At 33.5% G+C, this 62,207-nt stretch overlaps 4 protein-coding genes across 6 annotated transcripts; 2 read left to right on the forward strand and 2 right to left on the reverse strand.

Annotated features, from left to right (window-relative positions):
• Nucleotides 1–24,503: 24,503 nt before the first annotated feature.
• On the reverse strand, nucleotides 24,504–42,921 carry LOC128156400 (vacuolar protein sorting-associated protein 8 homolog). The gene is made up of 42 exons (XM_052818511.1): nucleotides 42,826–42,921; nucleotides 42,175–42,246; nucleotides 41,731–41,873; nucleotides 41,060–41,150; nucleotides 40,713–40,745; nucleotides 40,502–40,556; nucleotides 40,073–40,197; nucleotides 39,682–39,768; nucleotides 39,415–39,482; nucleotides 39,270–39,320; nucleotides 39,066–39,168; nucleotides 38,886–38,942; nucleotides 38,581–38,703; nucleotides 38,047–38,127; nucleotides 37,853–37,936; nucleotides 37,507–37,593; nucleotides 37,144–37,254; nucleotides 36,630–36,767; nucleotides 36,134–36,226; nucleotides 35,859–35,905; nucleotides 35,456–35,678; nucleotides 35,051–35,235; nucleotides 34,590–34,699; nucleotides 34,381–34,454; nucleotides 33,960–33,994; nucleotides 33,626–33,692; nucleotides 33,404–33,496; nucleotides 33,052–33,191; nucleotides 32,627–32,711; nucleotides 32,180–32,278; nucleotides 31,548–31,687; nucleotides 31,056–31,212; nucleotides 30,775–30,864; nucleotides 30,526–30,586; nucleotides 30,312–30,409; nucleotides 30,077–30,158; nucleotides 26,812–26,894; nucleotides 26,475–26,555; nucleotides 26,217–26,383; nucleotides 25,763–25,934; nucleotides 25,518–25,586; nucleotides 24,504–25,082 (listed from the first exon to the last, which is right to left on the reverse strand). The coding sequence occupies exons 1-42, from the start codon at nucleotides 42,868–42,870 to the stop codon at nucleotides 24,954–24,956; spliced, it is 4,134 nt and encodes a 1,377-aa protein (XP_052674471.1). The 5' UTR covers nucleotides 42,871–42,921; the 3' UTR covers nucleotides 24,504–24,953.
• Nucleotides 27,347–29,446, forward strand: LOC128156401 (uncharacterized). The gene is made up of 4 exons (XM_052818512.1): nucleotides 27,347–27,503; nucleotides 28,143–28,276; nucleotides 28,522–28,686; nucleotides 29,298–29,446. The coding sequence occupies exons 1-4, from the start codon at nucleotides 27,469–27,471 to the stop codon at nucleotides 29,372–29,374; spliced, it is 411 nt and encodes a 136-aa protein (XP_052674472.1). The 5' UTR covers nucleotides 27,347–27,468; the 3' UTR covers nucleotides 29,375–29,446.
• Nucleotides 42,922–43,130: 209 nt separating the features above from the next.
• LOC128155176 (uncharacterized protein DDB_G0284459-like) lies at nucleotides 43,131–45,814 on the forward strand. Its single transcript, XM_052816760.1, has one exon. The coding sequence runs from the start codon at nucleotides 43,384–43,386 to the stop codon at nucleotides 45,382–45,384; it is 2,001 nt and encodes a 666-aa protein (XP_052672720.1). The 5' UTR covers nucleotides 43,131–43,383; the 3' UTR covers nucleotides 45,385–45,814.
• A 151-nt stretch (nucleotides 45,815–45,965) lies between these two features.
• Nucleotides 45,966–60,524, reverse strand: LOC128155178 (annexin A7-like). Of its 3 annotated transcripts, none has more exons than XM_052816761.1 (16): nucleotides 60,415–60,524; nucleotides 58,982–59,054; nucleotides 58,182–58,298; nucleotides 57,954–57,974; nucleotides 56,187–56,303; nucleotides 55,235–55,384; nucleotides 53,939–54,087; nucleotides 52,904–53,025; nucleotides 52,334–52,428; nucleotides 51,630–51,743; nucleotides 51,417–51,507; nucleotides 50,970–51,070; nucleotides 50,561–50,812; nucleotides 47,315–47,390; nucleotides 46,955–47,067; nucleotides 45,966–46,592 (listed from the first exon to the last, which is right to left on the reverse strand). In XM_052816761.1, the coding sequence occupies exons 2-16, from the start codon at nucleotides 58,994–58,996 to the stop codon at nucleotides 46,467–46,469; spliced, it is 1,659 nt and encodes a 552-aa protein (XP_052672721.1). In that variant the 5' UTR covers nucleotides 58,997–59,054; nucleotides 60,415–60,524; the 3' UTR covers nucleotides 45,966–46,466. The 3 variants fall into 3 exon arrangements, with proteins under 3 accessions (XP_052672721.1, XP_052672722.1, XP_052672723.1); XM_052816762.1 differs by lacking the exon at nucleotides 60,415–60,524 and adding an exon at nucleotides 60,199–60,320; XM_052816763.1 differs by lacking the exon at nucleotides 57,954–57,974 and having other exon boundaries at nucleotides 60,415–60,523.
• Nucleotides 60,525–62,207: the final 1,683 nt, after the last annotated feature.

Here is a 62,207-nt window from a genome sequence, read left to right on the forward strand (position 1 = left end):
GAAACTTACATGTTAAATTCATTATAACTAATAGAATGAACAAAATATTACGAAACAAGATACTAGTACCGGTAAGTTTAATTAACACTTATGCCCTCCTTCTTTGGTAACATCTGCGAAGAAAATAAACGGAAACAGCAAATAATAAGAATTTTTCTACGTCCAAGGACATAAACCTATGGAAAATTGCTCGATCGTACCCATAATTTCAAACTTGTCCTAGAGATTATAATGATAAATCTGTTTACTGAATTTCATTGCAACCTCTGCGAAGAAAATTAACAGAAACTGTTGGTGGACCGACTGACAGCAGCAGAGCAATATGCCTTCCCTTCTTCGAGAGGGGCATAATAAATATATTTCATGTTTGTAAGAAAGAGGTAACTAAGGTGTCCATCTTGAATTTGATGCTAAGCATAAAATATTAAAGCTACGAATATCTATGTTGTGGCTAGGCTAGCTTACCGTTCAACAGCGTAGCGCTACGTAGCGACTACGATTTTGAACGCAACCCTGGAAAATGGAGAATCAACAATACAAGACTCTTGCAATTTCAATGTGCAGGATGAAATGAAAAGAATTTATTTTAAGGTGAACTGAAAAAAAAATTATACATATATGGGGGCACAATACGGCTTTTAATACATATGGATGCAAATTCCGTTGATGCAGAGGAAGTTTGTGTAAATAATAAAATGATTTTAGACACTCAGATGCTATACACTAGTAATAATTTTATTTTCCATTTACAAAATTAATAACAACCTGTATATATTCAGTTAACTTAAATTATCTTTTTGTATAGGTTGAAATTTTCAACTTATACAAAAAGATAATTTAATTAAAAATTTTGTAAATTGTACACTTCTACAACTCCATAAATTCTCGTTTTGAAATTTAAATCACATACCATCACAATCACATAAATATACATACCGTTCACTGACACAGTCAAGCCCCTTTGCACCTTTTGCTTCTGAACATAAAGTTATAATTAATAAGACCAAATACATGTTTCTACACCCCCGGTATTTAATACACTTTAATCATGGAAACTCTGGTATTGCATGTCCATTTTGGTCACAGAATTACAATTTGAATTTCATGTGAAGCTGGTAACTATATTTCCCATTTATAAACCATATCATTATACCACAAAAAGGGACTGGTTCAGGACAGCAACTTCCTGAGATACCGTGATATTATTTTCCATCATTTTCCTTTTAATTTTATAAATATGCAACTTCAATACATTTCCTCTATTGTGTATGTACTAATCAATTCAATAATTATGTTATCTCAATATGTATGCCATGATGTTCTACTAATCAATTCAATATATATATGTCTTCTAGTCTTTTGTATGTTTTGGTGTAAATCTACTAATCAATTCAATTACAATGTACGAGTATTTCCTCTATAATGTATGCATTGATGTCAATCTACCAAACGATTCAATGATGATAATTTATACATTTGATAATCATTCAAACAAAATTTGAAAACTAATGTTTAATCAACACCTGTCACATCAGCTGTCCACAATTAAGATATTATGAGTTTTGAAACTTAAATATGAATACATATATATCGTACATCTGCTTATTTACATGTATGTGGGCAAAATATAAATTTTACCGCATGGGCCAAAGACAGATAGATTGTTCATTATGAGGTGCCCGGAGATCGGGGCTCTAATTCAGCAGTTTATAACATGCCGGTGCCGCCATTCCACACTTGGTGTATGTATCACCGAGCAAAATTCACCTTTCAATTATAACTTTATATCGGACTTAACTTTTAAAGAAGATGGGTGGATAAGGCGTGTAAAATGCCATACACGTTCGGACAAGCTACTGAAAAAATTAAAACATCAATAAATCCGATATTTTTTGTTTTAAATCATTTAAAACAACATATATTTAACTTATCATTGATTTTAAACCTATAAATATGTTCAGTACTTGAAATTTGTTGACTCAAACAGGCGTATACGTATCAAAACCAGCAAATAATGTTATTTTTTAGAACTTTAAGGCATTTTCTATTATAGAGTGGGTCTGGGCTCCATATTTTTCTCATAGTCTACATTGTAATTAAGTTCTAAAGGAAAACAAACCGATTTCAATCAACAAAAACGTGGAGAGATGACCCACTATACATGTACATTAAACATATTACAGCTTACTCCACTTATATTGAAATCGCTTATTTTGAAATTCCGCTTATTTTGTATTTTGTATCCCAGCAATTGAACATTTTGAAAAAATAATACAAGTCCGTAAATTCGAAGCCAAAGTGGCACATAATATTTAAAGACTCTACTTTGTTGTGTTTAAAATTGCTCAGTGGTTAGAGTTCCTGACATAAACTAACCTTATATATCTAGGGTTTTTATGGTATGGGTTCGATACCACCAAATTTTCAGGCAAGATGTTTTTCTTATTTGTTAAATATATTAAAAACTGAATATAGTTAGAAATTGTGCTTTGGCAAACTCGTATTATAATATATTTGAATAGATTTAATAGGGAAAAAATAAATTCAAAATTGTATTTCACGGTTAAACCGAATAGGCTTTTGTGCCATCTTATTCCCCCATCTTCTTCAACATCTAGCTGTTTTAAAATATTGTCTCGCAGTTAATTTCTTATAAAGCTATTTATCGAATGAGTGATTGACACATTTCGGACTCTATATGGGATTTCAAAGAGACAGAGTGTCATGTCTTAAGAACTGCTAATCTCTTAAAACATTTTCGTGAAATTATCAGTTTTTCATGCATGTCTTGGACATCAAAGACTCATTGAGTTTATTTAATTATATTATATCTGTGAACCTTTCACCTGTTCACTCAGCTTACTAATGTCATCACCTGTCAATTTATAGTCATTGTTCAAATTCCTTGACATAGTTATGTACAGTTATCAATAGGCCATCTGGAATACGGCGGCCAGTCTCGGCCACGTCCGACTCACCCAGAGTCTTGTCCGACTTGTTTGTTAAATTATTGTAATTTTGCCATTGTTGAGTCTCGTCCAATAAATTCGGAATCCTGCAATACCGGTTATTGCCTGTTTATTTCCCAGGAACTGTACACTGGTGGACCTTCTGGAATACGGCAAACCTACCCTTCGTTTTTACTTTTTACCGTTTTTACAACGCGCCACAACCTAATACCTTATACCCTCGACGCCAACATTCCCACACTCCGTTCGTACTGCACACAGCGGATGCAGTTCCGGACGAATAAATTCTACGCGGTCACATATGATTGAAGATCTGTTGTTTAGGGAAGTCCTAAGTTTTACTGGTACTCTCTCTCTCTCTCTCTCTCTCTCTCTCTCTCTCTCTCATTTCCTAAGTTCTCATTCAGCTTCCTTCTCCGCCCTTGTTCCTCTTGTTCAACCCAACCAAATAAATCTCTCTCGTCACTCACTATTCTCAGTATGGCAAAGCCATGCGGTATTCTAGAAGTAATAGCGTCCATGGACAGCTTTCCCCTACAAAATGTAACGTTATGTATATGAATTTTGTTTACGGTTATCCAGTAAAGCAAATCAAAAAATTTGATAAGAATTCTATATCAAACACAACTTCCCCTTAACTTAACCAAACACGTTTGTAAAATTGAAAGAAAGATAGAAATAAGATTTTTAAATACATGTACCTCATAGTTTTGAAGGCCAGCTTTCTTGTTGTACAAGATGCAAGATGGGCTAACAACCAAGCTGTTTTCTTCTGTTTATCAGGGCATAATCTTATTTATACACGCACAAGCTTGTATTTAAAAGGTGGAATCAAGTAGATCCCTTCATGCATCTCATGTGACTTCCAACGATAAACAAAAAAAAAATCTAAATCTCATGAACAAACATGGTTGTATACATTTGTTAAATACATTGTGTATGATCTGATATATTTTGATCTATTTTGAACTATTTTCTAAGTTTTGTTTGAATACAGTTTCTTAGAAGTGCTATATGTTACCTGTAACATATGGAATCGTCTGGGAATGATTACCACGAGTAGTAAATATTGTCTCTGTCACTATTGTTACAGAGCGTTTTGTTGTTTGCTTTTCCAACGCTGAAACAAAATGCATTATTATACTTTGATGTTAAATACTGAAATATGATTGGTTTATTAATTTATATTAATTAATTTGTTTGAAATAAGTTATTTCAAATATACATGTATTAAATTCTTTATAAACTGGGTCAAACTAAAACTTTTCATATAACAATGAATTCATCAGGATATTTGGAAGAAAATATAGAACTACTATAGTGTATAATTTTCTAAATATAGTTTCACAATTCAAATGGCTACATTGTTTAATCATAATCAGGCAAATTTTAGTCTTGCTTACTAGTCGTAATGCTAATACAGCCATGTAAAGCACTTTTCATCAGGCTCACAATTACATTTGAGACCACAGTTCTCTCCATAATGTTGATTTGGGCATGCGGTGGAACAGTTATCTCCATAAGTTCCAGGAGGACAGGCTGTAACAGAAGAAAAAAAAGGAGTACATATTATTAATAACTCTTGCAGTTAAATATACAGGGTGCAATAAACAAAGGACTATGTGCGGTTTTATGCATTTTTTGCCCCCAAAATCAAAGTTTTAGAAAGAGCTTTAAAATTAAAGTGAAAGTTAGTTAAAATCATATTGGAAGTAAAGGTGTAAAAGGTTATCACCACAGTGACGTCATAATGTAGGAATGACGTCATGAAGATTGCATTATTTTGATAAATTGGTGGTTTGTAGCAAAATATGGGTGTTTTCCGATGGTTTTTCGACTTGGAAACATCGAGCGCAGGCTTGCTCAAGTACCATTTTTTAGTATAACGTGTATAACTATCTGAAGGAAAACATATGTTAAAATCGCACTTGAGCAGACCTGCGCTCTATACTTCCGAATGCAAAATATAGTCCAAAAATGAGAATATTTTCATTTGTTTGCAAATTTGCAGGAATTAGGTCATTTAGGTGACGTCATAGATAAACAGCGAATGAGCAATGATGACTAAAATCAGTATTTTAGTTATAGGCATCCTCTATACAATGATTTGTGAAGATTTTATTTTTATACGATACTATTTAAAAACTGGTTGAAATCGGGGGCAGATATTTGACCATAACGCACATAGTCCTTTTGTTTTGATCTGAAATTAATAAAAAAAAATGTATACAAGTACACACGGACGCACATTCCCTTGATGAGATGGAAGTTTACATAACATTCACCCCTGAAAAAAAAGACGGTTTTAAAAATTACAGTGGAATGTTTAGTAATTCAATATTTCAATCTAAAGGGGAAAATGTTGACCCTACTTCAAATTTAACTCACTTACTAAGCGTAAATAACTTACTTATATTTAGAATGACCTAACACAGGAACCGCTTGTTGACACACCGAAATATCATTTCCCATTATCATTATTGATAGATTTTTGTTGCAATTTCAATATACTTCCTCTGTCAATTTTCAATTTATTCAAACCAATTAAATATAAAAAAATAACGTAATAAATGTATTGAAAATTCATCCTACCTCCGTCTGTAAATAAGATCTCTTAAGATACTGATATATATATATATATATATATATATATATATATATATATATATATATATATATATATATATATATATATATATGTGTGTGTGTGTGTGTGTGTGTGTGTGCTTATTGCGCAGCTACTGGTAACATACTCAATAGTAATTAGCGATGATTTTGACATAAAAATAGAACAGTATGTTGAATACAGTTCCATAAGCAAAATCATCATACTGCCCAAAGGCCTGCAAAGGCTACAACCCACGGAAGCGTATTAGTGCCACGTTGTAATTTTTTTCTTTAAAACTCTAAACTTTTAATCTTGAAACTTGGAACTTCCAATCATGGAATACAAACTAAAATCATGGAATTTCCAACTTTAAAGATGGTTTTTTGTTCCAACTGTAATCCTGGAGTTTCGGCCTTTTTTGTTTGAACATTATATTACAGGCAAATTGGGCATAAACTTTAATTTGTATATGTCTGAACTAGGAGTTTTTATATAAAAAGATCAGATTATTATACCGTTTAAATGTATACAGTATCAGATATCAAATATACCGAAATAATTTTTAATCAAATAAACGTTATCTTAATATGTAAAACAAGAGGGTGGCGTAAATTAAATGCAGGATTAGAACGAAACACACTAACAGACAATTAAGATCAAAACGAAGCCTTAGAATTTGTATATTTATCTACATGGCGTCGATAAAGATCAGTAATAACAACATAAAATTAAAGTTGAAAATTCCAAGATTAAAACTCCAACTTTAAAATTGGAAAAATCAACTTTAAAGGAGATTCCAAGATTAAAGTTGGAAATTCCAACTTTAAAGTTGGAAATTCCAACTTTAAAGTTGGAATAAAAAATTTACAACGTGGCACTAATATACGCTTCCTTAAAAACCAGCCTAAGACAAAATGTTGTACTTATCAAATACAGTGCTTTATATTACGGCACATTCCAAGAACATTTTCATGAATGTTTTATTTCGCTCAAACCATATCAATGGTAAATGAGGTACAAAAAACAAAAATATTTACAAATGTCAAGTTAGGAAGAGTACAGAGTTAAATAAACCGAGCTAATATTTTTTTTAATAAATATGGAGAATTTTTTAAATGAATCAATGTCACTGGTATTCATAAGGTTCCCAAATTTATAAGTGTTAACAGTTGTTGTATATTTTTCTTCAATTAATTTGTTGCGGAATAAAGAAAATGCCTGACATTCCATAGTATAGTGGTATTCGTCACCCAAAGTGTTTTTGTTTACATAACGAACAAATTTTATGACATCTTTCTATGTTATTCCATCTTCCAGTTTCAATTGGTAATTTATGATTACAGGTTCTAAATTTTGTAAAAATGAATCTTAAGTCATTTGGAAGTTTTTTATGATAAGTTTCCTGTCCAAAGCTTTTCTTAAATATTATGTAATTCAAACATTTGGGTGCATTTTCTACATTCCTGAACCAATCTTGTAAAAACTGATTTATGAGCGTCTCTTTAACAATAGATTTTAGCCAGTTGATACTAAAAAAACTTTGATTTATTCAGACATAGGAAAGACCACATGAATAAAGAATATCTCTAACATATTTCAACCATGTGTGCATAAACGAACCCTCAGAAAAACATTTATAACAAGAGGCCCAGGGGCCACATCGCTCACCTGAGCAACAATTGCCTTAATTCTGATCAAATTACATTACAGTATCAAAATATCATGACAACTGACTACAGTAGATCTTGCTAAAAAAAAAAATGGAAAATCTGCCAATTTTTATCCACCTCTTATTTTTTGGTAAATACCAAGCCCCTTTTGTTGTTGTACCTGTAAGAAGATTTTTCTCTATTCCTATATACCCCCCCCCCCTCCTCTCCATTTCGTGGCCCCACTTTTCTCTAGAGAATCATGGTTTCATCAAACTTAGATCTGCATAACCTGTGCTTTCACACTAAGTACTGAGTTTTGGACCGAAAACATTCCCAGAATATTTTTAAAGATTTTCTCTATATATTCCTATGTAAAAATTCAAACCGCCATTACGGTCCCGCCCAACCACTAGGGACTGTGATTTTGCAAACTTAAATTTACACTACCCGAGGATGCCTCTACACAAGTTTAAGCTTTTCTGGCCAAATAGTCTTTAAAAAGAAGATTTTTGAAGATTTTCTCTATATATTCCTAAGTAAAAATTAATCCTCCATTGTGGCCTCATCCTACCCCTGGACTATTATTTAAACAAACTTGAATCTATATGATCTGGGGATGCTTCCACTCAAATTTGGGCTTTCCTGGCCTTATAGTTTTGAGTAGACTTTTAAAGATTTTCTTTATATATAAAAATTTATCCCCCATTTTTGCCCCGCCCTACCCCCAGGGACCATGATTTGAACTAACTTGAATCTACATTATCTGAGGATGGTTACACGCCAATTTGAGCTTTCTTGGCCAAATTGTTTTTAAAAGAAATTTTAAAAAGATTTTCTCTATATATTCCTATATAAAAATTTATCCCACAATTGTGGCTCCACCCTACCCACGGGTACTATGATATGAACACACTTAAATCTACACTACCTGAGGATGCTTCCATTTTAGTTTGAGCTTTTCTGGCCTAATAGTTTTTGAGAATAAGATTTTTAAAGATTTTCTCTATATATTCCTATGTAAAACTTGATCCCCAAATTGTGGCCCCAACCTATCCCCGGGGACCATGATTTGAACAAACTTGAATCTACGCTTCCTGAGGATGCTTTTATTTTAATTTGAGCTTTTCTGGCCTAATAGTTTTTGAGAAGAAGATTTTTTAAGATTTTCTCTATATATTCCTATGTAAAACTTGACCCCCCAATTGTGGCCCCACCCTACCCCCAGGGACCATGATTTGAACAAACTTGAATCTACACTATCTGAGGATGCTTCCACTCATATTTGAGCTTTCCTGGCCTAATAGTTTTTGAGAAGAAGATTTTTAAAGACTTTCTCTTTATATTCCTATGTATAACTTGATCCCCAAATTGCGGCCCCATCCTATCCCCGGGGACCATGATTTGAACAAACTTGAATCTACGCTTTCTGAGGATGCTTCCAATTTAATTTGAGCTTTTCTGGCCTAATAGTTTTTGAGAACAAGATTTTTAAAGATTTTCTCTATATATTCCTTTGTAAATCTTGTTCCTCCAATTGGGGCCCCACCCTACCTCTGGGAACCATGATTTGAACAAACTTGAATCTACACTTCCTGAGGATGCTTCCATTTATTTGAGCTTTTCTGGCCTGATAGTTTTTGAGAAGAAGATTTTTAAAGATTTCTCTATATATTCCTATGTAAAACTTGATCCCCCAATTATGGCCCCTCCCTACCCCCGGGGACCATGATTTGAACAAACTTGAATCTACACTACCTGATGATGCCTCCACACAAGTTTAAGCTTTTCAGGCCGAATAGTTTTTGAGAAGAAGATTTTTGAAAAATACCAACAAATTTTCAATATTTCTCAATTATCTCCCCTTTAAAGAGGGCGTGGCACTTCATTTGAACAAACTTGAATCCCCTTCACCTAGTGGTGCTTTGTGCCAAATTTGATTGAAATCTGCCCAATGGTTCTTGAGAAGAAGATGAAAATGTGAAAAGTTTACAACGACGACGACGACAACGACGACAGACAACGGACAAATTGTGATCAGAAAAGCTCAGTTGAGCCTTTGGCTCAGGTGAGCTAAAAATAGTAATACATTATATGCGTAAGCTTACAATCATGTGCCAGTAAAGTTTAGCCCAATAATTATTATTCGTACCTTGATAAAAATAATCAAATGGTATCGTCCAGTTTCATTCAAGGATGGGTAATATGACTGAATGTAACTTAAAACATGAGACCACATCGCTCACCTGAACATCAGGTCTTGTATAATTCTGATTCGAAATGCTTGAATATGAAATTCTGAAATAATATAAACCTCTCATATATTCCAAGATGTTACAATACGTTACAATACATTAAACAATACATAAAAAGAAGCCTATATTTTTTTTAAAATCATACCCTAATATCTATGATACATTAACCGACCAATCTTAAAATCTTACATTTCCCTATAATATTTCTATGTTGGTCCCTCTTGGGACCCCTGCATTGGTCCGGTGTCAAATTTTTAACAGTTTATAATGCTCACAATATATATCATACAAGCTTTAACGTTTATATTGGCATTTCTGGTGCAGTGGTTCTTGAGTAGATTTTAAAATTTCCCCTATATATTTTTGTTAAACTTTGAATCCCTCTTGGTGCCAAGTATTGATCTGAGGGTCAGGTTAAACAATTTACAATATACAATAACTGGGGATGTTTGCATAGTAATATCAAAAATCGTAGCATTGTAGTTCTTGAAAAGATTTTAAAACATATTTCTTATATAATCAATGTTGAATTGAACTCCTCTTGGTAGTCATGATGTTAACAATTAAGAATCTACACTATCTGAAAATACTTGCATAGTAATCTCACAAGTTGTAGCTTTGTAGTTCTTGGAGGAGAATGTTTTAAAACATTTTCCCTATATATTAATTGTCTTTGTTGTACTTAAGTATTAGTCCTGAGGTCACGGTTTTAACAAATTAGAATCTTCACGATGTATACAAGTTTTAATGTACAAATGTAAATGAGTGCAGTGGTTCTTAAGAACATTTTTGTTAAGACACACATCTTTTTTGCTGAGCATTTCGTAATTATCTCCCTTTAAAAAGGGTATCAATCTTTATTTTAACAAACTTGAATCCCCTTTCCATACGGCTGCTTTGTGATAAATTTGATTAAATTTACCTCAGTGTTTCTAGAAAAGTAAAGAATGGGAAAGGTTTACAGACAGATGAATGGACGGATGATGGGGAACAGCTCACTTGAACCTTCGCTTCAGGTGAGCTAAAAACCTCATGTCATGAATATTTTAAACAATTTTCTTCTAGGATCACCGGTATAAAATTCAGCTTCTTTTTTTATTATGTTTAACACACAATGTAGCATTGATATTCATGATATTGGCGATACCGTATATTGATAAAACACCATAAGGCCATTCCAAGTTTTTTCTATGTTTAGCGTCCGCGGACGGATTGGTTTTGAGATGTAAAAATTAAACAAAAACACAATTATTGTTCATAAAGTTAGATCGCGTTTTCATATGTCGGGCTCAGGATCGCACTTTTAAATCCAGGTCAGAAATCAAATATAACAACATTCATAATGGCAATCATGTAGTAGGTATTTGTTATTTTTGTCACAAAGTGAAGAAAATACTTCAAAATATATAACAAATTTTATTTTGTTGAACTTTTAAAGTTGTGGTTTTTTTTTCTAAGGTTTGTGGGGTTTTTCCTGATAGAAAGATAGGTTTTTGAGTTTTCGGTGGACGCTAAACAAAGAAAAAACTTGCAATGGCCTAATCATTGAGATATTATTTCGCAAAAATATTGTCCCATCTTGACGTTGTCTTACGTTGATGTGAAGATCGACGATATCATATCAATTCAATTTGCATATTGAACGATATCAATGTTAATATTATCATTTTATGCACGACGTCATCGATATCGACATCATAATTGGTCTGAATTCTGATCTTAGCTATGCTTTTTTTCATTTTAAAATAGGAAAGGCCTCTCATTGTTCACAACAGTAATGATTAAAGAACAACATTTGGCTCTTTGATAAGAATTCAATAACTCGTGGGATAAATTACTTCACAATAAACTTAAGGAAACAAAATAATAATACATGTGTACTACTACCCCCCCCCCCCCCTAAAACTAGCATCGGTTCCCTAAAGATGGTTGTGTGAGCTACTGGATCTGAACTAAACACATAACGTATATTTGAATGGGATATCAATAAAAGTACATTATTGTTCAGATTTACATATACTCGTCAACACTGCAGGACAATGCTTTTGCTGATTAATCAACTACTCTGATTCATTCCAGCCACTTATAGTTTTTTAATTATTTTAATTAGAATAGATTGTAACACTATAATGTTTTATAGTGCATAACAACCCTTGTAGAATAACAACCACTAAATTTAATATAGCATATCCTATTTAGTGGATTTAACGGACATCAGTTTCAAGGATATGTAAATTTGTGGCCATTAATCCTATCAATACAAAATGATATTAGAAATTGCACTTCATGGATCAATTAAACAAGGACATCCATGAAAATGGGCATTAAACGAACATCGATGAAACCACAGCATCTGTAAACACATTCAGTAAACACATACATTCAGGGCTTTTGTCTGATTCTGTGAACTTTCAAGTCCTCTGTACATGTGAAAATAATCAAAACAGCAAGAAATCTATTACGGTATTCAAATTTGTTATACCCCTGTAAACAGTTACTAAATAACTCTATACGAAAAAAAGTCCAGCATTTGACTGTTGGACTGGAACTGTTAGATTGGAACTGTTTTATAAAATCGACTGTTAAAAAAGACTGTTGACCGGTGACGTCACATTCCGCGAAAACGTGTTATTGACTAGAAGGGGTATAACAAAACAGTTGTTGACTGTGTCTCGGTCAACAGTTGATCTGTCGGACCGGCTCGCAAACCGTTGCCTTCGGCATCGGGCAACAGTTTGCGAGCCGGTCCGACAGATCAACTGTTGCCCTCGACCCCAGTCAACAACTGTATATTATAAAACATTCATATTTAGACATCATAACAATTCAAACAAACACATGAAATGAAAAAGATGATCACAAATTAATACACCATGACATACATGTGTATAATATATAACTGTCTATTGCACGAATTAATGTATTTGTATACAATCATAATAGTAATATCACAATTTTATCAATGTTAATTCAAATGGTCAGTGCTTATGGTGCTGACTCCATCGCTGGAGGGGGCGCCAGTTTGAGCTGGAAGTTTTCTTGGTTGAAGATGCTGGAGGATCCTCGGTGTGACTTGGGGGCCATTGAACTAGACAGTTCACTCAGGAGAGACATATATAGAACAAAATAGTACATGAATACTGACTACATTTTTGCTATTCTCACCATGTTTTGAAATGAGGTATAGTATTGCATTAAAAGAAAAAAGTTTGTGAACTCTTTATTTTGACAACAATTAGCCCCACTTTAAAGCTTTCTTACACAGAAATGGCCAACCTATCCATGTTTACAGTTCTTTCTTAAGTGCACCTATAATTCAAACATAGATTTTTTTTGGGTCATTTATTTTTGGTCATTTCTTATACTGTACCAAATACAGGCATTGGTAATGGAAAATTGACAAATATCTCACCCTTGAAGGAGTCTTTAAAAATCTTTTCTCAAAATCCAAGGCTTGACTGTGTTTTGGATCAACAGTAATTTATGCCAAAAGAAAAAAAGAAAAACATTTATTTAGCTGATATTCCAACCATCAGTAACATATCATTTTTATGAATAAGCATGACATATGAAAAGAACAAATTAACATTATTCATTAACTTCGACTGACACTTTGCCCAACAAAACAACCACAGATAACTTACATCGATCTTTGCCTTTGGGTTGCCCGCGGTTACTGTGACTGGGTGGAATCTGGTGCTCTGGTACTGGCCGCGTTTCCGATGACTACAGAGAAAGCAGACCCAGGTGTCCTCACCGTCAATTACATGGACCGAACCGATGGACTGTTGGCACCCTTTATGATAACTGTGTCCACATCTAATATATAGAAAACAAATAAATATTTCAATCATTTTTTGATTTAAATATTGTATATAAATGGTTTTAATCCAATACTCCCTTAAGGCATTTCTAAACAAGAATTTTTTTGTTAAGGGGTGTAAAAACTATAGCATCGATATCTATTCACCAATGTTAACAACTGTAGCTGCAGAGACATTGCACATTGCAATATATACTAGTACCTAGTGTCGATATCGTATCGATATCATTTTATTATTGTGAAAAATCATAATCTTTTAAGCATATTTTGCATAAATGTTGTCCCATCTTGAAATTGTCTTACCTTGATGTCAATATCAACGATATCATATTTATTTCCCTATATCAAAAAGGCAAATACGAATAATCAGAGTGATATCGATTTCAATATAGTCATTTTGTGCACAATGTATTCGATCAAAGTGTATGTATCTTTTTTTTAAAAGTTTTTACATAAAGGTACTTTATTGTTCACAACAGTAAGGATTAAGGTACAGTATTTTACCAGTACCTGTATATAACTTAGGAGATAAATTACAATATAAAATTTCTTCATTTCTAGTACTTAAAACTCTTTAATCATTGAAATACTAGTATTGCACGACCGTTTTGGTCACCGATTTACAATTTGAATTACATGAGTAGCTGGTTGTTTTGTTTCCCATACTGGATCGGCACAGCAACCTCCTGGCCCCAGCGCCATAAAACTTAGCCGAGCTCACTTTTGATCTCAGTCTCACGTTCCTTTTGTAAAAGTGAGACTGAGATCAAAAGTGAACTCATCTAACTTTTATGGCCCCAGGGCCAGATATACCGGAATATCATTTTCCATAACTTTCCTAGTATTTCATTGTACATTGATAAATTTTCTAGCAATATGTTTCCTCTTTTGTGTATGTTTTGGTGTTAATCTAGTACTATAATCAATTCACTAAGTATATTACCTAAATTATGTTAATCTTTTAATCAATTTAACATATTTCCTCGATTATGTATTATATTTTGGTGTTAATCTACTAATCAATTCAATTACAATGTTCGAGTATTTCCTCTATTATGTTAATGTTGATGTTAATCTACCAAACAATTCAGTGATGTTAATTTATGCATTTGATAAGAATTCCCAAAAAATTTGAAAATCAATGTTTAATTAACACCTGTTACATCGGCCGCCCCCAGTTAAGATATAATGAGTTTTGTGACTTAGATATGAATGCACATATATCGTACATCTGTTTATTTTTTAGATGATTGTTCTGCTTTTACATCACAAGTAATACAATTTCCAGTATATTGTTTGCTCTATATAAAATCACATAAAATGACTGATGCATAAAAATAGGTTACATATTTTACTCCAATTTCCCTTTTGTGACACACGAAAAAAGCACAAATATAAGATACAAGTCTACATATCATATTTCTACTGATATAGTATTATTCAATGGCAATTGACAATACTTTTAAGTAACTTATAATAAAACAGTTAGCTGAAGTAAATTTATGTTACTTAGGCCTGCAAAGGCTGAAATATACCTGTTCTTCAATATCAGTCCGATACAGTCTGTTGCGACACTCTGTTAGAAAGTATTAAAGGTAAATAGTTCATATAACAAAATAATTACTCTTGACTTGGTCAAAGTTCAATTTCAAATGAACTGTACATGATTGAGATGGTGATCATCTCAAGAGGTCCGACTTCATTTAGGATAGTAGGACAAACAGTATTTTAGAGAACATATACTTAGCTTTTACCCCTGACTTTGAAATTAAAGTCAATGCCTTTGAAAATCAATTATCTTACAAGCACTCTTTGGATGTAGTACATGTATAAGACAGATGATGTCAATGAGCGTGAGGGGAGGGGGGGGGGGGGGGTCTAGACAATGATTTTAAGAAAGATCTGATATAATTTGACACAACTTAAAACCTGTTACTGTACACCCCCTTCATTAGAAAATGATTTTTTAAAATAGAGATCTGCTATAACCGCAAGTTCTGAGCAGGAAACTTGGTTTAAGATCACTGCACACGCACAGATAGTCTGAGCAGGTCAGTGCACACCCTTTGACCACTGTTACTATTCATGTAGAATTTTATTCAGATTGGGCAAATAGGAGATAAAATATGATATGGACAATGATTTCCAGAAAGGCCTGTTATGGCCCTGACCGTAAGTTCGTTCAATGTTAATGCACATTCTTTTTTACAGCACTGACGTGGGTGAAATATGAGAGAATATAGAATGTTTTACATATAGGTCATTAATGACCTTAGCCTTTGACTAAAAATCTTGTCAAAAGTACTGCACACCGGTTATCAAACACAGTATGTGTGCAAAATATAATTTATACTGGACCAAAGGGACAGAAAAAGTGATGTCAGACAGATAGATCTATCATAATAAGGCGCCCGCAGATCGGGTCCCTAAATCAGCAGTTTGTAACATGTTGGTGCCGTCATGATTCCACACTTGGTGTATGATGGAAGATTCTCTTGTTTAGGCAACTTTCTATACCTACAATATGTATAACTTTATGAATATGAATTTGGTTTATAAGTGCCCAGTAAAGCAAATCAAAAACTTTTATAAAAATTCTATATTAAACACAACGTTTCCATAACTCAACCAAACACGTTTGTAAAATTGAGAGAAAAGTAAAAACAAGATTTCCAAATACCTCATACTTTTTAAGGCCAACTTTCTGGTAGTACAAGATGGGCTAGCTGACAATCAAGCTGTTTGCTTCTGTTTTGCAGGGCAGTAGGCTTATTTATACACGCGCTTGCTTATATTTAGAAGGAGGAATCAAGTAGATCCCTTCATGCATATCATGTGACTTCACAGCGATAAACCAAAAAAATCTAAAGCTCATGTCCAAATGTTTTTTTTTATTTATTATAAACATGGTTGTATACATTTGTTCAAAATGATCTGATCTGTTTTGAACGAGTTTCTAGGTTTTGTTTGAATACAGTTTCTTAGATGTGCTATATGTTACCTGTTATGGTTGGGGTGTTCTGAGAATGGCTACCACGAGTGGTAAACATTGTGTCCGCCACTGTAGCCACAGAGCGTTTTGTTGTTTGTTTTCCCAACGCTGAAACAAAATACAATGATACGTTCTTATTACTACCCCTGGCGAGAATACTCAGTAGTACACTTTAGTATAAACAAAACAACCAAAAACACCACATATTTTTCAAGAATGATATCTTTTTTGTGACTCTAAGACTTTTTTGGATTCTGTTTTCTTTATTAAGTTGTTATTCAATACAGTCTCTAGGGAATGTCATAAATTACCTGTTACAGATGGAGTGGTATGAGAACGGTTACTATGAGTAGCTATTGTTGTTTGCTTTCTGAATACTGAAACAGAATACAACGATACATTTTACTTTTATTTTTGCATGGTTTTCTTAATTTGTTGAGAATGGTTCCATTAAAAAACTTGTATTTCTCAAGGATAAAGACATGTTGTGCATTGAATTGTCATTAAAACAAAAACACAATCCAAGAGATTTACATGCATAACCAAATAAACACTTACTAATGAAATCTACCCGCTTTCCAATGATTGCGATCCAAAGATATTAAGTCTCGTCATTAAAGCATGTAAATTGTTTACTCATATTGTTCGTAACAGTAAAATTAAACTAAATAGTCAAATGATATTGTAAAGTTATTCATTCAAATACATTAAAAATCTTTAAAAGCTAGTTCAAACTAAACACTTTTCATAGAACAATGAATTCATAAAGATGATTGGGAAACATGTATAAGATTACTAGCTAAGCAATTATCTAAAAATAGTTTCACAATTCATATGGTTCCATTGCCTGGTCATGATCAATAGGCGTCATTTGAATCTTACTCACCAGTTGTAATACGTATACAGCCATGAAAAGTGTGACACTTTTCATCAGGCCCACAATAACATTTGAGACCACAGTTCTCCCCATAATGTTGATTGGGACAGTCGGTGGAACAATTATCTCCGTAAGTTCCAGGAGGACAGTCTGTAACAGATAAGTAAAATGGAGTCAATTGTGAAAAACTCTTGCAATTAAATGTACCGGGTGCAATGGACACATTTTGATTTGGTCGATCTGAACTTATTCATACCGGCGCATGCTCCTTTGATGAGATGGAAGTTTTTGCAACAATATTCACCCCTGGAAATAGAATCATTTTAGAAATTACGGTGGAATGTTTAGTAAATTTATATTTCAACCAAAAGTAAAAGAAAGTTAATTCTTACTTAACTTTTATCTGACAATTGCAAACAGAAAAATTCATCACAAATTGTAATATTCAAACGCAGTTGTTATTAATTTTTAAATTCTGGAAGTTAGCTAGCTCTGCTACTACAAATAATAGTTTATTTTGGAATTGTACATACCGCTCGTTTACACACGATCCTTTAGTTGTTGCTTTTGGATTTATGGATATAATCCATAAGATCAAATGCATAAAGTATATAAATCTCCAGAATTTAGAAACTGAAACAGTGTCCATTTTTGTCATTTGACTCATTTCCTCATGCAATTTATGATTGGATGTTAAGATAGTAACCATATTTCCCATAAACCAATTATATAAAGGGAATGGTCTAACACGCAAAGGAACATCCTCTTTGAAAAACAAAAAATGATTTTTCAACTTCATATTAATTAATTTTTATATCGGCTTCAATATATTTCCTTTATTTATATGTTTGCCTTGATGTAATCTATGCACATGATGATAAGATCATCAAAATTTTTAAAATAGTACCACAATCAAAATCCATTACTCCCTAAATCTCCAGCTAGAGCTTTGAATTTGAAACTTATTTACATGTATACATACCAACACAACGCACGCTCACATACACTGGTATGTCTATTCATTATAGTGCCACTGATAATGTATTCAATGGTAATATTGGCAATTTACTTTCTAAGGGAAATGACCGGCCATCTTGTACACATGTGGACCAAAATGTAAACATTTCTTGTACCGACTTATCTATACAAAAAAACTAATCAAAATGTTGTCAAAAAAAAGCAATAAATAAATAAGGTTTTACACGCCTTGCATGCGCACACAAGAGCAGAATAATGCACTTTTTAATCATTGGAACAACTGCAAAACTGTGCAGCTACAGACTTATCTTGAAAGATTTAAAAGTCTGAAAAATATGAAAGAGGTTTATTGGGGTCCACTCGAATGCACATAAATGTAGCTTTGTCTCAAAAAAGGGTACCTTACTTTTATCAGTCGAGTCTATACCTATAACTGCTTCTGTCAATGGAGGCACATTGACATTGTATTTTCATAGAAAAAAATAAATGTCAATTCAAAACAATATGTGTTGAATGTGGGTAGGGGTCCAAAAAGTTAATTGTTTTAAATAAAAAATATAAGCATATTTTTAAATGAAAATATAACTCAATTGTACCATTGGCACAGACAAATATATCACGTATCGCCACTTATGTGGGTGAATTATTCGAAAAGTCATGCCAATTAGTCCAGAAAAGGGGAATATAGTTTTCACACATAGGTTTTCAATGACCTAGCCTTTGACCAAAAAGCTTAGCAAAAGCACTGCACATTCTCATTAAAACACACTTTGTGCGCAAAATATAAGCTTTATTGGGTCGAAGGGACAAAAAAGCGACGTCAGACCGATAGATTGATCATTATAAGCCACCCGTAGATCTGGTCCCTAATTTAGCAGTTTAAAACATGTTGGTGCCGCCATTCTACACTTGGTGTGTGATTAAAGATCTGTTGTGTAGGGAACTTTCTATAAGATACTTACACTCCCTTTCTCATCTCCTCCTTCTCGTACAGCTTCCTTTTCTGCCCTTGTTCCTCTTGTCAACCCAACCGGTTAAATCTCAGTCTCTCAGCACTCACTGTTTTTAGTGTGGCTATGCCATGCGGTAATATACTAGTGGTTATAGCGTCCATGTACTGCTTTCCCCTACAATATGTAACTGTATGTATAAGAACTTTGTTTATCAGGTAAAGCATATCAATAACGTTTATAAAAATTCTAAATTAAACACAACTTCCCCTTAACTTAACCAAAAAACGTTTGTTAAATTGAAAGAAAAGTAAAAATAAGATTTTCAAATACATGCATCTCATACTTTTTAAGGTCAGGTTTCTGGTGGTACAAGATGGGCTGACAACCAAGCTGTTTTCTTCTGTTTATCGGGACAGTAGGCTTATTTATACACGCGCTAGCTTATACTTAGAAGGTGGAATCAAGTACCGGTAGACCCCTTCATGCATATTATGTGACTTCACAGCGATAAACCAAAAAAAATCTAAAGCTCATGACCAAATGTTTTCACAATCATAGTTGTATACATTTGTTAAATATGATCTGATCTTATTTTAACTATTTTCTAAGTTTTTTGTTTGAATACAGTTTCTTAGGAGTGCTATATGTCACCTGTTATGGTTGGGGTGTTCTTAGAATGGCTACTATGAGTGGTAAACATTGCCTCCGCCACTGTAGTCACAGAGCGTTTTGTTGTTTGCTTTCCCAACGCTAAAACAAAATACAATCATACGTTCTTATTACCACTCAAGAATAGTACACTGTGGTGTAAAATAAAACCCCACAAATTTCAAGAATATTTCTTGACTCTTGGGCTTTTTAAACTCTGGTTTTTTCCCCATTAAGTTGTTATTCAATACATTCTCTAGGGAATATCATATTACCTGTTAAAGATGGAGTGGTATGAGAACGGTTACTATGAGTAGCTATTGTTGTTTGCTTTCTGAATACTGAAATAGAAAGCAACGATACATTTTACTTTTATTCTGGTTTTCTTTGTTGAGAATGGTTCCATAAAAAAATTCTATTTCTCAAGGATAAAGACATGTTGTGCATTAAATTGTCATTCAAACGGAAACATAATCCAAAGGATTTACATGTGTAACCAAATGGTTCCAATGGTTGCAACACAAAGATATTAAGTCTCGTGATTGAAGCATGTAAATTGTTTACTCATATTGTTTGTAACAGTCAAAACTAAACAGTCATATGATATTGTAAAGTTATTTATTATTTCAAATACATAAAAGTCTTTAAAAGCTAGGTCAAACTAAATACTTTTCATAGAACAATGAATTCATAAGGATGCTTGGAAAAAATATAGGACTACATGTACTAGCTTATTAATTTTCTATAAATAGTTTCACATTTTCATATGGCTTCATTGCTTGGTCATCAATAGGCGTCATTTAAATCTTACTCACCAGTTGTAATACTAATACAGCCATGGAAAGTGTGACACTTTTCATCAGGCCCACAATAACATTTGAGACCACAGTTCTCCCCATAATGTTGATTGGGACAGTCGGTGGAACAATTATCTCCATAAGTTCCCGGAGGACAGGCTGTAACAGATAAAAAAAATGGAGTCAATTGTGAAAAACTCTTGCAATTGAATGTACCGGGTGCAATGAACACATTTTGATTTGATCAACCAATCTGAACTTATTCATACGGGCGCATGTTCCGTTGACGAGATGGAAGTTTGTGCAACATTCACCCCTGAAAAAATGACATAATGTTAGAAATTCATATGGTGGAATTTTCAGTTATTCAACATTTCAACCTAAAGGGGAAAATTTGATCCTACATAACTTTGAACTAACTTATTTAACATATAAAGATATACACATGTAATCATCATATTGTTTTTTTTTTTAAATATACCGTTAGTTTGCATGCTACAATTTTCATTTTGAAGATAAAAGACGTATTTCCTTAACATACCGTTCATTTCGACACAATCCTTTAATACCTTTAAAGGATATGATCAGTAAGATCAAATACATGTTTCTACGGCTCCGGTATTTAGAGAAATATCATCCGTTTTTGGTGATTTGCCTCATTTACTTGTAGTTTGATCTACATGATTTGCTTGTAACTATATTTCCCAATTAACCCAATTAACCAATTATCATACTATATTTAGAATGACCTAGCACAGGAACCGCTTGTTGACACACCGAATTATCATTTCCTAATATTGATAGATTTTTATTGCAACTTCAATATACCGGTATTTCCTCTATACATTTTCAATTTATTCAAACTAATTAAAAAAATTTTTACGTAATAAATGGTTATGAAAATTCATTCCTCCTCAGTCTGTAAATAAAATTTCTTAAGATACGTGTGTGTGTGTGTGTGTGTGTGTGTGTGTGTGTGTGTGTGTGCTTCTTGTGCCGCTACTGGTTACATTTTCAATAGTAATTAGCGATGATTTTGACATAAGAGGAGAACAGTATGTTGAATACAGTTCCGTAAGCAAGATAATCATACTGCTTAAAGGCCTGCAATGCTAAACCCCACGGAAGCGTTTTAGTGCCACGTTGTAATTTTTTCTTTAAAACTCCAACTTTAATGTTGGAAATTCCAACTTTAATCTTGAAACTTCCAATCGTGGAATTCAAATTTTAACTCAGAATTTCCAATTTTAAAGTTTTCAACTTTAATGTAGATTTTTCCAACTTTAATCCTGAAGTTTCAGCCTTTTTTGTTCGAACATTATATCACAGGTAAACTGGGCATAAACTTAAAGTTGTATATCTATAAACTAGAAGTTTTCATATAAAAATATAATATTAAAACGTTTAAATATATACAGTATCAGATATCAAATATACCGAAATAATTTTGAATCAAATAAATGTTATCTTAATATGTAAAACAAGAGGGTGGTGTTAATTAGATGAAACACACTAAGAGGCAATTAAGATCACTTATTAAAAGACATTCGTCTGAAATTGAAATAACAACAGAAAATTAAAATTGGAAGTTCCAAGATTAAAATTAGAAACTCCAACTTTAAAATTGGAAAAATCAACTTTAAAGGGGATTCCAAGATTAAAGTTGGAAATTCCAACTTTAAAGTTGGAATAAACAAAATTTACAACGTGGCACTAATATACGCTTCCTTAAAAACCAGCCTAAAATAAAACGTTGTCCTTATCATATACAGTGCTGTATATTACGGCACATTCCAAGAACATTCAAGGATGGGTAATATAACTGAATGTAACTTAAAACATGAGGCCCATGGACCACATCGCTCACCTGAACAACAGGTCTTGTGTAATTCTAGTTCGAAATGCTTGAATATGAAATTCTGAAAATATTATAAACCTCTCAAGATGTTACAATACATTAAACATAAAAAGAAGCCTACATTTTTTAAAATATTACCCTAATATCTGTGATACATTAACTGACCAATCTTAAAATCTTATATTTCCTTATTATATTTCTATGTTGAACTTAAACTCCCTCTTTGGACCCCTGCATCGGTCCGGGTCAAATTTTCAACAATTTATAATGCTCACAATATTTATCATACAAGCTTTAACGTTAGTATTGGCATTTCTGGTGCGGTGGTTCTTGAGAAGATTTTAAAATTTCCCCTATTTATTTCTGTTAAACTTTGAACCCCTCTTGGGGCCAAGTATTGATCTCAGGGTCAGGTTAAACAATTTTCAATCTACATTAACATGGGATGTTTGCATAGTAATATCAAAAATCGTAGCATTGTAGTTCTTGAAAAGATTTTAAAACATATCTCTTATATAATCGATGTTGAATTGAACTCCTTTTGGTAGTCATGATTTTAACGATTTAGAATCTACACTATCTGAGAATACTTGCATAATAATCTAACAAGTTGTAGCTTTGTAGTTCTTGGAGAAGAATGTTTTAAAACATTTTCCCTTTATATTTCTTTGTTGAACTTAAGCATTAGTCCTGAGGTCACGGTTTTAACAAAGTGGAATCTTCACGATGTATACAAGTTTTAATGTACAAATGTACATGTAGTGCAGTGGTTCTTAAGAAAAAAAATTTTAAGACACACACCTTTTTCGCTGAACATTTCGTAATTATCCCCCTTTTAAAAAGGGTTTCAACCTTTATTTTAATCATTTTGAATCCCCTGGCTTCCTATACGGATGCTTCGTGATAAATTTGATTAAATTTAGCTCAGTCTTTCTAGAAAAGTAAAATATGGGAAAAGTTTACAGACAGATAAATGGACGGACGATGGGGAACAGGTGATCAGAAACGCTCACTTGAACCTTCGGTTCAGGTGAGCTTAAAAGCCTCATGTCATGAATATTTTCAACAATTTTCTTTTAGGATCACAGGTATAAAATTCAGCTAGCTTTTTTTTAAAATTATGTTCAACACACAATGTAGCATCGATATCAATGATATTGACGATACTGTATATTGATAGACACCATAATCATTGAGATGTTATTTTGCAAAAATGTTGTCCCATCTTGACGTTTTCTTAAATGTACTTTAATGTCAATATCGACGATATCATATCAATCCAATTTGCATACTGAACGATATCATCATTTTATGCATGACGTCATCGATATCGACATCATAATTGGTCTGAATTTTGATCTTAGCTATGCTTTGTTTCATTTTAAAATAGGAAAGGTCTCTCACTGTTCACAAGAGTAATGATTAAAGTACAACATTTGGCTCTTTGATAAGAAGTCTATAACACATGGGATAAATCACTTCACAATAAACTTAAGAAAACATACATTCGTGTACTACTACCCCCCCCCCCTAAAACTAGCATCAGTTCCCTAAAGATGACTGTGTGAGCTACTGGATCTGAACTAAACACATATATTTGAATGGAATATCAATAAAAGTACATTATTGTTCAGATATACATATACTCGTCAACACTGCATAACAATGCCTTTGCTGATTAATGAACTACTGTAGAATCATTAGAATTCGAGGTGGCTCAATTTTCGTGGTATTCGTGGGTAGCCCTCCCCCACGAATTTACATCCTCAACGAAAACAAATTTAGAAAGAGTTATCTTTGTTTCTCAAACTGAAAACCAGCGCATCCATGAAATTACATCCCAACGAATAAGCAAAAAATCCACAATCCACGAAAGTTGGCCCCCACGAATTTAAATGATTCCACAGTAGGGTGATTTCACCATACACCTACTCCATTATGATTCATTCCAGCCACTTATAGCTTTTAAATTATTTTAATAACAGATTGTATTACTATAATGTTTTATATTGCATAACAACCCTTATAGCATAACAGCCACTAAATTTAATATTGCATATCCTATTTAATGCCAATGGATTACACTGTAAATGGAAATCAGTTTCAAGGATATGTTTTGTTGTCATTAAACCTATCAATACAAAATGTTATTAGAAATTGCACTTCATGGATCAATTGAACAAGGAAATCCATGAAAATGGGCATTAAACAAACATCGATGAAACCACAGCATCTGTAAACACATTCAGTAAACACATACATTCAGGGCTTTTGTCTGATTCCGTGAACTTTCAAGTGCCCTGTACATGTGAAAATAATCAAAACAGCAAGAAATATATTACGGTATTCAGCTTTATAAAACATTCATATTTAGACATCATAACAATTCAAACAAACAGATGAAATGAAATACATAATCACAAATTAATACAACATGATATACATGTGTATAATATATAACTGTCTATTGCACGAATTAATGTATTTGTATACAAACATACTAGTAGTATCACAATTTTATCAATGTTAATTCAAATGGTCAGTGCTCATGGTGCTGACTCCATTGCTGGAGGGGGCGCCAGTTTGAGCTGGAAGTTTTCTTGGTTGAAGATGCTGGAGGATCCTCGGTGTGACTTGGGGGCCGATGAACTGGACAGTTCACTCAGGAGAGACATCTATAGAACAAAATTGTACACAAAATACAAAACAGGCTACTTGGCATCCCTATGTGAAAATTTGAATGGAATTTCCAATAATGAAGATTATTCTGATACTGTAAAAGAGAAAACTTTTGCCATGGGGACATTTTTGCAAATTTTGTGAACAGTTTTTCTCACCTCACCATGTTTTGAAATAAGGTAAAGTAATGCAATAAGAGAAAACATTTTGTAAACTCTTAATTTTGACAATAAGTAGCCCCACTCCAATGCTTTCTTGCACAAAAATGGCAAAATTCTGATCTGTTTTAAAAATATCCATCTTTACAGTTCTTTCTTAACTGTAAACATTGGCCAATTTTTGCCTTTTAAACATTTGTCATTTCTCAACTTCTTATACTTTTAATTACCATAAGTTGCTCAGCTACCTGGAAAATCAGACAAAAATCTCACCCTTGAAGGAGTCTTTAAAAAGCTTTTCACAAAATCCAAGGCTTGACTGTGTTGTGGATCAACAGTAATCTTTGCCAATTAAGAGAAAAAAATAAGAAAAACATTCAATCAACTTACATTTCAACCATCAGTACATGTACTAAATCATTCTATGAATAAGCATGACTTATGAAAAGAAAAAAATAAATATCATTTATTAATTTTGACTAATCCCTTTCCCAACAATACAACCACAGATAACTTACATCTTTGCCTTTGGGTTGCCCGCGGTTACTGTGACTACGGTGGAATCTGGTGCTCTGGTACTGGCCGCGTTTCCGATGACTACAGAGAAAGCAGACCCAAGAGTCCTCGCCATCAATTACATGGACCGAACCGATGGACTGTAGGCATCCTTTATGATAACTGTGTCCACATCTACAATATACAAATTAATGAATATTTCAATCAATTTTTTGCAAATATTGTGTGAAAATGGTTTTATTGTGAAACTCCCAAGGCATTTCTATAGAGGCATTTCTTTGTTTTTCAGGGGATGGGGGGGGGGGTGTAAAACTTACTAAGAAATCAGTAACAAAATGTCACCAAAAAAACGTTTACCTTGAAATAATGCATGTATCTATATACTTAAGACCATGTATTTATTTAAACTTTGAAATGGAATACTTTGTCTGAGTTCTACCTAAAGAATTCCTTTACCTGAATATAATGACTGTATCGGTCTCATTCTGGTTCACAAACTGCTTGGTACACAGCGAGCAGTTGTCTCCCGCCGGGACGTAGCCTTTCTTGGCCGCGGTCGTCAGATTCTTCAGGTGGACATGGATATCGTGATTCATCAAGTTTTTACAGGTCTCCATTAAAGTCTGTAATAATACAACGTCATTTGTAAAAACCTGTTATAAATGTGTTCAACATATATTCAATCAAAAAATGTTTTCTTGAAGTTTAATTTACCTGTTCATAATTGTAGGTCTCCAACATGCCCAGTATTAACTCCCTTACTTCTCCAAACTTCCCTGTACTATATGCTGGATCCTAAAAGGTACAAACCACATGTATATACTACCTGGGATGTTGATTTTAACTTCTTAATGTAATAACTACGTTTTCCTTTGACAAAGCAAAGCATCGATTGGAGAAATCTGCATATAAAAGCTGTCTTTTTATTTTGATGACCAACTCTCTAATCCACTTAAACTCTCTCTCTCTCTCTCTCTCTCTCTCTCTCTCTCTCTCAGATGGTAGTAAATTTGATTTAGAATAAAATGTAAGTTATTTAACCATGTCTCACCTGCATAATTTTGTGTAGAATTGTGGGTAAAGCGATGTATCCCATCATGCTGTTCAGAACATGGTGTGTAGCTTTCTTAAAATCTGAAATCAATTTTCATTTTTCTATCAATGAAAATCACAAACTTTTATCAAACCTTGAAAGAATAATAATTAACATTCACTTTAAATGATGATTGGTATTACTAAGCACATATCATTTGTATTGAGTCCTACTTTGGCATTTGCTTCTAAAGAAAGGCCCATAGGCCACATTGCTCACCTTGTTAACAATTCTTCACATCATTCTATATTCTCTTAAATGTATTTAAAATGAATAATCTTAATCATGAAGAATGGTTCGTGACATGATTATTTATTTAATTGTCTCCTCCGATTGTACACCTTTCATTAGCTCCATTATCAGTCAAAGGGTCCTTAATTCACACTTATGTCAGGAAGTTTTCAGTTTGTGATACATGTATCAAATATCATCATTTAGTTCTTAAGTACAAACCAAGTGTCCCCCAAGAACTTTGTTCTTATCAGTGACAGTGTTGTTGCGTACAAATTTGACAAGGAGTGCACCTAACAGGTAAACTATTGCATACTGATAATCTCTTTCACTCCAGACAGGGACAAGTGTTGACGCACCAACAATCAATTCCATTTCAGCAAAATGATTGTACTTATATTGTCCTGTATCTTGATCTGGTAAGCACATTGCATACTCTATCTGAAAACTATACATTTAAAAGAAAAATAAATTTTTTTCTCACTGAATTCAAATCAATTTTCCACATAAATAAATGAAGTTATTTTATGGAATGACTTTGTGGCAGTTGTACTTTAGTTAGACTATAACTGTCTGTCTGTCCCAAGTTATTGTTTACATCACTTTCTGATTTTTAATGAAAATACACTGTGAAATGACTGTGAAAGAAATACAGCTGAAATCGATAAAAGGGAAAATATATAAAATATTTTCATTATCATTTTTCACGCATAAAAGTTTACATGAACGAAAACAAATTTCTTATGGAGATTTATAATGGGACATATTTTCACTGTTCAGAACTCACTCAGAATGCCTTGCACAATTTTTCAACATTATCATCTGGGCTATTTTGTGGCTGATGCAATGCAAAAACGCCGTAGACTTTCTATTTTGGGTTGTGTAATGAAGCCTAAAGAGGTAGAGGGGACATTTCTCACAGTAGTGAATGAACGTAGGAAGAGCACAAAGGTATTCATGATTATTGAAATATCAAGCAAAAAGTGATGGAAGCTAAAACTTGTGACAGAGTGAAGCTTTCAAATGGGGTTTTAAGTTTATTTTTGAATTTTGTGCAGTGTCAATGCTTGTTCCCTACAAGCAGGAAGTGATGCCGAGGCCAGATATGTGTTCCACCTTGCCGACATAGATCATAATTACAGACTATCGCTCTCGGAGTTTCGACACGTTTTCTTCGAATTTGACAGAAATCGTGAGTATTCATTTCATGTACATACATGTAGTCATAAGTTGAATTTTCTAAGACTAGAAAAATTTCATTACAGATATATATGTTAAGGCTTATCTCCAAATAATTTTCAAATAATGAACAACATTAATTCAATAACATAAACAAACTGTAATATTCATTCAAGAGATGACAATAAAACATGCCAGCGAAAGAAGAGCTATCAGTTAACGGTTGTAGAAAATGATCCTTCTTTATGTCCCTCTCAGACGACAAGTCTCTAACCAGTGATGAGTTCCTTTTGGATTGGCAAGAGCGCTGCCTGGGCTCGTCCTTGGAAGGTGTGATCCTTTTTCACCACCTGGACGTAGACAGAAACGGACATATCGAGGATACCGATATACCCTGGGTTATGAACTATTTTGACGGAAATTGTAAGAGTCTTTCTTTTTATCATTACATCATACATCTATCAGGATACAAGTCAGTCTTTATCCCATTCTATGTTCTGTATAAAACTTGTGACATGGAGCGAAACACATATAGGGGTCAATTGAGGTCAAAGTCATATAATTGTTCTATGTCAAATATTTGGTTTTGCCATGGACTAGAATAAAGAACTGTTGGTAGATAAAATATGTTATAAGTGATTGCTGTCAATATTTCTGAAAATGGCAGATAACAAAATATTGACAGCAACTAGCGTTAACAAAAGGCTTTGGACTTTTCCATCAATTTATTCAAAATGCAATTCTACCTGGCTTAAACAGTTACACTTTCAGCAAGATCTAGTAAATCTTATATGTAACTCTGAAATAGTGTGCCAATAAGAAAATGCTGAACAAAATCCCATCTAAACCCAAAGCTTAATGTGACTTCCTTGCAACATCCTTAAGACTTTCCACAACATCCTTAAGACTTCCCACAACATCCTTATGACTGCCTTGTTACATCCTTGTGACTTCATAGTAACATTTTTGTAACTTTCTTTGTAACATCCTTGTTACTTCCTTGTAACATCCTTGTGACTTCCTTGTAATTTTAGTGGATGGAGTTGTAGGACAAGCAGAATTTGTCACCACCTGGCTGAAACTAATCAGATCTCCTCATGGCCGCCGATAGAGACTACTAACCTACTTCTTTACCTGATCTGTATCATAAAATTTTTAATTGTTCATTAAATCTAAAATGGTTCTTTACGTTTTCCGTTATCTGGAATAATACATCTACCAGCTAAACCTGACAATTATCAATTTTCATATATGGCATCTGCATTGTCAGAATAATCCTCTAAAAGCTTGTCATCAAACTTCGTATACAGGTGTGGGAAGGTTAAATAAAAAATATTGAAAGTTTGCATACAGACAGATAGACACAAGTCATTCTGTCATAAATTTCACTTCAACTTTCAGTTCAAGTGAGCTGAAAAACTTATTTTTTATCGTACATTTGAACATGGACCAAGTGATGCTAAATTTGAAATTATGAGTGCCTACATTTCTTTCTCATGCACACTAAAAATAAAGTTTACAAACAATTTTTACGAAAAACACAGAACTCAAACAAGTTCTGTAGATTCTCTTTAAGGTGCACCCACAAGTTGCAAAGTAATTTTCAAAGCCATGATGAAAAAAGAGCAGAAAAAACGTATCATGTTGAGACAGAATGACTAACAGATAGACTGAAAGATGGAGTTGAAGACTATTGTCCCCCTTGTTTTAATTGGTAGGGGACTTACAGTATATAGTAAATATCAAATAGAAAGTTACACAATTACAATTTGGCTTTTTATAAATTGCACATGAACTAGATTAACATACAAACCTTCTTGAATTTGTTTGTTGTTCAGGTCCTTCAGCTTTCTCTGTGGTGACATAACAGTCTCCAGGAGAGGGAACCAAAGGGACTGCAACAAATAAAGAAATTCATCAAAAAAACAGAAATCAAGTGTCGATACAACTCAGTAGCTATTCATTGTCTAAAGATTTACCTACTCATGAGCAGGTCACTGAGAAAGTTTGAAATTAATCTGTTCTGAATAAAAAAATGAGGAGATTACCTCTCTACCGGCCTCATCCATTTTCCCAGAATTCCTCTGACACAACTGGATCACAACCAGGATGAGAGCCTGGACCTCCAGAAACTGTACTGTCACATCTGAAAAGTTATTGTCTTGTTTTGCTATCATTCATTTTTTTGTTAGGAATATAAAATATTGCACTTATAAAGTTACATGCCAACCAAATGTTCAAACTGAAAGTTTATGAAATTACCTTTCTCTGACTCAGGAGACAGTAGTTCATTTGTCAATGCTTTCAGTTTGTTTTGGAGGTTCTGAAAAAGTTAAAAACAAAAAAACCTTACCTCTGAATCATTCTAAGATATAATACATGTAACAAAATATTCTTACCTATAGACCAGGTTTTTAAAAGATGAACACAACAGTAACCAACATCTAAATTTTTTTTCTCAGTAACAGAAGGAAATTTGATGTACATGTAAACAAAGAAGAAACTTGTTACCGTCAGAATGATTCCAAATGCCCCCTGGATGTCTCCTGCTTTTTCTAGTAGGTACGCTGTGGCCTCAGAATTCTTGTGTCGCCTACAGATCTGCACAATTAAAACACACTGACTTGAACACACACATAATATGTTTGATAACAATACATACTAACGTTATGAGATATAAAGTACACTTTAAAGATGCTTCATAAAATGATGAAACACAAATTGGTTTACCACAAATCCTTCACACACTCTCTGTAAGGGTATTGTCTCCCTGACTAAGGGAGATAACTTACTTCCAGAGTTTGCTCCAGCCGGTATCCCTCGTTCAGTTTGATGTAGTTGTAGACTTCCTGTGGTCTGAACTGACACATGAGGTCCACGTACAGCTCAATGATCCAGGGATCAATGTTCACCTGTTTGTCTGTGTGTATCGCACTACCCCCAGAATCCCTGAATATCAGGTCAAAGAAACAGAAATGTTCATATTGCAATTAAAGCATACACCATATTAAAGAGGTCCAATTAATAAACCTACAAATGTTCGAAGTTGAGGTTTATAGGATTGAATTAACATAAACAGGGAAAAAATAAAATGTTTTGAACAAAAAGACCTGATTTTCTGCAGTAATTAAGACTTCCGGTACCTACTACCTGTCACCCAGTGTGTTTGACTTTATATATATATATAAGAATACAATCTAGTGTCTGTGTATCCATCACTGTATCAATCAAAACTAAACATCAATATTTATTAAAAAAAACAAAGTCAATCTGCATCTGCTTACCTGCATGACATCACACCCTTCAGGAACTCAAACAAGACCTTGGGGTTACTTTTCATCTTGTTGGCGATGACCCCCAGATTTTTGGGCATGGTAGAGATGACCATCTGAGCGGCCTGTTTACAGTCAATGGATACCAGCTCCTACAACACGGATCAGAAGATCCAGCTGGTTTGTTATCTATATTTTTACCAGTATGCTATTTGTTACATGGTTTCTGTTTGATTATGCTACTATATTGGTTTTATATGTGGTCATACCGTCATAATATTCCATATGGGGGTGAAAGCTTAAGGCCCTATAATGAATTTATTTACCATATAAGGTCAACTACAAACCATGTAAAAATGCATTTAACTAAAATCCCTTTGTTCAAATGGAATATAAAACTGTTACAAATCAATGTTACAAATCAAAAGTAACAATCTTGAATAGGGCAAAAGAGATGATGTCATAGTACTCAAGGGGAGTTACCTATTGTACTGAAATATACACAGTCTTCATATAAAAGCTGTCAACCAATAATTTCTTAAAAATCAACAGAAGGTAAGGTACATTTATATGTATATACATAATTGTGTATGATATGATCAATTTTTTTGTAACACAGTTTCTCAATGAATTTCTTTAGTTACCTCTAGCTGATTAAAGGCCTCCTCTTTCAACCTTTCCTGTTCTTCCACAGAAAATCTCTCACTGTTCAGTATGCTGGTAATGTAACTAAATGCATGGTACTGCAATGAAAAGAAAAAGAAAAAAAAAATTTTATGTTTAAAAAGAGAAACGACCAATCAACTGCATGCATATTTATTTAAAAGAATTGACTATAAATTTGTACATGATCTGTACTTCAAACAGACTGAAATTAACTATCTATTACAAGTGCTTTACAACTAGCCAGGAAGTTAAAACCCCTATCTAATGTATTAATCTTGATTGTTAAACACAGAAATCTCAAATTTCTTTTCTGTTTTGAGATGTTAATGCATGTACACATGTATAATCTGACAAATGATTATGGTAGATTTATGTGAGTCAAATCAATAGATGAGATCAAGTTGACCTTCCATCTTGTTTCTCACCTTCCTTGAAGGATCTCTGAGGTAACAGGACAGAATTTTGTCAAACTGTCTCCTCTTCTCATAGAGCAGCTCACAGACACGGAAGCTGTCAAAATATTACAAATAAAATTGGAATAAGACATGTCTTAGAGATATATTGGTATATGCTGCCCCCCCCCCCCCTCTAATATGTCATACATGTTGAAAAAGATCTTTAAATTTAGGGAGTTTTCTTTAAAGTGAAAAAAAGGATTATTAAGGACCATAAAATAGTTTTCTATGGAATATTTTTAATACTATATGGCCCCAATTCATTTAAATTAAATTAAGAGTATAGTCTCTCTCTCTCTCTGTCTCTTTCTCTCCAAAGATAAGGGCTCTAACAAAACTATCTTTTCTCCCTCTCTAAACATACTCCTGATTGACTAACAGTATGACTCCCTTACAATTTAGCATTCTCTGCCATGGACAGTAACTTTTCCTCGTTGACCTGTTGTAGGCCCCCGGCTTGTAGAAGCTCCATCAGGGCCTGCTGTCTCTCTTCATGGCGAGAATCATCCTCAGGGTTAGCTAAAAACTCCAACACCTATAATACAAAAAATTCAATACAATCCAAAGTAACCAAGTGGAAAATATATTGCACATATCTTGATAACTAAATCTATGACTCTTTAAAAACTTCATCTTACATATTTTTAAAATGATTCAATTATGATAAAAAATCAATGTCAAGTCATGATAATGCTTATGTACAATGTACAGGTACGATACATTAGGCATTTAAAAATTTTCAAGTACCTGCTCGAACAAGACTCTGTTGACCAGAATGGTGTTTTCATGACTCGCCATCTGCCGAGCCAGGAACGTAAACAGAACTCCTATCTGAGTGGGCTACAAAACAGAAAGAAAAGTTTATTAATTCTATATCATGCACATTTGAAAATTCAGTTATTTGTAATGTTTTGTATTTTGTCAGACTTAATAAACAATGTTGGATTAGAATATTCCTGCAACACTTACAGTGAATTCCCCGCTTTCCACCATCACTTGCAGAAGAATGTCCACTACTCTTTGACGGTTTCTGATTCTGCAGTTACAAATACGTTTAAGTTCTTTTGAATATAAACAAAGAAATTCTTATCAAAAAAACCTTACAGGTATGAATCCACTTTTTCCAGAATTCCATGTCTATCTGGCTATTTGACACCCAAAAAAGACTATCCAAGTTTGAGGGTTAAGTTATTTTGCCTCCTCTGAATATTCATATATTTAGTAACATGCCTCTTAATCATTGATTTAATGGCTCTTTGTGAACTTCTAGCTTAAAAATTCATGATCTCACAAAATGCCTTACCCTTCTTCTGTGTTGAATTCTTTCTCCTCAAATGCCTAAAATAGTATGAAGATTACAATATTAGCAAATAATGTTTTTCCTCTTCAATTCCAAGTTGAAGAAAATCCTATAACAAGCCTTTATGCATCAAATTCAACTAAAAACAAACTAAAGGTTTATTGCATGGGAACTTAATCTAATTCATAAAAGAGTATTTTCATATTGCTTAACTTTCCCTAAATGCATATGAAATATGCACAGAATTGTCACTTTGTCTGTAAATAAAATTCACACATACATGTACCGGTATGTATGTATCACATTTTGTTCCTATTGGTATCTTTATGTTACTGTATTATCAAGGATTTTAAAATTCATGAATGAATTTAATGGATTTAATCATTTAAAAATGATTTGAAGAAAACTGTTCTTCCACACTCACTAAGGCTAGCACATTTAGGAATTCTCTGGTGTCAAACTGTAGTAGTGTTCGAAGATATGGATAAGTGGAATCATCTGCAAGTGGAATGAAAAGTACATGTAAGAAATCTACCCCGTGGATAAACTCAGAATATGGAACATTTTTTTTATTCATCACAATTCAAAAATTTTAAAGAGGGTATTGCAAAAAACAAAAGCTAGCTGACTGACCAGCTTTAATCTTCATGCGTGTAATGCATTGGAAGACATTTTTCTTGACGTCTGCTTCCATGTCTTCTGGAATGTCACCAAGAGGATAGGCTCTTCCTGCCAAACAGCAGCTGTGAAAATTTTGTATTAATTATGACTCATGTAAAATATATTGAAATGTTTGTTGGACAAATAGTACTCTGGTTTGAGATCAGCTGGAGTATGTGTTCCATACTAAATTCTACATTGTTCCTTTATCTACTTTTACTTAGATATTGTAACATCAAAGAAATATTTTAGCATCACTTTTTTCTTTTGAAGGAACAGAAGAAATGTAGAAACATCATATTTTTACATTTCTAATCATAAGATTGTCTTAATTATCAAAATGAAGTGTAATTAGCCTACCGGATTTTACCTAATGTTTATAAGTTCTAAAACTTTATTACCCTATTGATCAATTTAACTGAATTTTACTTTACCTAATATAAACTAGGAGTTTATTTCCCAGTCGGATCTGTTCATCCGTCAGCTGTATCCCTGTCCGGACGGCCTGTTGTAAAATTCCCAGCAGTTCCTCTAGCGGAGTGGTATAGTCATGCATGCCTTTGTTGTAGACATAGATGATGGCATCATACAGCCCATGGGACCAGCATAAGTTTACTACCTGTTGTACAATTGTAAAAATAACTTCTTGTTTCAAAGTTATATTTTTCTACATCGTATCAAACAGAAATACACTGAACAAGTAACCACCTTCAAAAAATGCAGATGTGACCATTAAATTTGCTAAAATCACTTTTTATTATAAAGCTTTACACAATAATTTTATATCAATATTTTTCTATGTTATTCATGGTTGAAGATGGAATTTATTTTTAGCTTGCCTGGTGTATATCTAGACTGGTGATCTCCAGGTGGACTATACAAGACTCGACCCCCTCCAGCATGTTCTTGGCCTGGTAGTGCTCCACAAGGTCCTTCATGACACTGGGAGGAATCGAGCGGAGCTTGTCACAGAGGATGTAGGGCTCCAAGCACTCCAGGAATGTCCCCCGGGCAATGTAGTCCACTGCGAACCGGTCGTAGATCCTCCCAAACAGGATGTCTCTGAAATAATGGAATGTACTTTGGTCAGTTATGTAAATGTTCATTTTTACTGTTTATTCCCTTTAGAGAGTATTCTCTTAAAGACATTGTTAGTGCTCATGTCTTCTCTTCATTCTGAGTACAGTTTACACAAGATTTAACATATGCATGTTATCATCTAGATCTCTATGAAACACTTACGTTCTACTCAGATGTAGACAGTAGTCGACACATACTGGAACAATGTTCTGTGAAACAATATAAATAAGTTATCAAACTGTAAATAAAAATGTGTTTTAGCAAAATTCACAATACTTAACAATAAATTCCATAAAAAAATGTTAACTTTTATTTGATATTGATAAAACCATGCATTACAGGAAATAGCTACAATTTTGCATTGATTTTACACTTCTTTTTTTTTAACAGGAAAACCACAATGCAGTTATGATCTGAGTGTACAGTAGTGTCTTTACCTGATAGTAAGCCTCTAGCTCCTCCATCTTCCCTTTCTCTGGACACAGTGTTGTCATGGACAAATCTACATACTCAAACAGGAGGTCCAACATCTACAAATGATTTGCAAAATGTGTTCATCATCACGCTTCAGTTTTCTGCATTGTTTCTTACACTATTAGAGAGACAAAATGCACTCAAGATGTAAATAAAGTCTTTAAAGTCTTAAAGTATTTAAGATATAATTCAATTTGCAAAAAAAGACTTATCCTATGTTTTTTTTTAAAGCAAAACACATCCCTGAGATTTAAATTCCGATGCCACATTAAATTCTCTCTTACAGTATCCTTATGCATTTTTTTTTAAAACAAATAATAACAGTTTGACAAAAAGCAACTGAATGTATCAACATGAATTCAATACCAGCTGACATCATTCACAATGGGTTAATGGTAGAAGCATTGGTAGGGCATTCCTTGACTACCAGATACATTGAAAGCAATTTCTCTTTCTTACCAAGCTGGAGACGACCTCTTTCTTGTTTTTGGAGGAGGCAGTCAGTCCTATCACCGCCTTGGCTCGGCCATCGTAGAAGGACAGAGCTAGTGCCAAGGCCTCATTGTACTTGTTCTGTTTCACGAGTACATCGATACGCTGCACAAACAAAGGTACAGGTATATGTATTCATAACAAAGTGCAAAGGGTACACATCTCTCAAATATTCATAAAATTAATTATCAATATATTTGGTGCTGGATCACACTTGATGAAAGTAGTATATGTGAAAACATCTACCAAATTTACTACTCTAAAACTATAAAAGGAGCTACGCCAAGCAGAACAACCCCTCACAAGAGGAAATGTTTACAGAATGGGTCGTGCATCAAGTTAACTCATCTGTTTATTATGCTCTATATGTATTGTTAACTCATATACAAAATCCGAGCTTGAGTTGTACACTTAATTCTCAATGATATCAATTTCATTTGAAAAAATGATATTGTATGTGACTATTCTCCCGCACCCCTACCTCTCTCCAGTTGCGCAGTGTGTAGACATACACTCCTTTGGTCCCCAGCAAGAAGAGCTGTCCATTTTGACTGACTACTGTCTGGTAGCATGCTTCCTCTCCCGCCATCGCCTACAACACATTTATATCATTTTTAAAAGTCTCATTCACCCTCAGCCTATGGAATCAAATATATGTATACCAAGAGCATTAACACTGTAGTCTAATCAATTAAAAATTCACATTGCGATGATTTTCAAAATATCTGATTTAGAGTTTTGACACTTTCCCTGTTTTATCCTTGCAACTTTCATTTTCTGTTTTCATAAACTGAACTACTAATATCAAGCTAATGTGTTTTGATACTTTCACTTTCTAACATACCAGTGCCTGGCTGACATTTCCCCCTGTAGCCAGAGACTTGAAATGACTGTTGTTGTACACCAGCTGTACAGAGGAAACATCCAAAACCTGAAACAGAAAGAAATCACTCACTCCAAGCAGATCATTGATTATTAAATATTATTTCTAACACCAACAGAAAAAGAAATCATCCTTTTTTTAACTGAAAATAATCTATTAAAATAATAACTACAAAATATTAAAATATAGGATAAAATCATCTTTTGACAATATTTTCATGATCATTAATATTTATTAATGAGGTAAAATTAAAAAGTTACTCATACAGCATAAACATTTTAATTTATTTATTTGAATGGCAAATCACCTCAAGTTCTTCTTCAGATCTGACATCTATGACATGCAGTTTTTCATTGGTATCCATGGTAACAAGGACTCTGGGATTCATCCACTATACCAAAAAAAATAGCAAAAATCATTTTTTAATTTGTATATGCAATTGCTTAATTATATGTAAACGGAAATAAATAGTGTACTATATATACAGTCCTATATACTCACAGCTACGCTCAACATTTTGTAGGGGACTGTTATTTTCTGGAGACCGGAACACTTTATATCCTGGGCATTGTTACATATCACCTGAGGGAAGTGTATAAATAGAATTAAAAGGGTTTTTCTTTCCCTGGATTTACTGATTTATTGAGTTTACTGCACAAGTTCTACATACAGTCCAATTTTCACTACCTTTCTGGACACCTCTTTAACTATATTAATGTTCAAAATTTTCTTCTCCTGGTACTTATATTATTACAAGTACAGACACTTGAAAAACAAAGATGATTCATCAATCTTTTTCATGAATCTCTTTTAAATTGATAATATCTATTCAGCAGTAATATAAAATAATGTAAATTAACTTCATATGTAAATGCAAGAAAATATGACAAACGCACAAACTAGTTTATCACTTGTAAATTACGATATAAGGTTTACAATACATGATCTGAGCCTCATATCTGCCCTTATTTTATAAACAACAGCATTATTAATGCATTAAATCCTTCATAACCACTATGTGAATATAATTCAAACCTGGAAGAAGTAGATGGTGGACTCCCGGGCAAACACCAGCACGGGGTCAATGACCCGGTCCCTCTCCGACACCTGTATGACCACAAAATGCCACGCCAGCAGGGGCAGGCAGGTGGGACTGCCCTAGAAATAAAATCAATGTCATCTCAAATGAATACAGTTAAGGCCCAAATATAATTAAATAAAAAAAAATTAGTTTCAAGGATACAAAAATTTAGGACAGTGATCCTATGTATAAAATCCCTTGTACCTAATTGAAACTAAATGAAACAATCTGATAGCAGCCTTGAGCTGCATATTCTTACCTTTAGTGGATGAGTGAAAACAACCTTAAGTTGAGGTCTTAATGTTACTACCAACACCTGAAAAAAAATATCAAAAGAATTGTACAGCAGAATGAATGAGAAAAGCTTGAATCAAATTTATTCAGATATTTTAAAGAAAAACCCAGTTCCAATAGGTTAACATATGATCATGTGACATACTTTTGACAGTGTTGCCATGGCAACCACCATTACATCCTGCATTGGGTGATCTTTGATAGTCAGATTCATGTGTAAGGGCTCTACCACACAAACTTCTCCCCGGCTAAAAAAATTCAAACACACATGATTTTGTGCGATTTTAAATTTATAACCAACTTTTGAGTATTCAAGTTGATTATAAGGATCAAGTTTTAGAATTCATACCTTCCAGAGAACAGACATTTTGATTCACAGGTTCGCACTCCAATCAATCTCCTGAAAAAAACCCCAAAGATGTCACTTCTGCTTCATTGGTTTCACAGTGAATAGCATTCGGTTACAATGGTAAATTAAGATGCTTTATTCTTACTTCATTTCAAGTTCAAACACCGACCCTCCACTGTCACTACACACAGCTAACACAGGACTGTCTGTGAACTATAAAACAAAGACAACACACATAATCTATGAAATGAATGCATCTTAATTGTGTTGCTTGATATAACAACATAAGTAAATGCAAAGAAGGAGGGCAAATTTTCAAAGGAAAAAAAAGTTAATTAAAAGACTGCAGAAATGATTCAGCAGTAGATTTTACACAGTATAGGTACACTATTGACTGGATTGGTTCATCTACCTTAACATGGAGGACAGCTGAGCCCGGGGGGTGGGCATCTGTGATTGTCCTCAAAAGTTTACCATTGGTCAAGTCCCACATTGTAATCTGTAATAAAAAAACAAAAAACAAAAAATTAATGTGTAAATCATACACCTACTACCTTACCTGGCACCAAGATGGTCACAATAACATTTTCATGTTCCAAAATTATATAAATCAGAATGCATCTGAACTACAGTCATTTCTTTTCTGACTCTTCAATCAACAATTTTTCTTTTAAAAGTAAAACCACAAGGTTTAAAATTTATGATATCAACAAGATATGTGTGGTAAAACTCATTTATCAACAAGCTCCATTTCTACGTCTAATATTAAAAAGTTTGTATGTTATCAAATTTGAAGATTTGACCTGTCCTTTGGCAAAACCCGAGAGGAGTCGGGTGCAGTCTTTGTTGAAGCTGAGCGCGGACACAGACCCATACTGCTGACCCACCGCTGTGCTCCCTAAGCACCACTTCAACACTTGTTTTGGGTCTGCACGTCAGAAGAAAAGGAAAGAATATTTATAAATAAGTGTTTAGGCTAACAATACTAGTACTTTGCTTTAAAGAGTGAAATAGATCAAGAAATTGGACATTCAGAAATTAAGATATTTAAGAAATGTTCTAGCTAAGTCTGACAAGCAATGTATATTGCTTTTGTGTTTGTGCCAATAATTTTGTATTTGTATAAGTGGACCATGTACAATGTCAAAGGTGCTGTACAAGTTATAGTATATACAATGTAAACCAACTTTAATTACAAAAGTTTTCTGTCATTCATGTGAAAATAAACTCACCAAAAACAAGAACCAGTCCATGGGATGTTCCAATGGCTATCAAGGAAGAAACGGCCTAAAAAAAATGAAAATTAAAAAAAATAATTAAGATTTTAAAAATATCTATTTAATTTGGCTTAATTTTGTCTAACTATTGATTTTAAGTTGTTTTTTTTCCTAAAACCATTGATAATATATGATGAATCAATAGAAATCATTTACATGTACATACCATTGCTGTTGGCATCCCTGCATCAACTCTATCCTAGAACAAAGAAGAGCAATTCAAACAAAAATCTAAATGTTAAACATGTAATATTTTTACGTAATGGTGGGGTGATCCATTGGTTCATATACATAAATTGACTTTAAGAATATAAAACCCAACCAAAATTTACATGTAAAAGTCTCTACTCAATATTTAAACAAACCAAAAACATGTATTCATTCTTAGAAGATCAAATCAAAGTTTTTTGGATGAGGATTTTCTCCCATTTTTTTCTATATCTCTATGGGGTAGTGGTGGCCTAAACCACTTGGGTGGGTAGGTGTGTAAATGGTATAATATAAAGTTCTTACTGCAGCACTGAGAAGCTGGGCCGCTATGTTTTTCAGACGATTTGGTTTTAACACTGAGCCATGTATTGTCTTTTGAATATCAATTTTCTTCCTGAAAACAAAATTTGAGAAAAATATGAAATTTGAGAGTTAATGCATACCGGGTACCTTACTACTCTTTACATCATCATTCAGGATACAACTTATATCACTAATATATTATATTTACATTCAGTGTATACTTTCCCTTGTATTTGCATTGGAAATCTGTGACGTTTAATTTACTGTCAACACACTAAGCCTAATTGTCACAGCATATGAGCACAGCTATAAATATCATCATGTGTTTCGAATATATTTAGAATTGTAAGATTAAAAGAAACGTTCAAACTTACATAACCAAGGCTGTGCAGACAAATTATAATACCACACTAATGCGCTGTATTCAGTTTGTCTGCATAGCTTTGGTGTGTAATAGGACTGATGACATCCAAAAGTTAGCATTCAATGCATAACTATACTAGCTATACTAATAGTTAATTTTTAGTGGCTTAACTCTTAATATATCATTCTGCTCTTGCCTTTGATACAGTTTCCTATCTAAATTTTTTTTCCATATCAGATGAATAAAGGTAGATCTAAGATTGCATTGTTTAAATAATTAATCTCAGTTTAGGAAAAAAGGCTGTTACTTTTGTCTGGACCTGGAACTTCTGTCTGTCCGATTACTGTCGGAGCTAGAGAGGGAGGTTGTGTCCCCTGAATCCTTAAATGGCTGGACAGCAGAGATAACAGAGGATGTGTCATCCTCGGCAGGAGATTCATAGTCTTCACTCTAATCAGAATGATATTAACATGTGATATGTAGTAAAATAACAAATATGTATTATTAAAATAACAGACAACATTTACATCAACAGGATAATGGAGATTTGATCATTACTAAATTTCACAGTATAAACGAACTATAAGTAATGTATACACTTGTATGTATACATTACTTTTTTATACAGCCTATTCTCTTTATCTAAGAGCAGTAGCCAACATGTTCATTATTGGAATTCAAATCCTATTTGACACATCAAAAACCATTATTAGACATGTTAAAATTAAATAAACTAAAAAAATATTCTTACCTCATTCAAAATGCTTTCAAGGGTTGGATTATCTACAGTTGGCAGGTCAGATTTAAATTCATCATCATCAAACTACATTAAAAAATAAAACAGTTACCTAAAATATTTCACATAACGTTACAGACATAAACATACTAAAATGGTGGAAATTTTTAAATGAAACTGAAAGATCCCTCGATCAATATATAGCTAGAATGATCGACAATTTTAGCAGGCATTCAAAGCAAATCATAAAATGATTTGATTAATCAAAACAATGTGAACTGAAGACCAGTTTGCAAATGTTGGCTATCATCATCAAATGTAAATTGGTTTAATCCTTCGGGAACAACTCAGGTTCAAACCACTGCAGAGAGAAATGTCCTGCTCTGTGTTATCGATTGGAATTTGTGTATTATCTGTCTGGAGGATGAGAGGAGTTGCCTTTAGAACTTTGATACGTTTAGTATACAATAAATTTACACCTTGTCGTTGCATGACTGGGTATAACTGTATACACCAAGCTAAAACTGACAACACCCCCTTTTGAGTTATTTAACCCTCCCGTCAAAATTTATCTAAAGAAAATAATTTCCTCTATGAATATGAAATCTAATTGCACAATTATAAGTTCAGTTTATTGTTTGCTTTTAAATGTGTCCATATATTTACCTCAATATCAAAATTTAGAAGACTGTTTGTAGTTTCTTCTGCCATGACTGATCTCGCTGGTATTCCGACTCCGATGTATTTTAAAATAGGTGGTTTAATTTTTCAATTTCCTTAACCACCCTTTTCTGACAAATTATTTTTAATGAAACGATACATGGTATGCATTTCCACAACGTTGAAATGTTGTGAATGGCAAATCTAAAAAAGAAAATTAATAATACCCGGGCTCGAGAATACACCTACTTTCACTTTTGGACAAGGTAACGCTAACGCATATAATTTTGGTTTATCCCTCTTTATTTTGCACAAGTGATTCCAAGAGAAGTCATTTTGCATTCAATGCAATCGTAATGTTAATTGTTATCTTCTATTTTACAGACAATACATGTATTTGAGTTCCAAAAGCAGGGCAGATCCTCGAGCATGCAAAATATGGAAAATGAACAGCTGCAGAAGTATATCAGAATGTGTCACTCATCACTCTTAGACTTGGGAAGTTTAACTTGTTTGGTATAGTGCTTTTTTTTTAATAAGTGATAGTTTTTTTTAACCTTATCCATGGAGAGTGAAACAGAAGAAAATCCTGATGACCAGGACTATATTCTGAGCATTCTCAGGAACTTACAGTCACCAAATAGATTTCCTACTGGAAATCCAATCAATAATTGTGCAAGTGTTATCTCAGGAAACACTTATTCTGATGAGGATTCAAACACCAATGACAGCAGTTCAAATTTTTCACCAAATGGGGAGCTTTCTGATGAACAACTCGTTGAGAATTTCAATAGGGTTAGAACAGGTCACAGATTAGATGATTACATATTAAGCATCCTGAACAATGGGAAGTGCAAGAAAAAGTCACACATACAAAGCACTGTGGATTCATTGGACTCTATTCATTGTTCAGACTTGACATTAAAGCCTTTTGAAAATGCATTCAGCCCAGGGTCTCTTGAGGTTTCGAATATTCTATTCAAGGAAGATTCCTCTAATCACAAACTGGATGAAGTCCTGCATGTAGCTATGAAGATTGTAAAGCCTAAAAAAGGGAAGACTACTAAGCCATCAAATGTTTCTTCTCCTTGCAAGAGAAAGTCTCCGAAATCTAACTGTACTAAAATGAAGAAACAAACAACCCATTCAGCTTCAAATTTAACTTGTCATGTGTGCAATTTTGTCTTTAATTCAGAGGAAAGCAGAAACAGACATATGTCAAATGAGCACATAAAGAGAGTATCCAATAAAAACCAATGTGGGAATCGGAAAAGGAACGTAAGTCAATCTGAAAATTTTCCTTCGGAGACAAGTAATTGCAGTACCACAACATGGTGTTTTTATGCATTTCCACAAGAAGAGGAACATGTGAGAGAAAACTTTGAAAAAGAGCAATTATCCATGGTAAACTTAAAAGAATTACCTATCGACAAAACTGTGATAGATCCAAATACAATTGGTGAGACAAAAGATGTAGAAAAAGGAGAAGGTTCACTGAGGACATCCTCATACAGACAATTTCTTAATTCAAGTGAAGATCAGTGTAGTAGGACCCAACCTTTTTCAGAGCATGTAAAAATGAAGCATAAACGATACATGAATGGTGAAAGGATTTGCATAGAAACTGGTATATCAGAGTTGCAGAATAGGTCCCAATTTGACAAATTGGTGTGTGATAGTGATTTCAAAATTTCTCTTCCAAAGCATAAACCTGATTTGAGGCCTTCATCCCTTTTATCAAAATTGTGCTCAAGCATACAGATTTTGGACAAGTCGGAACCATCTCCCTCATCATCATCACCGCTATCATCAACATCATCATCGTCATCATCATCAGCAGCAGAATTTAAACTACAATCAAATCAACAGTCATCATCATCAAAACTTTCATCAAATCAACAACCACCATCTACATCAAACCAAGTATCGCCAGCTGTGTTAATTCCCGACACTGTTTTAAGGGAGAGACATTGGATAATCCTTGACACACCCAACATTTTCTGTGCGCCTTCTTCCAGCTCCACCACCATCAAAGTGAAGGGACACCAAAATCAGACCCAAAATGATGACATAGTTGGAATTAAATCCATATTAGATGAACCTGTCAAAGCGCCATCTGTTACTCAATGTTTGACCTTGTTTCCAGAGTGTTCAAGTCACCATGCAACTCCAAAATCCAATACGTGTAGTAAATTCAATATAGAAAATGAGTGTTCAGCAAACAGCAGTATTAACCAAGTACACAAGTTTCCATTTGTTGAAAAAAGTAATTCTCAATCAGAAAGTTGTACAGTGAATGTATCAGCTACACAAGACTCTGATCACATTGAGAATGACGAATTAGAAATTATAAAGCACTCTTGTGCAAGACATTTAGCCTTTTCTGATTTCATTGCAAGGTACTATGCTTTTAAAACACACAAAGCTGGAAGTTCTTCAAAAGAAGATAAAATAAGCACATTTAAGGACACAAGCAAGGAAGCTGTTTACTATTCTCCGTTTTCAAGAGACTTTATTCTCTCCCCTCCGAAGAAACGATGGAAAAGTTATCTTGGGAATGAATAATAATGTCGTGTATTTTCCTATTTTTAATTACCAGTAGCCAGTAATATGTCTATATTTTTTGTTTTTTTCTTTGTTATTTTTTTTCAAATTATGTTTTAATTAAAAACATTTTGAATGGCATTGTTTATTAATTATTTGTGAAAGTTTCTACCTCAATAGTAGCTCACATAAACAGTATCATGATTGAAGACCATATATAAATACTTGTTATGGAATCTATTCAAACTAATGTGAATTGAATTTAAGCATTTTTCAAATTTATTTCTCACCCCCCCCCCCCCTCCAGCCAAAAAAATATTAAAAAACATAAAATGTATATTAAAAACCCAAAACTACATTTTGAGTGTTTTATGGTACATGTATATTGTATTGATAACAAAGCAAACAATTTTTATTTTTTTTTGGGGGGGGGGGGGTACTCTTATATATAAAGATGATTACAAAAGATTGGTGTGTAGAAAGCAGCTATTCTTTACTTGCAGTAGTAGAATCTTTGCAAGAAATATGAAAGTAAATAAAAGACATTGATGGTTTAACTTAAAAAAAAAAAGAACAACATAGAATTCAACTGGGAAACGACAGATTTTTGTTAAACTTTATTGAGTTATTAAAGCTGTTCATAATAAGGAAGAATTATTGTGTGGAACTCTTCAAAAATATGTTTAACACATTGCAAAAAACAAAAACAAATTGCAGATCATCTAATAAAACTACCATTATACCATTGTAAACTTAGAAGTTGACTCACAGTTCGATATATGAATCTGATAAAATGAGAAAAATATATATGCCTGCATATACTAATGGACCAATAAAAATAACAAAGCGGTTTCAGATAAATAAAATGCAGTTAAAAAATTTCATCTAGGTAAAACATGATTACTATCATTTTGAGCTTTTGGATTCAAGTCTAGAATTTACAGGTTCCCACAACAAGACTATAAAACAGAATACATGCATTTTTCAAAAAAATATATATATACTTAATAGGGGAATAAGTCACATATCACAGTAAAGAAATATCGGTTGAAGAAATGTCCAATCCTTATGGTGAAAAATTAAGCGCAGTGAATAATTTTAGTCTAGTTTTGGCCGACGATTGCCTTCAGGATTTTACAGTAGTCGCCGGAACAATCCTGATCGATCCAGTTCCACAGCGTCTGCTTGGTCATCTCCAGGAAACATTCCTTGATTTGTACCATGTCAATCTATACAAAGAGGCAATACGAAATGGAAGGATTAACAATACTTTAAAGCATGCATGGCTGTATACAAAAGCAATAGATAAACTTGGTCCCATACAAATATGAATTATTTGCAGTATTATTTTTCTGATAATTTTTTTTTACAGACATATAAAAAATAAATTACATCTATGAATTTATCCCACTTTCTATAATGATACTTCATTGGAAACAGACAGTTGATTACACTTTGTTTTTCTCTCTTTTGTGATGAATGAACAAAGCATAATCAAACATGGATTTCTGACAATGGTGATTACCTAGCCTAGCTATAACATCCTTTACGGTTTCTTTAGTCCAAATACATAATTATTCTTTAAGCATACCTCTGCTCTGGAGACAATGACTCGGATCAGGTCCGAATCGTGAGTTCCAAGTCCCTTCATGCACCACACAAGGCGCTCAGCAAAATACTTAGGACGGCATTTCAGTGCCATTACTGAAATTTAAAAAACAGTTGGTAATGTAACTAAGAAACAATTAACCATCATTATAATAGCCTAATGGTTGTTTCTTTGTTACAGGAGTTGGAGAAGGAAATTTACAACAATTAACCTTATTATTGTTAACTTCTACTTCATTTGGAAGATGTCTTCAGGTTTTATTCATTTTGAGATTGAAATTGAAGCAAAAAAAGCAAGAAGAGTATAGACTTTCAAAAAATAAGCACAATGAATATTATTTACCCATTGTTAGAAGTCCTTTCCCAAAGTTTCCAGAGGTCTCTCTGTCAATTGTGTTTTCTACATCTCTTTGTGTAAGCTGAAAATTATGACAAAATCTGTGAATTTCATTATTTACCTCCCCTTATATTGGTACATAGCTACAGCGGATTGACATACGGTACATGTACATGTATTGAGTTTAACATAATGGCATCCAACCTAAAAACATTGCTAAACAAGAGGCCCATGGGCCACATCGCTCACCTGAGGAACAATAGGTATGATAAAGTCAGCTTAATGGAGTCATAATAAAAACAATCTGGACAATGTACAATAATACATGTAGATTTTTCCCCCTTGGAACTGGGATAGCCCCGATTGCTGCCAATATTTACAAGAGCAGACTTTAATTACCTCTCCTGCACATGTATAGGGACTCAACGTTACGCAGGCAGGGATGTCCGCACACCTACGCAACTCAACAGGTACCAACGTTAACGCAAGCAGGAATGACCACACACTTGCGCCAACAGCTCAACATAATGCAAGCAGGGAGTGCCGCACACTTGCGCTAGAAAGGCCAGAACACCAGCAGAGATGACCATTTACTAGTGCTCTGCCACATCCACCACAAGCAAGTATGACCGCACACTTGCATTCATCCACCACAAGCAAGTATGACCGCACACTTGTATTTATGCGATACAGGGCAGGAAAGAGCGCACACTCTGTGTCATAGGTTAGAAACACGAAGATTAGATAGAGCAGGGGTGTCCACACACTCAATCTATCTGTAACTGTTCAAGTTTAACCCCAAACAGTCGCACATTGTAATGCAAGAGACACTGTCCCTATATATGTGCCAGCCTAAAATAATTCATAGTATCTAAAAATTGGAAATCAAAAATAAACTAACTAATCCGGCCTAACCCAAAACTACTTATGCAGAACAATTAAAACACATTGAATATTTATTATTGTATAAAAATAATCATCACAATAATTGGTTAACAGTGGATGCATTAATCAAAATAATCAAGAATCAATAAATCAAGGGCAATAACTCAATACAGTAATACAAAAAGATTTTAATGAAAAAATAGCTGCCTGCCTCAATTTTATAGTCATATCACATGTTGAGTATTGCAGTTTTCTAAAAGATCCTTTTCAATTGTTTATATATGGGATATTTAGCTGCATCAAACTCTGAACCTTCTTGTGAGGCCGAAGAATTGTCCTGGAGCCAAAGTCTTAACAATTATAAAGAATCATCTTGCTGATCCGTTTCTAAGAAGAAGATTTTTAAAGATTTGCTCTATATATCCCTATGTAAAACTTTAACACCCCCCCCCCCCCCCCAATGTGGCCTCACCCTACCCCCAGGGATCATGATTCTCACAACTTGAATCTACACTACCTGAGGATGCTTCCACACAAGTTTCAGCTTTCCTGGCTGTTTAGTTTCTGAGAAGAAGATTTTTAAGTATTTACTCTATATATTCCTATGTAAAACTTCACCCCCCCCCCATTGTGCCCCACCCTACCCCCAGGGATCATGGTTCACAACTTTGAATCTACACTGCCTGAGGATGCTTCCACAAAAGTTTCAGCTTTCCTGGCTGAATAGTTTCTGAGAAGAAGATTTTTAAATATTTGCTCTATATATCCCTATGTAAAACTTTAACAACCCCCCCACCCAATGTGGCCTCATCCTACCCCCAGGGATCATGATTTTCACAACTTGAATCTACACTACCTGAGGATGCTTCCACACAAGTTTCAGCTTTCCTGGCTGTTTAGTTTCTGAGAAGAAGATTTTTAAATATTTACTCTATATATTCCTATGTAAAACTTCACCCCCCCCCCATTGTGCCCCACCCTACCCCCAGGGATCATGATTCACAACTTTGAATCTACACTGCCTGAGGATGCTTCCACACAAGTTTCAGCTTTCCTGGCTGTTTAGTTTCTGAGAAGAAGATTTTTAAAGATTTACTCTATATATTCCTATGTAAAACTTCAACCCCCATTGTGGCCCCACCATACCCCCGGGGGTCATGAATTTCACAACTTTGAATCTACACTACCTGAGGATGCTTCCACACAAGTTTCAGCTTTCCTGGCTGTTTAGTATCTGAGAAGAAGATTTTTAAAGATTTACTCTATATTTTCCTATGTAAAACTTCGACCCCCCATTGTGGCCCCATCCTACACCCAGGGGTCATGATTTTCACAACTTTGAATCTACACTACCTGAGGATGCTTCCACACAGGTTTCAGCTTTCCTGGCTGTTTAGTTTCTGAGAAGAAGATTTTTAAAGATTTACCCTATATATTCCTATGTAAAACTTCGACCCCCCCATTTGGGCCCCACCCTACCCCCAGGGGTCATGATTTTCACAACTTTGAATCTACACTACCTGAGGATGCTTCCACACAAGTTTCAGCTTTCCTGGCTGTTTAGTTTCTGAGAAGAAGATTTTTAAATATTTACTCTATATATTCCTATGTAAAACTTCAACCCCCATTGTGGCCCCACCCTACCCCCGGGGGTCATGAATTTCACAACTTTGAATCTACACTACCTGAGGATGCTTCCACACAAGTTTCAGCTTTCCTGGCTGTTTAGTTTCTGAGAAGAAGATTTTTAAAGATTTACTCTATATATTCCTATGTAAAACTTCAACCCCCCCATTGTGGCCCCACCCTACCCCCGGGGGTCATGAATTTCACAACTTTGAATCTACACTACCTGAGGATGCTTCCACACAAGTTTCAGCTTTCCTGGCTTTCTGGTTCTTGAGAAGAAGATTTTTGAAAATTTCTCGAAATTTTTCATTAATCCAAATTATCTCCCCTTGAAAACGGGTGTGGCCCTTAATTTTCACAACTTTGAATCCCCTTTGCCTAAGGATGATTTGTGCCAAGTTTGGTTGAAATTGGCCAAGTAGTTCTTGAGAAGATGTTGAAAATGTGAAAAGTTTACGGACAGACGGACAGACAGACAGACGGACAGACGGACGACAGACAAAATGTGATCAGAATAGCTCACTTGAGCTTTCAGCTCAGGTGAGCTAAAAAGAGATGGATAGGCAAGTATAAGATAATGAGTTTCTGATATCTGAAACTTCTAATGGAATTCAACTTACAAGCCAAAATTTTCAAAGGAAAATTTTCAGAAGCTCTATACATTACAAAAGCTTTTATATATAATGTCTCCATCGTATGTTCATTCATTAGTAGAAAAAGAGTCTCTAGACACTTTACCTTGACATATTCATCATAAGTAGCCCTGGATTGGTAGACCTCGGGCAGAGCGAAAATACGGATCATCTCCTCCTCATCTGTACCAAGCTGGTCCTCAGTGACCTCGAACAGCTTCTGGGCATCTCTCTTGGCCTTGGCCACGTTAACAAGCTTCTCCATGTTGATAATGAATTGTCCAGTGGGCTTATCCTCAAAAAGCACAGGCTCCACCGCCTCTTCAAGAGTTTCTGGATCCAGCTCATTTCTTCCTCCCTACAATAACATTGTGATAAAAATTTAAATTGTAAGTATAATAAAATTTACAACATTGAATCAAAATTTAAATGCAGCCGTTTTAATCTTAATTGTCATTTACAGTGAGCACTTTTGAATTTTGCATTTTCCATCCCAATCTTTAACCCTTTGTTACCTGGCAAGCCGAAATCAGGAATCTTTTGAAGTCTCCACTTGTGTCATCCTCTATGTCTTGTTCGATCAACGTTTCTCCAGACTTTCTGTTAGGACTTGCCACTAAAAGCAAAAATACACAATATAAATTATTTCTGTGAATTTGCAGTTTTGTATCAAATCATTAGAAAATAAAACTGTCAGAACAGAAAAATTTCATCATAATTTTTTTTATATTTCCCAACTGTCATAAAAATTAAAAAGTAAGATTTTAATATCTGCTTGGGGTGCTTCTCCTGATTTTATGTGGATATCAATTCCTGACATGTTAAATTAAGAATCAACAGTATAAGTTTATAAATAAAGAATATTGAGCAACTTTATTTTTTACACCTGCATCAATTGACTGAATTAAGGAGTTTAATTTTTCTTAAAAGTATGGCAGGATTTCAGGTAAAGACAAACATACCATCGCCATACACTGCTCTGATTTCTTGTATCTGCTTTGGCGTTCTGGTTCCAAAGATTTCAATCAGGACAGACTCATCTGTGCCAGGACCCTGTCAGTTTTAAAGAAACAAAATTCAAAATAAAAAAGATTGTGTGTGACCCCATGCGTGTAAATCCGTAAACGTATACTTTGAATGAACATTTTTTAACAGACTGGCCTTAAAAAACTTACATAAATGGCCTCTTTGATACACCAAGCATCATAATGGGCTGGCGGGACAAACAGGGCCATCACAGTCTCCAGGAAGTCACCACTAAGCTCAGAGTCCAATCTTTCAATTAAATCCTGATAAAATATAAACATTATAAACAGATGATGAATAGTAAGGTAACAAAGTAGGAAACAGTGAAAAGGAGGAAACTGCATTTGGAGTACCGTACTGTATAAAATTATATGGTTAATGGTGAATAAGCATAAAATATGAAACAACACTAAACTAATATTAAGCTAATAAACTTATATCAACAATTAAAACAAGAAAATTCTTTGAAATTCTTTTTTGGTTCATATACAGTAGTAGCTAGTTGCTGGAATTTTAACAAGAAATCTTTTCATAGAGTATGTTCAGTAGCACATGGCTCAGTGGTCATAGGTAACCAAAATGTTGCTGGTTCAAGCCCAGCTATGATCACTTGATAATGCAATGTATTGTGCTCTTAGACGAGGCACCTAATTTACATTGTCTCAGTCTTCCAAACTAAAAATTGGGTTCTGGCATACAGTGGGATTTGATCCGCAATGGACGTCCAGGGGGAAGTCAATGACTCTAACGACTGCTTATTACCATGGAAACCAAGTATAAGCATCGGTACTATGCCCCTTCCTGGATTGGAGAAGGATTTAACTTAATTTAATACAGAAAATAAAGATTTCACCTCTCCATATGCAGTCTTGAACTTCTTCTTTATCTTCTGTCTTTGGGCATTTGTACGATTTGCAATCACATGGATGATGGCCTCCTCATTTGTACCTACAAAATAAAACAACCCATTTTGTTTTCTTGAAATAAGAACAGCATAGGTAATGGCATAGTGTGATCATAAAGTTGACTAAAGCTCTAGAAGAACTTTAATGACCAGTGTTTTTTCATGGTTACAATAATTAAATATTACAAACTAACTTTATAATTTCCAGTTATCATACAATGTATAATCATATATGATATGATATGCTTACATTACAATCATCAATCAATTAAAATGTACCTGGTAGTAGAAAGTACAAATAATATTATTTCCTGCACTCAGTTGTTTAGAACAAAAAAAAATTGTAGTAAATAAATTTATGAGAATAGTCTCCTCTAAAAAAGAATTTAGAACTACATGTACATGTTCACTTTAATTATAATGCTGCATTCACAAGATAGGAGCAGCTTCTTCCTTTTTTCTTTCATGTTTGCAGTATCTGAGATAATACATTGGGAATACATGTATACTGGTGCTTACCAGCTCCATCCATGGCTTTATCCAGAAATATACAGTCTGATTCTGCATCCCATCTTTCGCCAGCAAGTGGTGTTCCGTCGAATTCGTTCATGAATACTACCATAGGATCATCCTCTGGATAACTGGATGAAGTAAGACAACAGAAGTTGTAAATCATGTGCGTAATATCATGCTGAATTAATGATTTATAGATACCCATACTGTAAAAGTGTTTTTTTACGCTGGTGGTTATAAGTACGTGTTTTCTACAGTCAAACAATACGTGTGGGTATTAAATAAGCGGATGCGTGATTTACCACTCTAAAGTTTAGCTTTTTGTACCATTAGTGCAGGCCGGTATTTTAAGCGGTTTTCAGCTTACCGCGTAACTAGCGTAAATATCCCCACGCGTAAATAACCACTTTTACAGTAATTTATATTCATGCATGTATATTTTCCATTATCTAAATAAATTGTCATATTAAAGAAAGTGTTTCACCTCTAATGCATTGGTGTGTCATAAAATAATGAAAGAAAAAAGTGACCAAGCTTAAATACCCTTCTTTAATATTATTTTTTTTAACAATATTTACTGGGAATGGTGGCGAAAAATTTTGAATTTAAATGAAGTACTGTGAAAGAAGTTATTAAGGTGTAGGGAAAATTTGCACTAGTTATGCGATAAGCTTAAAACTGTTTAAAATACCCCGCTCATATGGTAGAAAATCAAAACTTTAGTGCGGTTAAACAAGCATCCGCTTATTTGATACCCACATCTATTGTTTAACCATAAGTAAATACAGTTGAACTTTGATATCTCGAACACCGATATCTTGAATACAATGGATATGTCGAAGTGATTTTTAAGTCCTAAACACTTCAACTTTAAGTATTTTAACCATAATACCTCGAATACTTGGATATCTCGAAGTTTTTAACCAATCCCTTCTAGTTCGAGATAACGAGGTTTGACTGTATATACTTTACCAGCAGCGTATAAAACCATGTTTACAGTATAAGTTGACAAAAGTCAAATATATGATAGTAAAATCATACTGAGTAAAGCCTTTTACAGTCCCCTCTGTTGGTTCAAGTGTACCATCCATGTCCAAATGGCGTTTCAAATTAGCTACATAATTAGACTTCAATCGTGCCATGAAGTCTTCATCCTCCTGCATTTTCTGGGCTAAAAGCTCTTCCACTTTCTGAAATATGATTTATTATTAATTTCATCATTAAATGTTCAGTGATCATTCTTTCTTATAGATTTAAACATTTGATGTCACCAATAAGATAAAATGAACACAATATTCAGTTTGTGAGGATCATTAAATTTGATTATTAATGCTACACACTATTCATTTTATGTATTAAAACATGCAGTGCAAATTTGTTGGGGAGATTCATGGAACACCAGTATAGAGCACTTTGAAACTAGAGGTAGCAAGCTCACAAATGATAACCCCCACTAAGTTGCCTAAATGACCTTGGGTCAAAATCAATTGACATATATACCTTCAGGTGATAAGGTTTTGTGTAATAAGAACTTCCAATGCTTTTCCATAAAAGAAATATAGAGTATAAACAAATTTTGCACTTTTCCTTCCAGTGACCTTTAACTTGCCCAAATGACCTTAGGTCAAAGTCATGACACACCCTCATGTCATATGTGTCATAAGCAACCTTTGTGTGAAATAAGTACCTCCAATGTTTCTCCATAAGAAAGATATGGACCAGACACAAATTTTACACTTTTTCCTCCAGTGACCTTGATCTTGCCCAAATGATCTTGGGTCAAAGTCATGACACAACCTTAGGTGCTAAGTAACATTTGTGTGAAGTAAGAACTATAATGTTTCACCATAAGAAAATTATGGCCCAACATGAATTTTGCGCTTTTCCCTCCGTGACCCTGAACTTGCCCAAAATCATTAACTAGCCTAGATCAAAATTATGATATATCATCAGATCATAAGCAACCTTTGTGTAAAGTAAGAACTGACAATGTTTTTCCATAATGAAGATATGGACAACACAAATTTTGCACTTTACCCTCCAGTGACCTTGAACTTGCCAAAATGACCTTGGGTCAAAATCGTGTCACAAACCAAGAACTAAGATATGAAATTGATGTGACTGTAAAACTGTTTTCATACTAGTAGTACTAAGTAGTTTCATGACCTTCATGATCAGTGTGAGGCTAGCTATTATGTATTTTGACCTGATCTGATAATTAATTTACTGGTGACCTTATTGATATATTGGAGAATAATGGCTCAAACATATCTTTAATTAAAAAATGGCAATAAACTGTGGTGAAACGTGCATTCCTGAAAATATTGATTTACATACCCTTTGCTTTTTGGCCTTCTTTTTGTTCTTCTTCCTGGATACCTTAATTTCTTCTTCCAACTCCTCGTCTTCCTCCTCCTCCTCCTCTTCCTCTTCTTCCTCAGCTTGCTGGACAAGTTCCTCCATTTCACCACTATCTAGTGTTTGAGCCTGCAAAATTATGTTGTCAATTGATCAACATTTACTAAAATCCAAATTATTTTTTCATGTATGATGCAAATTTTACAAAGTTAATGTACAGAACCTTAAGGTACTCCTATACTCGGCACTAAATGGGCTAAATCATTAAAAGCTTAGCTTTAAATGATAAATATACATTCTAGCAATACATATACAAAAGAAAATATGCATGTTTACATGCTAGTTTGTTTGTTATCACCTCTCAGACGGGTGTACCCCCTTGCGAAAATTATTGACAATTATGAAATTTGCCAGACGTCCGTTTTTCCTAAAAATAATTACCAATTTTGGGAAAATTAGAACTGAACATACAAAATAGAGTATAAATATTTATTTAAGCCATATCTCATCAATAATTTTGCGCAAATTTATATATTGCGCAAAATTATATATTAATTTTATATACTGCGCTTTATATAAATACAAAGAAGATATAAGCATACCTGAGATCCTGGTTAATCAGAAACTTCGTTTTTCATTTTACTTTAACAGAATCGAGTTTCTCAACATTAATCATTTCTATCTCTCATAGAGCAAAATCAATACCGGGTATCTAAAACGCTTTGTAAAAGTCGAACCAATATTGTAAAATCCGTATTATGACGTCTTGCGATACTCGGACTACTTTAACTGTCATTGCAAATATCTTACTGTGAAACCAAAAATCACCAAAAGGCCTTCTGTTGAAACTGTCATTTTTTAATGAAAAAACTGCATATAGATTTTGAAAATAATTCTTATAATTCTTATGAGTATGCTTATTCTAACTTACCGCTGCAGACATCAAGGCGTTGTTGGTGTTCCACACATTGTTGTTGATAACAACTGTCTGGGTTGAGGGTGGCATGGTGTGCATAGCTGGCATCATCATTCCCATCATTCCCTGCATCTGTACAGTAAGATAATGAATTCCTATGTGTGTATATTTATGTAAGATTCTATACTGTACATAAATCATATTTGGGCAAAATTTTATGCAAGACTTTTTCATTGATAACAAATCTGTTCTATTATTTTTTTTTTTACTGACATGTTGAAATTTTCTAATCTAATACTGTTAACAGTATATCCTGAATTTTTTGCGATGATCTATTTGTCACTTTTTGGAGATCATGTTTACCTTGCAAAATATTTAATATGCAGAAATTTTATTCATAATTATTTGCAATAAGAACTTTCAAGTGCAAAAAATGACTGTTACATATTTTCCCCATCCGCTATGATCTATTTTTTGCTTTTTTCCAAATCACTTTCACAAAATATGTAATACCGCACAGAAATATATCTGTAAGTACGTGTATATGCTATAAGGAAACTAAAATCAATCACGAAAATTGACTGAAACAAATAAAAAAAGGTACACATTCCCATCTTTGCAAATTTTGTAACATGCTAAAAAAAATTAGAATAATACATTGTATGTTAAGTCTAATCTATCTATAAGATGCGCATGAATAGATACAGTACTGCACATGGTTTCATCCATAATATCTTCAATAACAATTTTGGAATTCAGTCATTGTTGAGTTGATCACCAAAATTAAATGTTAACTGGAGTGTAATTTTGGATTGCATAATTATATCCTTGGTTTTATGATTTTCACTTAATTAAAAAAAAAATTGATGTCAAATGATATAAATGAAACCATGGAGTATACAAGTATGGTCATGCACTTATAAACTCAGACCTAGGATACCAACAGTGGGACTCAAAGTTTAGAAGTACATAACAAGAAATATTAAATTAAGGCATATATCACTTCTCCTTGTTCGTAATTTGTTTATGAAAAAGGACCAAATTAAATTTAAAATTTGTGTTATGGATATCATAAGTAAAACATTGGAGGGGTGTCAATTCTTATCTTTAGGGGGGTACAAGAATGATGCCAAGCTTTATGTCTTATAAGCAATTGGGTTCTCAAAGCAGCAGAATAAAAGACTGCAGCTGATCGTACTACACATGGTAACCATCTCAAAGGGCCTGCAAAATTGCACATTTTCTTGCCAATTTTACTTAGAACTATACTTCTCATCCATCATGCTATCTATCTTAACCAAGTAATTTTCTGCCAAAAAAATTGAAAAACTTTTTCAAAGTGTTGTGAGCCAACTTAATAAATGGGCAAAACTTCTAGAATATCCTTATATATGTACCAGAATGTTTGCATGTATATACATCTCTACTTTTTGCCTATATCAGCAACAAAGTTCCCCGAAGTTTTATCTAGGGCTATAAGAGGAGTTGCACTGACAAATTATAATTGAATATGTATCCTTAAAAAGAACCAAAGTTATAGAGCATGATTTTTTTTTGGGGGGGGGGGGGGGGGGGGGGTTAAATCATTCATGCAAAGATCAAACTTAAGAAAAGTAGCGGATTCCACAGAAGAATATCTTAATAGATTTAGGAGACCCTTTCCAGTATTAAGTAGAATAATTAATTATTGGAAAGAAATAAATATTTGAGATAGTTGTACACTGTATTATTTGAATTATGATAGCTTGAATTCCACCTCATTTACTCTAAAAATATCTATACCTGCTGCATTTGTTGCATTTGCTGTAGAATAGGAGAATTAAAATGTAATTCAAATTCATTTGGATATAAAAATAAAAATTGTTAGTCATTCACCATTTATCTTTGGAAGAATATTGTTGAAACCACAGTATCCATTCTAGAGTTGATGACACATTGAAATGATGCATGTCTTAATTTAAATCTTTAATCAGTTTTAATTATCTTTGAATATGTATATTATTCACGTACCATTTGGGCGGCTGGATTTTGCTGGTAAGGGTTTCCATAACCTCCGCCGTATCCATAAGAAGTATAACCCCCTCCATAGGGATTGGCTGGGGGGTAGTTGCTTTGGTAAGGATTATACTACAGTAATGACATATAATTATATGATATAATTTAAAACAGCATAATTATGCACATATATATATAAGATCTTTCATGATTTGTGATTATTCAGTGTCATGTGTTTTCTTAAATCTATGTCCCATGGTGAGGGAGATTAAAAAATAGTTCAAATTATAAAACATATACCCTCACAAATCATGAAAAATTCTTTTCATCACATGTTTCAATCTTATGTTTAAGAGCTAATTTCCATCTTATAGACATTTTGATGCAGCAGATTCTAACATAATTTTTTTTTGTAATGGCTTAAAAATCACTTGTGATGTGATATCCACCCCATATCTGTGCCAAAATGTCATAAATATGTTTAATATATTTCTCTGTTTCTAGTTTCAGTCAACTTTTATCAATTTTCCAATTTTTTGGAAAGAATTACTGCAATCTATGTTTACTTTAACATTTTTTGAAGTGTAATTGTTATCATTATCGATTTTCATTTTATATGTACATTGTATTACCAGCTCCATAATATTTTTATATTAAGATTATGTTTTGAAGTGTTAAATATATACATATATAGGCCTGTTGTTATCACTTAATTGTATAGAAATGCATTTGATTGTTCAAATTAAAAAAAAAACGGTTAAAAAATCATATCTCAGAATACTCACTTATTACTAAAAAATAAGATGCATACTTACCCCGCCGAAGTTCATTTTCTATCTTTTAATATTGCACAGGTAACAGTGTTGATTCTCCCTGGTGTTGAAATACCTGTAGTCAGTATAAATAAGTTTATAAACTTAAAATTTCAATAAATCAAATTTCTTTTATATTTCAGGTCATGTTACAAAGTTTTTTTTATCAATACTAGCATATATTTATTTATAATTATCAACACCAAAGGGACTCATCCTTCTCCCTAAGAAAAGCAAGCACTTATTATACAGACTTTTTTCCTGACGAGAAATAAGTTTATCATTCACACAGCGCAATGCAAATTAAACCCTTGCTGTATACTCTACGTGACAGGTATGCACACAAGTAAGTCACTACATTGTTATTCTACAATTAACTTTAAAAGCTTTCATGAAAAAATTTTATAGTTAATTTTTATTAACTTTCTAAAATAATTAAATGGTAAACATAATACCCAAACATTAAAAATTTCTATTAAAGCTGGTAATAATTTTAAAGTTTAGTTCTAATCAATTTCATTTTATTTTTCTACAGTTTTGTTGCCTGATTTTGGAAATAATTGATATCATTGCTTTATGCCATCTTTAATACTTATAGTAGCAGGCAACATAGATAATTAGATATCAGTTTATCTATTAATAGTTGACAATTATATCGTGATACATGGTGTATTGCATAAACATATCATGATACATATCATATTGTGAGATAGCCAATGATACTCATGCCTACCTGTATTGTTTCAATGAAAATATAATGTTGCATAATTATTATTAATTTATTACCTATTATTTGCATAATTATTTTATTTAATTTGTAAAATGTATTCACAGTCATGTAAAACTAAAAGTGCCTTTCAGCACAATGTCATGTTAATAAATGAGTGCACATGCACTTTCAACACAGCTTCTCATACATAGCTCTCTTCTATTGCCCCTCCCCCCACCCCACCGCAAATGACAATGGTCACTCCAAAAAAGGTTGTTTATTAACACCAATAAAATGTAATTAAAATAAATGCTCGTAAAATCATCAAAAGCATAATGTGTCCTTGCAAAATGTCTGCACATTAATCTCGAATAATAGGAATATTTTCATAAGGTATTCAAGGTAAGTTTAAGTTTAATTAAAAACTTAGAAATATATACAAATATGAATATTTCATCGAGAAAAATCATTTACTTAAATAAACATATAATCAATCATAAAATTAACGTACCTCGAAAGAAGATATGTAGAGAAATAATAACCGATATCCTCTTTATACGCAACCACGCGTTCTTAGCAACGCTAAAACAACCTATCGAGTATTGTTATTTAAATTCAATTTCGCAATGGTTTTTTTCCCCTATCTGCTAAATCATAACAAGGTACAAATACTGAAACAACTGAGCATAAATTGCGCAACAATGAAGGTTTAACTGTACATATTTACCAGCAAATTGATGAAAACTTGGAAATGTCAAATGTTTTTGTTGGGGAAAAGACTACAGGAGAACCTGTCAGATCTGCGTTTTCCAGACGCTTTCTAAAAGGTATATTGTGGACGGACCATCGGAAAATTCCGGATAGTTTTTATACTTAATACAGTGCGTTTGTCTGCGTTGTGTTGTTTTTATACATACCTCAACGAATTAACGCTTGTTTCTTGATCTCTCTCTGTACTCATTCATTCAATAATTAAAGATTTAAAAACTACATCATATTTTTAAAATAGTAACGATGGGTGGGTCGTCACTCTGAATGTTGTTGGTTGAAATCATAATAATTTTTTAATTAGAATGAATTTTTTCCTCAAAAATATCATATCAATATTATGTACATTTATGTATTTCATTACATGTATCATTAGATCTGGAATGAATAGCCTATACTATTATAATATATAGATCTCTGATTTGATTTCACTAAAGTATTTAAGGAATTTTAACATTTTGTTTCTTGGAAGTGTGATGTTAAAGGACCAGCTCTGTATATCGTGGTGAATTTTTTTTTTTTTTTTTTTTTTGTCTTTTTATAACAGTATTTGAACATTCAACTTATTACAGCTCTTTCTATAAGAATATGTATATCTGTATTATTGAATTGGAGAATTTCTGTTTAGATTAAATTATAAAACAATGAATATGCATTCCACCCACTTGTTTTATCGATTTCTTTGTGAAATTTAGCAACACCATGTGCTTTTAAAAAATCCTTTTGAAGGTTACGGGTTATGATTTTTTCCGCAATGTCGGTTGACTTCATACTATGACATGAATCACCAAAGATCGAAACATTATATTGTTTAAATATTACTGACTTCTTTTATCATTCGGCTTTTTATCATGTGATCAGTTTGGTTTGTATCATATTTTAATAAAAATATTAAACGCGTAAATGATGAACAACGCGAGGTTAATATTTTATCCACCTTCGCTAGCCAAGTATACATGTACATATTTACGATCCACTCTGCTCCTGTACAGCCAACCCTTGGCTAGCGAAGATGTATTTTGTCGTGAATTAATGATTGTAGCAGCTCTTCTTTCAAGCATTTGTTTTCGTATAAGAAAAAAAAAATAGATGATATTGTCTGAAAAACTAAATCTTAACAAGAATAGAATTCCTGGGTCCCCCACCGGTCAAGCAGTATCGACAAAGGCTTATTTAGGAACTTGACCAAGGTATTAGTGATATAAACATTTGGTATAAATTTAATGAAAATCCGTCAAAATTTGTAGGCATGAGAGCGCTTACAAGGTCAATTTTTGGATAAAACTGAGTCATTATTGTGGTCAAAGTCCCATAACTCCAACAAAAAGTATCGACCAATGCTGATTTTCGAACTTGACCAAGGTAATAGTGGTATAAACATTTGGTATAAATTTAATGAAAATCCATCAAAATTTGTAGGCATGAGAGCGCTTACAAGGTCAATTTTTGGATAAAACGGAGTCATTATTGTGGGCAAAGTCTCATAACTCCAACAAAAAGTATCGACCAATGCTGATTTTCGAACTTGACCAAGGTAATAGTGGTATAAACATTTGGTATAAATTTAATGAAAATCCATCAAAATTTGTAGGCATGAGAGCGCTTACAAGGTCAATTTTTGGATAAAACGGAGTCATTATTGTGGGCAAAGTCTCATAACTCCAACAAAAAGTATCGACCAATGCTGATTTTCGAACTTGACCAAGGTAATAGTGGTATAAACATTTGGTATAAATTTAATGAAAATCCATC

This window comes from Crassostrea angulata, chromosome 7, assembly GCF_025612915.1.
Source record: "Crassostrea angulata isolate pt1a10 chromosome 7, ASM2561291v2, whole genome shotgun sequence".
In the NCBI taxonomy this organism is placed as follows: Eukaryota; Metazoa; Mollusca; class Bivalvia; order Ostreida; family Ostreidae; genus Magallana; species Magallana angulata.

Coding starts and splice junctions, on each gene's coding strand:
- LOC128155176 (XM_052816760.1), top strand. CDS start 43,384: ATGGAGAGTGAAACAGAAGAAAATCCTGATGACCAGGACTATATTCTG.
- LOC128156400 (XM_052818511.1), bottom strand. CDS start 42,870: ATGGCAGAAGAAACTACAAACAGTCTTCTAAATTTTGATATTGAG. Junction 35,906..36,133: donor AGCTAGAGGCTTACTATCAG/GTAAAGACACTA, acceptor ATTGTTTCACAG/AACATTGTTCCAGTATGTGT. Junction 25,935..26,216: donor GATACAGTCATTATATTCAG/GTAAAGGAATTC, acceptor TGTATATTGTAG/ATGTGGACACAGTTATCATA.
- LOC128156401 (XM_052818512.1), top strand. CDS start 27,469: ATGATTGTACTTATATTGTCCTGTATCTTGATCTG. Junction 27,504..28,142: donor TTGTCCTGTATCTTGATCTG/GTAAGCACATTG, acceptor AATTTTGTGCAG/TGTCAATGCTTGTTCCCTAC. Junction 28,687..29,297: donor GAACTATTTTGACGGAAATT/GTAAGAGTCTTT, acceptor TTGTAATTTTAG/TGGATGGAGTTGTAGGACAA.
- LOC128155178 (XM_052816761.1), bottom strand. Junction 50,813..50,969: donor TCCTGATTTCGGCTTGCCAG/GTAACAAAGGGT, acceptor ATGTTATTGTAG/GGAGGAAGAAATGAGCTGGA. Junction 47,391..50,560: donor CTTATGATGAATATGTCAAG/GTAAAGTGTCTA, acceptor CATAATTTTCAG/CTTACACAAAGAGATGTAGA.